Consider the following 72,089-nt stretch of genomic DNA (forward strand, 5'->3'; position numbering starts at 1 on the left):
GCCGACTTGAATTCCATGGTCTTCAAAACCAAATTGCACCCGCGCTTTGAACCATCTACGGTCGTCGCCAAGAAGGGCATATCTTACACGCTATACATTTCTAGTAAGCTGCGTACACACCCAGTGTTCTACGTCGGCTTGCTTAAGCCATAGCAGAACCCTCCCACGTAGACTTGGAGGCGCTTGCGCGAAAAAGACGGCCGTGCCGCAGACTGCTGCATCTGCACCAGGATGTCCAGCTGACCCTCTAAACGAGGTTGCTGATGTGCCAGCATTGAAAGTCGGTTTTGAATCGCCTCAAAAGAGCCCTCAACCCGAGCAAGGCCCTCGCGAAGAATTAGCACCTCGTACTTTAGATTATCAAATGCTTTCATCGAGATTTCGGCCCCCTCTCGCAATGCTTGATGCGCGAGAGAGCCTTCAGTTTTACGTGAGGAAATTTCTAAAGCGACGCCGTCGTAAGGGTCAATACCAGTTTTTGGTTAAGTGGCTGGGGGGTACCAGCCACTTCACTCTTCTGAAAACTCTTGGAAGTTTGAGGTACCTCTTCGGCAAGATTGCCGTATGCTGTTGACGTTGTTAAGCGCCAAGACCAGGGTCAACTTGCGTCAAACGATGCTTCCCCGCCGCTAGAATTGGGAATAGGTGGATCTATAGCCTCAGCGCGGCTTCGATCCATGGTTGCACGGTCAACATAAGCACTGAAAACATGGCTAGACCTATCCTCGTTTTATAGCATAAACGGCGAGCGTAAATGGTCTTTGGCCTTAAGATTGGCAAAATCAAAGCGAAGCTTTCGTACGAACATCAGCCACATCCGCAGACTTTCTAATATTCCGAATATTGCGGAGGCGACGGGCCCGATGGACCCAGCTCTCAAACGAAGCGTCGTTTTCGCTTTTTGATACGTTTAGAAACAAAACGATTGGAATTTCCCTCATTGAGGTCACCGAAGCCCTACGGCCCTGATCACGCAAACACGTGAGATGCTGACCTCGCGTCATTACCTTGGGCGTAAGGTGTCGCTCATGCAAGCGTCGCGCGCAGCGAGCTCCTCTGGCGTCCTCGTCGTGAATCCAGATGTCCAAGTGGCCAAGCTGCGACGCGTGATCTATTTGAGACGCTTTCCACACTTAGTGGAGTGAATCGGTAGTCACAATGAGCTTTTGGTTTCGCTAGCTCTGCAGCTCGACCACGAGCTTCTTCCTCTATGAGGATTGCTCGCTCTTGCTCTCCATCGAGCGGATTCGTGATAATATTGAACTCAGGGTCCGGCGTCCGGTGTAATGTCCTCGACAACACGTTCTGGGAACGTAATCGGAGCCCGACGGGACTCGCTTACATGCCGAGGCGTATATGAGCAAGGCTCTTCTGCCTCTTCATCCGATGGAGTGTGACTTATATAGTCTACCTGCAATTCGTCGTCCCGGGAGTAGCTAGGAGTCGGTTACTCACGCTTTGTTGTCATTAGACAAAAGAATGCAAAACACAACCAAACATTTAGTTGCTTTATTACAACATCAAAGAGGAAATGAAGCGAATGTTGTCACTAGGTGTCAGCAGTCTGATGGGAAGGGTGTAATAAGGCACACGTCGGTTGGTGAACCATTGTTGTGGTACATTTACTTAGAAGTAAATTACCCTTTTGTTCTTAAAAATTAGATAATGAATCAAATCCCATTTATTATGGGTTATACCTGGCAGCCGCCAGGTATAAATCTGGCGGCCGAAATCTTTTTTAAATTAGCTAGGGTAAGGTTTTAGATTTAAATAAAGTAAATAAATTTCAGTTCCCCTTTTGATCTTTAAGCGTCTAGTGCCTTTTTAAGACTTGAGCATTGATCTGTGAGAGATGAAAGCCTTTCTAAGGCTCGTACTCTCGGGCACTAGTTGTCAATTGGTTTAACGACCTTTGAATCCTTTGAACAAGAATACACTCAGCTTTAATAGCTTGTACGACCCTCTGACCGCTTAGTTCTATAGAGCTAAGAGACTATTTGAGTCTGTAAGTCTTCGTCTGGCTTAAGGAGCGAGGTAGCTCCGCTCTTTCCTTAAGAATGAATCGCTACTCATTAGAGCGGTGTAACGAGGCACATTTTGCTCGTATTGACAACAGTACACGGTCTCACCAAAAAAATTTAAGCACACTCGCGGTTTGGTTTCTCGACCGCCTTCGTGGCAATAATCCGTAACTACATGAGAGGACGACAGCACATTTTTTGTCAATGGAGACCTCTCGACACCCCAGCCTGCGGGATAAATAGATATAATGGCCTATACCTATTTTTGGATAAGATTTCTGAACATTACTATTTAAAGTAATATCTCCAAATATTATCTAATTTTTAGATAATATATTAATTAACAACCTTTAAGTGTTAATTTCACGTAACGATACACCCCGTTACACTAGCTAATTTAAAATAGATGTTGGCCGCCAGTTTTATATCTGGCGGCGACCACATTTGTTACCCATAATAAATGAGATTTAAGTAACTAACTATTTTGAGTTAGATAAAAGGGTATTTTACCCATAAAGTAAATGTACCACAACAACGGGTCTCCAATCGATGTTTGCCCCATTACATTGTGTAATGTTACGTGGGTATTTGACTTGATGTAAGATATATGTAATTTCCACTTTGATCCTCAGCTGAAACTAGACTGATAAAGTGCCTTTGTAAAATTAAGGCTATTCTTACAGATCATCGCTCTTCAAACAATTGAATTGATTATACTCCATCGGCTAATTTTAATAATGTCCCATGTCATCATCCAATCATTCAAGCATAATTTAGAGGAGAGGCAAAACAAGATGATAAGTTTTAACTATTTAGTACGAAACAATCCCTGCAAAACTTGCTTATTTCGCCTAGGCCCAATATCTACAAATCGAAAATTTCATTTGTAGCCCTCTACAAAACCGAGTATTATTACTACGTGGAGCTCAAAGATTACACGTCACACCATTTGGACAGCAGTATCAGATTCGTTGTCGTCACGGCTACCGCTTTTCAGAGGTTCGCAACTGTGTCCGCCTGGCTTGTCCCAGAAACAAAAGACGTGTCGTTTTCGCGCAATTCTGTCATTTAGCTGTGAAGGGTGGTTGGTCGTTCGAATCATGTGACGTGTGGATTTTGCAGATTACGGTACGACCGTAGCCTACTGTATTTGTTGAAGGTGGAACATCAGGCGACGGTTCGTTGTCGTGCTGATGTGGCGGTTACTGTCGTGAATGACACAAGAAGAAGAGCAAGCGAAGCTGTTACATTTAAGTACGTTACATGTATGAGGGTTTTATAAGAACGAATTTACTTTTCCATTTTCCCTACACGAAGACATTCTAACGCAGTGTGTTGTCATACCCCACCAGGTTATGAGCCCAAACGTGGGTGAGGCGAATGACGTCCTCAACATGGACAACTACTTTGTATGGGAGTTTAATGCTTGGATGAAACTAGCCAAGAAAGCGCTACTGGAGCACATCGACGCGACGAAGGCACCGAGTGCCACAAGAGCCGACGCGTCGATATGGAAAGTCAATGATATGAAGGCCTTCGCGATTGTGTGTACGTCAATCGCCCCAAGTCTACAGTCCATGGTTCGCAATGCAGGCACGGCTGCAGAAGCTTGGGAGGTATTAAAGAGCTTTTTTCTTCGAACAAATATTCACAACCGTGTGCAGATGCGTCGGCAATTACATGATTTCAAGATGCAGAAGGGAGAGAGTGTACTGGACCACTTTCTAAAGTTTGATGAGCTGTGCATGTCCATGCAAGCCATCGGAGACGAAGTTTCGTTTGACGAGCAGCTCGTCATACTGCTTGAAGCTTATCTGTTGAGTATGATCAGATCATCGCAATCATTGAGAACATGAAGGAATTTGATATTTTTCAAGCCAAAGAAATGCTTCGTCGTGAATACGAAGGCATTTCTCGCAAGGAGAACAGTGAACTTGCATTGAAGGCTACAAGAAGCTTCAAGGGCAAAGTTTTCGGTCGAAGGAAACAAGAAACAAGTTTACCGGGACGTATTTCGTATGTGGAAAACAGGGTCATAAGAAACAAGACTGTTGGAAAAATCAAGCCAACAAGAATAATAACGAGCAAGCGTTTCCTGTTAGTGAACATGGTTCGGAAGGTTGGCTACTCGACAGTGGTGCGAGTAGTCACATGTGCCCATACCAAGATGATTTTTTGGATATTCGATCGTTGAATCGATCAATCGGCATCTCGATCGCAAATGGGGAGACAGTTATGGCTGCTGGAATTGGTACGATTCGAATTATTATAAAAAACAATGTGCCAACTCGCATTGAAGACGTGCTGTACGTTCCAGAGCTGGATTGCAGACTGCTTTCAATTTCTGTACTATCGGAGAAAGGATTGGATGTGACGTTTACAAACGGAACATGTGTGATAAAGAATGATCAAGATGTGGTGGCAAAAGTAAACAAATTAGGGAAATTGTTTGTGATGGATTGTGCAACTTTTGTGTCGGCATTCACTAGCGAAGTGTTTGGATGTGGAATTAAAGATGTGAGTCCTAGTGTGTGGCATGCACGACTAGGACATCTTCCAATGAAGACGTTGAAGACTCTACACACTTGTGTAGAAGGAATAAATGTGCAAGCTTTGAGTGATGATATCGATGATCAAGATGAAATTGCGAGGGATGTGTGACTGGAAAGTCGTCAGTCAGACCATTTCCAAAGTCAAGTCACGGCAAAGTGAAGACAAAATCACTGCTCCAAATTGTTCACAGTGATGTAATGGGTCCAATGGAGACAAAGTCTCAAGGGGGAGCACGATATGTAGTTACATTTCTGGATGATTTTTCGCGCTACGTGGTGACATACTTCATCGCTAATAAGTCTGAAGTGCTGGGAAAGTTCATCGAATACAAGTCAATGATGGAAAACCAACTGAATTCCAAGATCAAATGAATTCGCACCGACAATGGTGGCGAATACATCAACAAGAAATTCGCAGAAGTTTGTCGCAAGGCTGGCATAGTACACCAAGCGACAGTGCCATATTCCCCCCAGCAAAATGGAATGGCTGAACGAATGAATAGGACACTGACGGAACGTGCAAGGTCGATGCTAAATCACATGCAAGTGGAAAAGAAGTGGTGGGCTGAAGCTATAAATACAGCTGTATATGTGGCCAACCGGGTCACGTGCGCTTCATCCCCGACGAAGACTCCAATTGAGATGTATTTTGGCTTGAAGCCAGACATATCACACATGCGCGGTTTTGGTGCTTAAGGTTACGCACACATTGACAAAGCAAAACGTGCTACATTGGACAAGAAGACATTTCGGTGTATGTTTCTTGGTTATTCACACGAAGTGAAGGGATATCGTATCTGTAATTATGATTCAGAAAAACTTGAAGTCACAAGGTCAGTGACATTTCAAGAACAGCCACGGACGAAGTATGTACAAGTTGTTGATGACGCACCAGTATCAACGCGTCAGCACGCAAAAATAAATGGCGAAGGAGACGATGATATCAGGGTTCAATCACCAATTTCTTCGAATCACGATGAAATTGAACCTATGGAGGTTGATCAGACTAACGGTGATCAAATAGTCTCGCCCTCCTCAAGAATTAATGTCGTTGGGTACACGTCTAGAGAATGGACATGGAGATGATATTGCTTTTGATATCGATGACGTGTACATGGAGCCAGCTGATTTAATTGAGGATGATATTCAGGCCATTGTGCCCAGGGAGGGATGGACTAATCTCGATGACAGTCTAGAGACACATTCATCTCGTGTTAGTGGACACAATAACCCTCTCGCAATATCTCCTCCAAGTACAGACTCACAAGCTTTGGTTCCGGTCGGGATGTCAGATGCTATTGTTTCATCACGAGGAGATGAACCTGTAGAACGTGCCTCAATACGATATCGTATTAAATATGATCAACCTAATGCGGCATTTGAAACCCCATCAACGTACCAAGATGCTGTGAAGTCTCCACAAAGTATGATGTGGAAAGAAGCGATAGAAGCCGAACTGAAGGCACTAGATAGCTAAAAGACGTGGAGTCCCGTGGACAATTCGTTAAACAAGAAGGTAATTGGAACTAAGTGGGTGTTCGCCATCAAGCGAAATGAAAATGGTAATATTGAGCGATATAAGGCTCGGCTTGTGGCATTAAGATATCGTCAGACCTATGGAATTGATTACTACGACACGTATTCTCCGGTCGCGAACATGAATTCAATTCGTGTGTTTTTCGCGGTATGTTGCCATTATGGGATGGCTATATTCCAATATGATGTCGATACAGCATTTATCAATGGTGTTCTCGAAGAAGAGGTGTTTATTAATACACCCGAGGGCGTTAAAATGAAATCGAGTCAAGTGCTGAAGCTAAATCGAAGCCTTTATGGACTGAAACAAGCTGCTGCAACATGGTTTTAAGACTATTTCAGGCGTTTTCAAGAGCATGTTGGGGTTTGTGGCGTGCGTTTCGGATCCGTGTGTATTTGTTCGTCGATTTGACAATTTTTCATGGACTTACGTGACGTTATACGTCGATGACATGCTCATTGATGGCCATTCGTACGACTCAATTAAGCAAGTTGCTGATGTCTACCAAATTTCAGCTCAAGAGACTGGGTGAAGTGCGATTTGTTCTGGGCATCGAAGTTGACTACAAGATGGAGGAGAAACGACTCAAGATCAGTCAAAGCACGTGTATAGCAAGAATGGTTGAAAAATTCAATCAAGATAATGCTAGGCCGGTGTATAATCCGGGTGTGGAAGGCCAGAACATGATAAAGTGTGAAGGGATGGACCCAAAAATGAAAAATCGTCCGTATCGTTCATTGGTGGGTTCACTTCTCTACGTGGCAACCGGCACAAGACCCGATATTGTATTCGCGGTGTGTCAATTGCGTCGACACTTAGAAAAAGCAAGTGAAGAACATTGAAATGCGGCTATCCGAGTGCTGCGTTATTTAAAGTCAACCGCTATGGATGGAATCTGCTACCGGAGCAAGTCACGCGAACTGCAGTTGAGTGCATTTAGTGACGCTGAGTGGGGCAGTAAAAAGGACAATCGACGCTCAACATCAGGTGTGATGGTGATGGTTAACGGATCACCCGTGATTTTCAAGTCAAAAATGCAAAACAGTGTGTCGCTAAGCACTGCTGAAGCCGAATATGTGGCTTTATCATTGTGTATACAAGAAGTATTGTGGACTAAATCGCTATTGCTGGAGATGAAGGTCAAGATTAATGGTGCAGTAATGGTGTACGAGGACAATCAAAGTGCGATTGCTATCGCGAAAAATGAAGGATATCAAAGTCGTGCGAAGCACATTGATATACGCTATCATTTTGTCCGTGATCAAGTCAAAAACAAGGTAATACAGCTAGAGTATATTGAAACCAAGTTACAGCTCGCTGATTTCCTGACCAAGACAATTTTGACAAAGAAGTTTCAATTTCTCGTGGCCAAGACCAATATTGGAAACTTCTCGTCGAGGAGGAGTGTTGGAGGTGGAACATCAGGCGACGGTTCGTTGTCGTGCTGATGTGGCGGTTACTGTCGTGAATGACACAAGAAGAAGAGCAAGCGAAGCTGCTACATTTAAGTACGTTACATGTATGAGGGTTCTATAAGAACGAATTTACTTTTCCATTTTCCCTACACGAAGACATTCTTACGCTGTGTGTTGTCATACCCCAACAGTATTCATCCCTCGCATAACCATCTGATAACCCAGTTAAGTGTAACACACACGTCGACGTACGCAAAAGATCCGACTCTTTCGTCTTCACGTCGGTGATTCCCGGAATACGGCAGGGATGCCCGCTTGTCTCGTTGCTCTTCATTATCGCAGCAGAAATACTCGCGCTGGCGATCGAACAAGACGACCGGGCCACCGGCCTCCCAGTGCCGAGAGGCAACAGCGAGGCACACAAGTATTCGGTGTGCGTCGATGACTCTACCATCTTCCTGCACGAGGCGCAGCGACTGCCACTCGTTATGTCCATCGAGGAGCGGTTTAAGCAATTATCCGGCTTACGAGTCCAGCCGGCCAAAAGTAAGATTATCTTCCTGAATACGACAGTGACCATGACGGAATATAAGGGATTACCGTTTCTAGGGCATGGTGACACAGTGCGATATCTGGGGTACGCGGTTGGAATTAGCCGCACTATAATGCGAACTAGGCGGCGCGGATACGCAATTCGCAACGCCGGCTATTAACCGCGACTCAACTCGCAACCAGTGTGGAGGCCAGGGTATACTTCTGAACGTAACCATGCTACCAGCGGTGTTAATCACGGCAGCCGTTTTTGAGAAACCACCATGGGCCGAGCGCCAGCTACGCAGCCTTTATAAACATTTTTCTAAATGTTTCTAAAGGCTGCGTAGCTGGCTGAGGCTCTCCACCAGCACGGACGACAGTCGGCACAAAACTAACCCAGCTCTGTTGTACACGCTTAAACGAGCGGTTGGGGTAGAATTGGCATCCATTCTCATGGCGTGCCAGACACAACGAGTCAAACATGCCATCCGTGGCCCACCCAACGCCAAGACATCGATTCGATGGCGTGGCAGGCTTGGGTCTTTCGCGGAGCACCTAGGGTAACCAGGTAGGGGTGTCGCCGCGCCCAGACACAACACGAAGGCAACGAACCCTCGGTGGTTTACTATAGCAACTACTTAGATCCTGGTTGCGGCCAGCAATGCCGGATCGGGGAGCAGCGGCAGTACACGCGAGGGCTCATTGACCTGACGGTAGGGGCTGTTAGCTGGACTACGTCGAAGGAATGGATAGTGGAGCTTCCAGGGCCGCTCTTTGTCAGGATGAGGGTAAATTACGACTGAATTAAAATTAGTTTAACTAACCGATACTTTTGGTATACTCCTTAAGGTATCGCCTATCCTTAATCTAATTCTTACTGAGTATCATCTCTCCTAATTGCGCAAACCTTTTTACTTGTTTTTATTATGGCGCATATGTAAAATTGAATTAAAGAAAATGAATGGTTTAAAAGGTAAGTCGAAATGAGTGGTCAAGGGCTGAGCAAGATGACTGGTCCTTACATCCTCCCCGATTTGATCTCTCGTTGACGCTGATTGAAGTTGCCGACGAGATCCTTCCAGTGGGAGACATGGCGAATATTTTTCTCTTTTTCCCAACTGGCTTCTTGCTTAGTTTCGCCATGCCATTGTATGAGCCAGTATGGTTGACGATTGAACTGTCTTTTCTTCAAGAGACGTTCAATAACTTGAAGATGATCCGCTGTGCCATTATCCACGAATTTGGATGCTTTCGGTATCGGACGACTTCGAAATTTTTCTGGTGTCGGCTCATACTTTGATAGAACATCGACATTAAAGGTTGGATTAATCTTATTCATACTTTGTGGTAACTTAAGCCTTGCCACATTAGGATTAATCATTTTGATAATTTCGAATGGTCCCACCTTTCTTGCCGCAAACTTAGCTCGTGGTGTCCCCATATCTTTCGCAGCATGTTTCAACGATATTCTGCGAGTATCAAGCATAACTAGATCTCCAACCTTGAATTCAACTTGATTTATTCGGCGTTTTTGATCGTAATATTGCTTTTGCGAAGCTTCTGCTTTTAGGAGATTTCTGCGAGCCTGATCGATGATCTTTGTTCGTTCTTCGATAAACTCTTTTGCGTATACGTCAATCTCCTTTGGTTGACTATTCCAGCCCAGAGCCTTTTGCCATGTAGAGCGTTCCTTTCTTCCCGTATCTATTTCGAAGGGAGAGTATTCCGTGGATGCACTAACCAGTGTAGAGTGCGCATACTCTATGCTTCCCAAGTGTTCGGTCAAGTCAGTGCCATGGTAAGATACCATGCATCTGAGTGCGTCTTTTACCACAAGGTTCTGTCGCTCGGTCTGTCCATCGGCTTTAGCCCGATGAGCGGTTGTCATACTTAGACGAACACCGATGATCGTCATCAAAGACTTCCAAAACATGGACGTGAACTTGCTATCTCGGTCACTAATGATAACTTCTGGAAGACCATGGTGTCGAACTACAGCATCAAAAAATACTTTTGCTGTTGTGCATGCATCATTCTTAACGTGCACTGCTGCGTACTTCGTTCGTTTGGACAACTTATCGACAACCGTAAGGATGGCATCAAATCCATTGGACATAGGAAGCCCTGTTATGAAGTCCATTGACACCACTTGCCAGCAAGCCTCTGGTATTGGAATTGGCATGAGTAATCCGTTTTTTCGTTGATTATCATGTTTCCAACGTGCGCAGGTTTCACAGGTTTTGACATATTCCTTGACGTCTTTCTGCAACGATTTCCAGTAATACCACTGAGCCACTCGCAAGTATGTTCTGCGATTGCCCGGATGAGCAGCAATTGCCGAATCATGATATTCCGATATTACTTACGTTCGCAAACGGTTGTTGCTGGGCACGCAAAGACGTGTAAGCTTATTTGACGTGCGCAAAAACAGCAAGTCTTCTTGCTTGACAAACAATGAGCTTGCTTCTGAGTTTTTCCATGCTTCTTTAACTCAGCATCTCTGGCGTAGCCTTGTTGAAGTAGCTTGCGAACTTCTGGTGACAACTCGACATACGACGCTGTCATTAAGGTGGCAACTTGCAGAGCCTCAGCCTCCTCCCGGGGCAGAGTTGGCACCGAGGGTGAGCAAAGTAAACGTGTACCTCGTTGTTGGCAACTAGAATCGCACTTATGGAAGTGGATATTGTCCACGACAGTATCATCAGGCCGGCGCGAGAGTGCATCAGCTACGACGTTTAAAGCACCATTAATGTGGTGTATAGTAAACGTATATTGAGCGAAGGTGGTCAAGTATCGAGCCAATTTCGGCGAGACTTTCGGATGATGAAGCAGCCAAGAGCAGGCGCTATTGTCCGTGAAAATCTCAAACTGGTGACCATAAAGGTAATGACGCCATTTGTCTAACCCCGCCTTAATTGCAAATAGCTCCTTTTCATGAGCAGGCCAATTAATCTCATGGACTCCAAGCTTCTTTGAATAAAACGCTATTGGATGGTCATGTCCATTGAGAAATTGCGATAAAACACATCCCACGCACGACCCTGATGCATCCGTAGTCAGTACAAATGGGCGTGAAAAGTTGGGCAGAGTCAGCACAGGTGCAGCTTGTAAGGCAGACTTCAGCCTTGCGAAGGAATCTTCCTGTTCTGCATTCCACAGCCATGGAGAATCTTTCTTAACAAGATGACTCAATGGCAGAACTATGTGCGCAAACTGATGAATAAAGCGGCGATAATAACCAGCAAGACCAAGAAAACTTTGCAATTCCTTTACGGAGGTAGGTGGTGGCCATTTAGCGATTGCTTCCGTCTTCGTATTATCAACGGATAATCCTTTGTTGGAAACAGTGTGCCCCAAAAAGCTGACCTCTTGACGCGCAAACTTGCACTTGCCGATGTGAGCGGATAGCGTTTCCTTGCGTAATACTTCGAACACGATAGCAAGATGGCCAAGATGTTCGTCATAAGAGACGGAAAATATGCAGATATCATCCAAATATACCACAACAAATGGGAACTTTCTAAGAAGTACACGCATCAAGCGCGACCAAATGCCAGGCATTCCAGCAAGACCCATCGGAGCAACGCACCACTGATACGTCTCATTAGATGTACGAAACGCAGTGTACTTCTTGCTATCCGGATGGATACGCATCTGATGGTACCCCTGAGCTAAGTCAATGACTGTGAAATAGCTCATACCTTGCATTTTATCGAACAATTCATCGATTCGTGGCAAAGGTATTTTAGGGACGACTGACTTTGAGTTGACGTAACGAAAGTCAATCACCCAACGGAGAAAAATGTTTGCGTTTCCGGATCGAATCCATTCCGAACGAGATACACTCGTACCGGTTTTTGGGTCCTTTTTAGGAATACCAAAGATGTTTGATACCCACGGCGAGTCTGAAAGCTCGATCCATCCGCGGGAAAGGTTCTCATCGACAAACTTCTGTAAAGCATTTTGTTCAACTTGTGAAAGTCGAAACGGCGGACGATTACTCGGTTGCGCACCGGGTTGCATATTGATTTCAAATTCAACTGACCGATTAGGAGGCAATGAATTCGGTAACTTCTCCGGAAATACATCTTTATAGGAATCAAGTAAAGACTTCAACCGTTTTTCCCGAGGTTTTGTAGATTCCGATTCTTGATAAATTTTGACACGATAGACCTCTTCGTATTTTGATGTCTTCAATTTCCTTGAAAAGTCGGCAGAGGAAATAATGACCGGTTCAAAAACCTCATCCTGTGGTATGTTACCACCTTTGAACGAAACTTGATGAGTACGCCAATTTATTATAGGCTCGTGCGCAGTAAACGAAGGCTTACCCAGAATTACATCTTGGGAATTGCTCATTGGCCACTCGATGACCGGAATGTCAGAAAATTGATTACCATCAAAGAAGATATTTGCGACTCCTTTCTTCACCTTTCTTTTGGTGGTATTAGTGCCGTCGAAACGAAAGACTTGAATTGCCACTTCAGACGTGACTCGTTGCAGCAACCCCGGCTTTACCACATTGCATGTGGCGCCAGAATCGAGCAATACTTTAACAGCACGATCGTCAAGATGACCCTTTTTGACGATCAAATCTTTTCCCAGGAAGCAAAGTCAGCTTCACTTAGTGTAGTGATATTTTCATCTGACACAGTCGCGATGGTTTCTTCTTCGACTGACTCGTTCTCGAAATAGTTTACGTTTGCACGCTCGCGACGATATCCGTTGCCGCGACTATTTTGCTGGTTCCTGCGCTTGTAACACTGCTGAATCGTGTGCACCAGTTTTTTGCAGTACGCACACTTTGGTTTATTTGGACGTCGGCTATGGACGCGAGAAGACCTATGAAATGGCCGAGCATTGTCGATTTCCATCAGCTCTGGCTCATTGTTTAATTCTTTGGCCACATTTGGTGGACCAGGACGAGGGGTTGTTGCGATATGGTGATTATAACCAACCGAATGTGCGCGTTCAAAGTCGAGCGCCACAGTAATAGCCTCCGACAGTGTATTTCCCCGTCGGTATTGAACTTCTTCTTGCGTTCTTGTTTTTAATCCTCGTTGAAAATAGATTATTTGGTCTATCTCAGTCATGTCCTCAACTTGCGAAATAATGTGTCGAAATTCTGCAATGTAGTTCATTAAGCCTTTGCAACTGGCTTGTCTCAGCCGATGCAGGTCGTCTCGAAGACGTTGCTGTAGATCCGCAGGAACAAATTCATTTTCCACTGCTAGAAAAAACTCGTCGACTAAGTGAATTTCTGATTGATGCAGCAAGAATCATTGTGCTGCTGGTCCGCGCAATGAACTTCCTAGTACAGTAAGTACTTGAGGAGCCATTGCGTCTTCTCTCCACTTCGTACCGCGCGCAATAAAATATTGCTGTACTTGCGCGGAATAAAGTCGAACCGACTCTTCACTCCTTCCGCTATACGTCGGTATTCTTAGCCCGTCCACCTTAAGCCCACCTTCTTTTTGGGAGTTAGCCAAGGATTTGATCAACTCTTGTTGTTGCTGTAGCATATGCATCATTTGCTGCATTAGCTCGGCGTTTGAGGGTTGGCCCATAATGGAAGAAGATGTGTTCGGAACTTTTAAAAGACTTAGTTGTTTAGTTTATTTAGGTCTCTTAAGTTTAACCGAAGATCCTTTAAGATGGTGCGTTCGGCTTCTTCCAAAAGCGCGTCTACTTCGATAGGGAAGCTGATAAAGTGGACCCTTGCTTGGGCAGGGAGGCTTTCTCCATGGTGAGTTGCTTTGCTAAGATCTTTGCAATGCGCCGAGTCTTTTGTAAAGACGCAAGCAGATCGTTCGCAGTCTTTGAAGACTTTTCACCGTACTCAAAGAGGAAAGCCTTACTGCAGTCAAACGGAATCTGAGTTGTAGCCTTTCTCTTCTTGCTCATAGAACTCAACGACTTACTTTAGCTCTTGGGCGTAATGCGTTAGAGATTAAACCTTATCCCAGATGGATTAACTGTTTCACCGAGTTAAGCCGGACCCAACCTCACACAGACTAAGCGACTATATCTGCCTAGGCAGACGCTTAGAATTACAGTGGATACTGAAAGCCACACACTCAAAACTGTTACGCAGCGCTTCCAAAAAGATGGAGCAGTGAACTGCGAGCGGAAATTCCCACGCTACAAGCAGTACCTTATTGGCTGCGAGCGGAAATCTCTCACGCTACAAGCAGTACTTTGCAATCCAACGCAGTGCAGTCCCACGAAGCGCGAAAGGCGAAGAAGCAAGCGTACAGTAAGGAGGCAAGCGGACGGCGAAGAAGCGGCAGACGGCGGAGAAGCGGGCGTGCAGCGGAGAGGCGAGCGGACGGCGAAGAAGCGGCAGACGGCGGAAAAGCGGGCGTGCAGCGAAGAGGCGAGCGGACGGCGAAGAAGCGGGTGGAGGACGGCGGAGAAGCGGGCGGAGGACGGCGGAGAAGCGGGCGGAGGACCAACAAGTGCTACCACTTGTCAGGATGTGGGTAAATTACGACTGAATTAAAATTAGTTTAACTAACCGATACTTTTGGTATACTCCTTAAGGTATCGCCTATCCTTAATCTAATTCTTACTGAGTATCATCTCTCCTAATTGCGCAAACTTTTTACTTGTTTTTATTATGGCGCATATGTAAAATTAAATTAAAGAAAATGAATGGTTTAAAAGGTAAGTCGAAATGAGTGGTCAAGGGCTGAGCAAGATGACTGGTCCTTACACTCTTGCCCTGGCCGCCTGTGCTGACATTAGAAGAGACGGCCTTCTGGCCCACGTACTTATGCACTAGCGATCCTTAAATAAGTGACCAGATTGGACGCGTCTTACAACTCAGGAAGTACGACAAAATCCGGCCCTGTGCCGTAGCGGATCTTCAAGTGCGACGAGTTGGGGATCAAACGTACTCGCTTATCATTCCAGCGGTTGGTGAGACTATGTATCAACAAGCTAAGCTGCAACGCTGGGGATCGCTATTCTCCTTAGCGCCCGAGATTGAAAATCGGTGAACGCCTTGGGGCACAGCGGCTCATAGTGCCGCGTCAGCCACAGCGAGCGTACACGTGGAGCTGTGTCACGACAGGCCATATTCAAAAGGTTTACAAAGCCCTTGACTTCGACAAGCAAAGTACGATTGACCTGGAGCAAGGGAGTATCGGCATGCACTAGCGCATCGCCCAAACCAACACCGAGGATCCGAGACGGCAGCTGACTGTCAGAAGCTCCGGAGGGCTCAAGCGGCTGAAGGTATCAGTTTTCAGGCGCATCCGCTCCTGCATGGATTGCCGTGGAACTTACCTGACTCCACTGCAAACAAACATATTCTCTCCTTACTGAATAATCAACCGTTTCATAGGTATAAAGGATCGGAATACCTACTGACACAGACGTTGCGGCGGCTCGAAAGCTCGGCGCGGACAAGTGCATGACAGTCCGCGGCACTCGAGCAGCCGCCTCCAGCGGTCAGAGATAATGGCAACATGCTTACGGAGTACCAGGCGTGGGTCGCGTATCGCGTTGCATTAGGGCAACTCAACCTATACCATGCAGGCCGGGAACGTAACAACAGTTGCCGTAAGCTTCACTGCTGTCACGGAGTCAAAGAGATGCTGGAACACATCTTCTGCACTTGCCCCTGCGCGCAAGGCTGTTGGCAGAAGCTCATCTGCCACTGGACTGGAGAACAATGAGAGCTAGAGGTTCTCCAGGGCTTCCTAGATCAAAGTGTAAGCAGGCGGGCACCGGAGGCTTCCTAGATCAAAGAGTAAGCTGGCGGGCACCGGAGCTTTCCAAAGTAATTACGGAGCATCTTCGCCGAGACCATCCGGATAAGGCTACCGCCTACAAATCCGATATGGAAGCGTATGTGGTTCATCGTGAGCAGCATCTGTATCAACACCTGTGGGCTCAACGAATCCGAGTGACATTCAGAACGCGGTCGTGACTATCCACAGCAGCGTCGCGGAGTGTGAGGCAAGTCAGAGCAATAGGGAAGCAAGAAAGTCGGCGAGCGGACTCCCAATTACACGGTTTGCGTCTGATAAAATGTCAACGCCGGCTGGCAAGACAACCCCCGAGAGCCGTCACCGACATTGGAAAGTCCCGTACAGCCACCGGACTCGACTGAGAAGGCGGCGTTGCTTACCAGGCTTAGGAAATTTTAGACATTATGTTACCCATAAGTTAAATAAAGATGTAGTGATATAGTACTGATAGCAGTACTATTCATCCTACACTGATTACTGTGATCAGTACTTAGCAAAAGGTGCCCCGTTACAGATATTTTGATTGGCTAAAATAATTTCGTTTGTTACTGGGGTGGGTCTAGACATTCCGTGTCATAAAATGCTTATTAACTTGGTCGAATGGGGCTGCTGACGAACTTGGCTGCGTTTTTGTCTTTTTCTTAATGAATCGCTACTCGTTAGTGAAGTGTAACGGGGCACATTCTGCTAGTACTGATAACAGTACTAGTCAGCCTACACTGATTACTGCAACGGGCTAACAGCCTTAAATTACATGCCCGTTAAGTACACTTTATGTATTGAGGTGTACCGTAACATAATTTTTTTCCTATAGGAGAAATGATAAATACTATTTCTTATGAGAGGAAATAAATAATAAAGTACAAAGTTATTATCTTTATTAATTTGACATAATAATTTTAATATAACAAATTTTGTAATATTGACGCAATCAGATATGACTCCTATTGATTGGTTGATATAAGTTTAAATCAACCACGCCATTTGTTATAAGATACGATTGTGCGGTGCGCAAGTAAGCGCCATAAATAGTTTGTTATTAATATAATTAAGTCAGTAGATAGAAGATTGTTACGTGGGAGCTCAATATATTAATACAGTATTACTTTTTCCCTACTCTAAAGCCTTAGAACTAACCTTTGGTAGCAAAGACTAATTAGCTACCTATGATCTTCCTCTGACGTCGTGTACATGAAGTAACCGAGCCCCCCACCATTATTGTGATCGGTGTAGGTTGTCTAGTACTGTTAGCAGTACTAGCAAAGGGTGCCTCGTTAAACTGAGCGCGAAGGTCAATTAACTCGTGTAACGGTAATTGACCTGTCACTCAGGACGACACTCGGACGGTGTCGTACGCCATGTCCCAGTTGTGCGACAAGGCCTCAGAGTGGGCTTACTCGGCGCTTATGGCGGACGGTAAATTATTCCTTTCCTAGGCGATCTTTAAGACAAAAATTTGCGCCACGTATCAGCCGCTGAGCAACGAAATGTTGCTTCAGGCGCGCTTCTCTGGATAGCGACAGCCGAAGCGATCCCTGCAAGAATATGTGCAGGAGATGCGCTTGCTGTCGGCGTTCATTGTTGGGGGTCCGATGCCAGGTCACATTAAGGTGCCCACGTTTATGAACGGACTGCCGCACGGCTCATCGCTAAAGGCCCTTTTTAGAAAGATGACGTCGACGATATAAGAGTAATTTCAAATTGCCTTAGTGAGAAGTCCTACAACGGTGCCTCAACGACAGCTTAATATAATTCGTCGGCAAATTGTAGCAGACTACGTCTGCTACAAGTACGGCAAGCGCGGTCATATGATGGCTCGCTGCTATGCCAGAGTCCCCGCTGGGGCTAAGACGCCCAGCAAGAGGCCTCCCTAACCAAAGGGTGATGGCAAGAACCACAAAACGCGTGAGTTCTGCATTAACCACTAAGGGTTCGGTAGATGCAGGAGTGCAGTAGGGGCGGGATGACCTACTGACGCGGACTCTGAAGCTACCTCTGAGTTCAGTTATCGAGTGGGTAGCATGTTCCCTGAGGTCTCGAAATTTCGGACCTCAACCCTGCAGGTCTATAGCGCTCGAGTACGAGGCTATGACCAGGTGATGACCCTTCTCGTGGATTCGGGTGCATGCCAGAATTTTGTTAAACTCGCGGCTCTAAGAAAGAGGCTGGCGGTGTTTGAGATATTTTGCCAGGATGGCAAGCGAGAAGAGGCGACCGTTTATTTAGCGAATGGCGCGCTCGTAAAAATTCTGAGGGAGTTCAAGTTGAACTCGCCCTCAGTTCTAGTGTCTTCTCCTGTAGAGCGAAGTTCACAGTGCTAGGTATGGAGAGTCCGTATGACCTCATCCTAGGCATGCTAAAGTTGGCCAGAAACCAACCATGAATAGACAGGTGTACGCACACAGTCGCTAACTTTACGCAGGACATCGGGAAGACTGTGCTCCTGCGAGAGACTTGTGCAACTGATGTCGTGTACACCACAGTTGAGGTTGTCTTGACGGGATGTCAAACTTCATCAAGTCCCACCCAGCTCGGAGAGACAGGTGTAGTGAAAAGGACGATTGCAAGAAGTCATGCGTTCAATGGTCCTGCTCAGAGCCGAGAGCCTGTGGCAGTAGACAGAGAGCTGACAGGAAGTCAAGCGTCACAAGGACCGGCACAGAGCCTAAAACCTGGTGTGGTTGGAAAGGGTGTGTTAGCACCCGCTCCCCAGTCAAAGGTCGTGGTGACTCGAAAACGAGTACCAGACAAATAAGGACGATGAAAGGCACGTCAGAACGAGTGACCTCTGGTTCGGTCCTGACAAAAGAGGACAGGCTTTCGAACGAGGTGTTCGAGGCCGTCGAAGACGAAATGGTGGAGGCATTCTCAGTTGAGGTGCTCCGGCAAGTCTTAAATATGCCGAGGAGATAGTAAAACTCCCGGAGATGCCGTGGGATCTGTTCCTTGCCGAACTTAAGGAAGGAAATATCCACGAAGTAGTCGCATTAGTTCCAGAAAAGAACTTAATGGACAGTTTGTCGTCGTCTTCATTAGACGAAAGCGTCTCGGAGACGAACAAAAGGAAACGGTTCGCTGCTCAAAGCTGTATGCCTTGAAGGATAACTCGTCTTTATGAAATTCTGCGGAAACATCGTAATGTGTTCCCAAAAGAAGTGTCGAGCCTTCTACCGGCCGATAGGGGCATCGAGTACGAGACTGACCTGGAACCTGGCATGTGACCAGGTAATGGCTGTCTTTGCCGAAGATACGAGTCGATTATATCGTTGAGTTGTTTGACAAGCGAGCGAAGGCGGGACATGTGCGGGAGATCGAATCGCCTCATTACAGCCCGACCTTATATGTGCTTAAGGGCACAGATGGATGGCGCGTGGTTCATGCTTAAAATAAGCTGAACACGACCACCATACCGGCAAACGCCAATACCGCGGAAATATGCTCTGTTGAACTCCATGAATAAGTTAACTATCTCTTTAGCGATGTATTTTTAGGATGGCTACTATCAGGTACTCATGTGAGAGTCCGGTGTAGCTAAAACAGCAGTAAGCACCCCAAGCGGTATGGTTTGGGAGTGGCTTGTGATGCCCTAAGGTTTGAAAAACGCACTAGCGACATTCAACGGAGTGGTGGCTCATGTGATGCGTCAGCACCGTGCCTACGCGTCCCATTACTTTGACGATGTATTCGTGCTTAGTAGGGACGAGGACGAGCTGAGCGCAATAGAGTCGCACAAGCGTCATTTAGACGCTGTGTTACAGACTTTGAAGGACGCCCAATTGTATGTCAACTTGCAAAAGTGCGTTATAGGGGTCCCCGAGATTCCTGTGCTGGGCTGCATCGAGGTACACATGGTGCATGAGCAGACTCAGACAACTTAATGGCTGTCAAGGAATGGCCAATCCCACGGCACGTGAAGATTTTGCGTTCATTCCTAGGGTTCGTAATTATTTGCACAAGTATAGCAATAATTATGCGGAGAGAACTAAATTATTATCTGACCTCCTCAAAAAAGACGCAGAATGAAGTTGGTTAAAAAATCAAGGAAATGCTTTCACATCAGTTAAGCAATCTCTGATAGAGGCACCGATCTTGGCATTGCCAGGCACGGATAAGTCATATAGCGTCGTTTGCGGTGCAAGTAACTTTGCAATCGGCAGCGCACTCGTGCAGAAGTCTGCGGTGCAAGTAACTTTGCAATCGGAAGCGCCCTCATGCAGAAGGATAACGACGGTGTTGTCAGTGCCATTTCTTATCAGTCCCGGCTTTTAAAAGCCGCGAAACTGAATTACCCCGTACATGACAAAGAGCCACTTTCAATAAATTATGCTCTTGTCGAGTTTCGAGTGCACCTATTAGGCACCGAACCTTTTGTGGTTTGTATAGATTACGTATCACTGCGGACCGCAATAAACTCACCGCACCTCTCGCCTTGAATGGCAAGATCGCTTACATTCTTCTCTAAATTTAAAGTTAAATACAAGCCCGAATGTCTTGGCTGACGCATTATCGCGCAGACCAGACTTCGAGGTCAGACACCAAGAAAAATGTGTCTCGTGCTAAAGCACAAGTTGAGTCATCAACGTTGGCAGACATGAAGGCATACCACGTGACGAGCTCATTGGCCTCTGAGATAAAAGAGAGCTATAGTCAGGACGACCATTGGCGCCTGCTGTTGGATCACTTTGGTGGACGAAAGGTAACCCTTACGTCGCATCTGAAAGCTAAACTAAATCGCTTTAGCTACAGTGATGGCCTGTTATGGCATCAGCTGTCACCTTGTGATCCCTTGAGAATCTATGTGCCTCATGACACAGATCTCAAGCTGATCATCCTTCACGAGCTCCATGATGCGCCATCAAGGAGGCATCTGGGCCGTGAATAGACATTATCACGACTGTCAGAGGAATTTTTATGGCCACACCTATATCGATGAGTGGCCAACTATATTCGCTCTTGCAAACAGTGTCAGCGCATAAAGCCTGCATTGTCCAGCAGTGCGCCATTGAATCTGCTACGAATTTCAGCGGATTGTTGGAAGTCGGTCAGTCTGGACTTCATGTTTGGCATGCCGCTTTACCATAAAAGTCGGACGGGGCTCGTCGTCTTTGTAGACAGACTGCGCTGATTGGTGCATTTAGCACCATGTAGCACCTTGATCACATTTAAGCAGACAGCAAACGGAACGTGCCAATCGGGTCGTGTTGGATATCTTGCGCAAGGTAGCGGCTCCCAAGAAATGGAGCAAGCATTTGTCCTTCGTGGAGTTCGCTATAACTAACAGTTTCCACGTCAGTGCGGGTGAGACTCCGTTATATATAAATGGACTGCGCCATCCTCGGACGCCAGTCTCGGTTGTGCGCTGCCCGAGTCTTAGTAAGGGAGGGCCCTTCACTACGCTCGGTGCGAAAGGCTCGGAGCGAGGCTCTCAATAGGACTGTTGAGATGCTCTCTGCCCGGCCGCATCAGCTGAGGCGCATTCGGATGGACCCGCCCAAGTTTGATGGAGCTGCAGCGCTATACCGGCTATGATATTGTCATAATATTCACGACTTGCAATGCTACACAACGTATATGCGTCGACACGATTACATACAACAATTCGGTGTGCAAGGAGTACCGCAAAATATCTCAACATGCCTTGGATATTGCGCGCAAGAATTTCGGCGAGTACAAATATTCCTGAACAACAACAACAACAATATGGCAATATCTTACACTGGCGTGCGCAGACGAACGTAACGAACCCGGGGCAATGCGGTGTCGCGCAGCTCATCGGGGACGACAGCCGGATGGTGTCGCACGCCATGTCGCACCTGCGCGGCAAGGCCTCGGAGTGGGCTTACTCGGCGTTTATGGCGGATAGAAAGGCGATCCTACATGGGCGATATTTTAGAAAAAAATTCGCGCGATATACCAGTCGCCGAGCAACGAAGTGTTGCTTCAGGCGCGTGAAACGCGACAGGCGAAGCGATCTCTGCAAGAGCATGTGCAAGAGATGCTGTCGCTGTCGGCGTCCATTACTGTAGGTCCAACTCCGGAGCACTTTATATTGCCCACGTTTATGAACCGACAACGGCATGGCCCATCGCGACAGGCCTTTTTCAGAAAGGTGCCGTCGACGATAGAATAAGCAATCTAAATTGCCTTATTTGAGGAGCAATCCTACAACAGTGCCTCGGCGACAGCTTGGTATAAGCCGTCGGCCGAAGGGTCAGATGCCACTCCCACGGAGTTGGTCAATGCAGCAGTTGTCTGCTATAAATGCGGCAAGCGGCCATTTGATGGCTCGCTGCTATGCCAGGGTCCCTGCTGGGGCAAAGATGCCCAGCAAGAGGAATCCCTTTTTTAAAGGACGATGGCAAGAACCAGCGTGCGAGACGCATGGGTTCTCGATCGACCGCTGAGGGCGGGAAATGCAGGAGCGCCGTAGGGACGGTATGCCCTACTGACGCGGACTTTGAAGCTACCCCTAAGTTTGGAAATGTCGAACAAATGGGTAGCATAGTCCCTGAGGTCCCGAAATTTCGGACCTCAACCCTGCAGGTCTATAGCGCTCGAGTCCGAGGCTATGACCAGGTGATGACCTTCCTTGTGGATTCGGGTGCATCCCAGAATTTTGTAAAACTCGCGGCTCTAAGAAAGAGACCGGCGATGTTTGAGTCGCTTTGCCAGGATGGCAAGCGAGAAGAGACGACCGATCGTTTAGCGAACGGCGCGCTCGTTAAGTGTGAGGGAGTTCAGGTAAAACTCGCCTTCAGCTTTAGTGACTTCTCTTGTAAAGAGAAGCTTACAGTGCTAGGTACGGAGAGTCCGTGACCTCATCATAGGCATGCCATGGTTGGCAAAACACCAATCATGGATAGACTGGCGAATACGCACAGTTGCGAACTCTACGCAGGACACTGGAAACGGTGTGATCCTGCGAGAGGCCTATGCAATAACGTCGTGTCGAACACAGTTGAGGGTGCGTTGACAGGATGTCAAACGTCACCAATTCCTACCCAGCTCGTGGAGACAAGTGTAGTGAAAAGGACGATGACAAGTAGTCATGCGTCCGAATGTCCTGCACAGAGCCGAGGGCCTGTGGCAGTAGATGGCGAGCTGATAGGAAGTCAAGCGTCGCATAAACCAGCACAGTGCCTAGAGCCTTGTGGGCTGGAAGGGAGCCAGGAGAGCAACGGCACCCGCTTCCCAGTCAAAGGTCGTGGTGACTCAAAAAACGAGTTTCCGACGGATCAGGACGACCAAACGCACGTCTAAACGAGGGACCTTTGGATCAGTCCCTAATAAAGACGACGGGCCTTCGAACGAGGTGTTCGAGGCCTCAAAGACGAAATTGCGGAGGCATCCTTAGTTTAGGTGCTCCGGCAAGTCTTTAAATCTGTCGAGGAAATAGTAAATCTCCCGGAGATGTCGTGGGATCTGCTCCTGTCCAAATTAAAGGAATGAAAGATCCATGAAATAGTCACACCAGTTCCAGAAGAGAACTTGGTGGACTGTTGCTCGTCGTCCACTATGGACGAGAGCGTCCTAGAAACTGACAAAAAGAAACGGTTCGCTGCTCAAGGCTGGGATGCCTTGAAAGACAGCCCGTTCTTTGAGGTTCTGTGAATACATCGCGATGTGTTCCCAGAAGAAATGCCAAGCCGCCTACCAGCAGATAAGGTGCACGAAATAGACCTCAAACCTGGCACTAAATATTGTGTGACCAGGCAATGGCTGTTGCCAAAAGAGTAAGTCGATTATATCGATGGGTTCTTAGACAAGCGAGCCAAGGCGGGAAATGTGCGTGAGAGCAAATCGCCTCACTCCAGCCCGACTTGCTGTGTGCGTAAAGCCACACGTGGATGGCGCGTGGTTCATGCTAACATTAAGCTGAACATGGCAACCATACCGGCGCAGACGCCAATCCCGCGAAAAGATGTTTTGTTAAACTCCATGGATAAGTTAACTATCTTTTCCGCGTTAATTTTTTAGGATAGTTACTATCAGGCACTCATGTGAGAGAGATAAACTGAGCAAGATGGTGCATTTAGCACCATGTAAACATCCATCACAGGCAAAGAGGTAGCTCTCTTGTTGCTGGTAAACTGAGCAAAATGGTGCATTTAGCACCATGTAAAACATCCATCACAGGCAAGGAGGTAGCTCTCTTGTTTCTGGATCATATATACCGACTCCACGGGATGCCCGAGACCATTGTATCGGACCGGGATCCACGTTTTACGTCTGGGTTTTGGCGACATGTGTTCGAGCTGCTAGGTAGCAAGCTCCACATGTCGACCGCAGATGATCCCCAAACCGATGGCCAAACAGAACGTGCCAATCGGGTCGTGGTGGATGTCTTACGCACGATAGCAACTCCCAAAGAATGGAGCAAGCAATTGCCCTTTGTGGAGTTCGCTATAAAAACATGGTACACGCCAGTGCGGGTGAGACACCGTTTTATATTTACGGACTGCGCCATCCTCGGACGCCAGCTTTGTTTGTGCGCAGCCCGACAAAACTGGCGTCCGAGGATGGCGCAGTCCGTAAATATAAAACGGTGTCTCGCTTGTACTGGGGGAGGGCCCCTCACTATGCTTGGTGCGAAATAGGGACATAGTTTCGTCAATATGACGATGACCCGCGGGGTTCATCTCAACGATAGAAACTTTCCCTACTGACCCTGCTATTCTAGCAATGGTCAATAAAATTGCGTCTTATGACCGACCTCTCGGCGGTATCATAGGCGAGTTTGATGTTAATTTAGCAGTGGTCAATAAAACTACGTCTTATGACCGACCTCTCGGCGGTATCATGGGCGAGTTTGATGCTAAAAGCGTGAGCAAGGCTCAAAGCTTTGTGGATGAGCGACTAGCCATCACACGAGAAGTCCGTGACGCGATGGCAAGCGCCCAGGACAAGCAAAAAGAATATGCGGACCGGAATGGTTGCAAAAAAATGAACGCTATAGAGTAGGTGGAAAGGTACTATTAAGTACTGCTACCCTACTTCAAATGCAATTTATGTACTACCTGGAGGTACTACGAAGTTGTTGCCGCGTTTCATTGGGCTTTTTACGGTGGTAGAATAGGTTGGAGACCTAAATTATAGGCTTCCCTTCCCCCGTATATGAAGACGCACCCCGTATTTACGTTAGCGTCTGAAACGGTATGTAGATCCCAAAAAATGAGATCACATACCCCCACCCGTCTAAGGAGACCGATGGTGACGCCGACTGTGAGTCGAGCGTCGTTCGGGTGAAGAAGACGGAGAAGGCGAAAAACTATCAGCGGATCGAATCCTCCCGCCACGAACATGACTCGGTAGCGAGGAAATTGCGCGAGTAACGCGGATCCCTCAGTATTATCTACTCCAGAAGGTCCAAGCGAGTTTTTGTAGGCGTTCATAACCCTGACGAGCCTTCGCTCGGACATCCTGAAGATCCGAGGTTAGTCGCAAGACTTGACCCTCGAGATCCTTAATGCGTCGTTTAGCAGCGCTTAGCGCCTGCGACTGAACGGACGCGGGTAAGGCAGTCGCGATTGGGTGGGCAAAATCGCTACTCCTATCGGGCGCCGCCTGCACTGATGAATGGTGCGGGTGAGAATCAACGCTTCCTTGTTGGAAGGTTGCTTGCCTACTGCTCCGTGAGGCAAAAGTATCAGATCCTCGTCCAGTAGAGGAGATATTTGAAGAGTTTCACCTCTTGTAAACCGGTCAATACCCTACGTATTGACATGACCGGCTTGGTGACTGCCTATGAAAAGGAGCACCAGCTGAGGCCTCTCCGCTAGTCTCAAAAGGACTATCAGAAGTAGCGTAGTGAGAAGAAACAGGGGGTTCAGTACCGCCCATGCTTTCTTTCACACGCAAGCGGGCGAAAATTAATTCGTTGCGACCGCTATTTCATCGTATCGGAATGCGGTGGAATGCGGCGCGTGAATTCCGCGTATTGGCCGAGCGTTTCATTTGAACGCAACACGGCAGGGATCAGGAAAATACGCTCAAGCGATTTTCCCTGACGCTTTCATGACCTAAAGCCGCCATAACATTACGTGCGTCTACAAGAGCGCGCTTTAGGAGTGACGCTCTTGGCCCGTTCAAACGAGGCCATTTAGATGGAGGGGGTATCAGTGATATGCCACCCGTAGCATAACCACGTTTTAAACGACTGGCTTGTGACACCGACTGAGCACGTTCACGTGTCGTCGGCGGAGCTTTAGGCTCAAAATCCTCTATGTCAGAACCATTATGGATAATGGGCTGAGCATAAGGCGTTGTGGTTTTACCCAACGGAGAAGCAGCTGCGCCTTTATGGGCAGCGCTCCCATTAAATGTCGCTGCGCTTTCCAGCGCTGACGACGAGACAGCATTCGTATATGTTGCTGTCTCCACGTCGTGAGCCATGAGAGAAGTTTGGATGGGCAATAAGCGCCATCATCCTTCCTCATGAGCTCGTTGTCCGCATCACTACTATGAGGTGACGGCAACGTTGTCGTCTCAATGTAGTCGACAATGAGCGACGGATCAACATCCTTACTGTTAAAGTGGGATGGATCCTCAAGCCCCGTTTACGCGACAGCAGCAGTAGCTGTCGGCGTTTCGACTAAGGCATTAGACGCTGCCGTCGTGTTAACGCGGCGCGTGCGCTTAGTGCGAGGTTGAATGGGCATCTTCGCAGACGAACCACCATCATGGCCCTTTTTTGGTGGCATCTTTGGCGCCGTGTATGTAAACTCAGGTCGCTAGAGTGATTGAGAGAACTAGCGGCACGTAAAGCTGCTCGCAGTTCCTCGTTCCTCTTTGACGAATTTAAAATGTAAATTCGTTCTTTGAGGGGGGATGGTGTAACGGGTTAAAGTTGGTCAAATATTTTACAGTCCCCCTTAAGTACACTTGGTGTACTAAAGGGGATGGTCAATTACTTAAATAAAGTAATTAGACCCATAACTCGGGTGTGTACACATTTGTGACCAACCTTGTGTATGTGATGCACATAGGTGCATTAGCATTAGGAGGGATGACGGCTAGCGTCATCCATTATGCGAGATATCTATAAAGATACGCTCGCAATGCATGTTAGTGTTATCTACAGAGATGACTTTTTTGATTGATAAAATAGGTATTTATATTTAATGCGATTAAATATAAATCAGTCTGAAAACTACTTTCTAGTTAATAAGTGAGCACGAGGGGTGGATTACCGCTCCCGTGACGACACTTTACTAGAGTACTTAGTGGGTTGGGTGAGGTCGCTGAGGCGCCCACCACAACTTCCTGGTTAAACCGCTTCCTCGCTGTGCTAGAGTGTGTGTCTAAGTAGAGCGTGGCCGCATTACGACGTGCCCGCCTACAGGCTCGCAACAAAGCTTTAGAGCTTCCCTACTATCCATTACGCTCACCCGAGCTTCTGCTCTTTCGCCCTCTGTCACGATGACATCGTCAAAGGAGACTTTAAAGGCTAGCAGTGCGGAAGCTGAGCAGCGCCAAGCTTGTGCGCTGTATCTCACGCGTGACAGTGGACTAGCTGCTACGCGAGGCCTTTGCGCCGTAGATACAGACATGAATGGCAAGGTCAATGTTATGGATATTCAGCGTGGTCTGCGAAGAGCCGGCGTTAATATCTTAATAGAAGACGTAGGGAATCTTATGAAACGCTTGGATCCTAAGAACTAGGGGCAGCTACGTACGAAGATTTCTACGCGCTACACGGTGCCATTATTGTAGAGGGATTTCGCTCGTTGACACGAAATATAAAGGCTACCTCGTCGACGTGGACTTGCAGCATGGACTGCAGACGCTAGGTATCTCCCCATTGGGCAGCTGCATCCAAAAGACGCGCATTGTGTGGAGGAAGCGGGTTGTAAGCACTCGTACCTTTTGTTACGGTCCAAGATGTCACGGCGCCTGAGCTACTTATATGGGATCCTGATGTCCATGAGCTTTCTAGAAATTGGTAAATAGCCAGTGTCGAGGTTGGTGAGGGTGGATTCTGCGTCTCGCTGCCAGTAGATAAACTCGGCAAGTTTAAAAAGGTACCTTCTTCTAAAATATTTCTTGGTGGTGCCTTCTCTGGTGTATTCGAATCTTTCATTTTGATTCATGTATTATTTTTCATAATACATTTAATTTTCGGCGATGTTTAACACAATTAATATCTGCACCAGTCTGCAGCAGAACAGTTTGCCAATGGCTACTATTGAAATGAAAAGAGTAAACACCTTTTCTTTTGCTACTGTGGGAATTGCAATGGGGCATACATTGATTGGAGAACCGTGTTGTGGTACTTTTACCTTGTGGGTAATATACACTTTTATCCTATTTTAAAATAGATAATTACTTAAATCCCATTTATTATGGGTAACAAATGTGGTCTAAACTCTTCAATCCAGTGAAAAGATCTTCTGCAGCCGTTAAGCTTGTCCTTTGCCGTCGACGATGGTATAGAGGTAATCAAAATTGCCTTAGTTTAGGAGCAATCCTTGAACAATGCCTCGCCGACAGCTTGGTATAAGCCGTCGGCCGAGAGGTCAGATGCCGAGCTGCCTCCTTGCCTGTGATCGATGTTACACTTTTCTTCAACTAAGAAAAAAGATGTACTGTTATTTCGGCGTCGCCAAATATAAATCTGGCGGCCGAAATCTAATTTTAAATAGCTAGGGTAAGGTTAAGATTTAGATAATTAAATAAAGTGCAGTTCCCTTCATGACCTTAAAGCGTCTAGTGCCTTCCTCAGGCTTGCGCATTGATCTGTGAGAAATAGGAGCCTTTCTAAGGTGCATACTCTCGGACACTTGTCGCCACTTGGTACTACGAACCCCTGAATCCCTTGAACTAGGATTTGTCAAGCTTTGATAGCCTGTAGGACTCCCTGAGTTGTTTACCCCGTTAGTCTATAGAGCTAAGACACCATTTGAGTCTATAAGTCTTCCTCTGATTCAAGGGGCGAGGTAGCTCCGCTACACCTGGTAGCACTCGTGGTCCATCTATACCTGAGTCTTTTAAGACTAAGCCTTCACTGAAATGTAAACGTTTCCAGAACTTTCACAGACGCAACGCATAGCGTATGACAAGCTCAGAACTTTATTTGGGCCTGAACATATAGAGTTCATTACGTCCCAGGGCGCCGAGGTCATGCATGCAAGGCTTGAAGCCTTCATGCGATATAAATCCTCCCTGATCGGACAGGTTCAGGATTACCTTGCAGCATATATGCCAACCCGGTACATCTCTGTACCCGATTCGAAGCCTAAGGCTCACCCTCTAGTTGTCAATGCAAAAACATTTGAGGGAAAGAGGGAGAAAGCCCTCTTTTTGGATTAAGCAGATGTAGATGTCCATTGGCCTCGCCTTGTTCTTAACAGGGAAAAGGTTGCTATGGCCATTTCCAAACTCGGAGGTAAAGCAATGGAGTGGGCACTATAGTGCAGTACGTCCATAAACGACGCTTGTCCTTCATTAAATTCGCTAAATCAGCAAATGACTTGCATCCTCACACCGCCTGATCAGGGTTCTCGCATGCGAGCACGGCTCCTAGCGACTCCGCAGGGTAAAGAAACCCTAGGAGACTTTGTCCAAAAGTTGAGAACTCTCATTAAATGTATGCATCAAGACCCGGTGCAAGAAGCAATTGATGTAACAATCTTCATGGGGATCTTAATGAGGGTGTTGTCCGGACGGAATTATTCCGGTCTTATCCTGCTACTTTCGAAGAGACAGTTGCCATAGCGCTCGCGCTATGGCAACTGTCTCTTCGAAAGTACCACGTAAGTATGCTCGCGTTACCACACCAGTTTACCGTACAAGCTTTTCGAGCACATAAGTACCGTCTAATAGAACGGAACCCCTGGACCTAAGCCTCGTTCGGGAAGGAGAAGTTGCTTTACAATCCGTGGAACAGCATAAGAACATCTGTAGATGTTATATGTGCGAAAGCACGAAACATTTACGTCCGGCCTGTCCCCTACGAAATACGCGTAAAGCTCGAAAGAGCACCAACTCCGACCTACACCAGAAATCTGGTACGGTGCGGGAAAACATCGATATCCAGTAGGTGCGGGGAGCCCTGCTGGGGAAGACCTAGGCTCTGTTGAACCCCTACGAGGTGAGAATAAACAGGACCTAGCCCCAATTAGCTCGGTGCGTAATTACTAGGGGCGTGAGTACAAGCCTGGCTTATTAGTCGCTCAAGCGACTGTGAATGGATTTGATAAGCCATGGTCAATGTTAATTGACTCAGGAGCGTCTTGCAATTATGCTCGACTTCTTTTTCTTGAGGGATGTTAACAATACGTTGAGGTGCTTAAAGCGCATGAAAGTGATACAATCACTGTTTGCTTAACGACTGGGACTCGTGTCACTGTTCCTAAATTCCCATTGAACATAGGTATAAAGTTTCTGGGCTTTGACACTATGGAACGCTGCCATGTCTTTGATTTGGATTTGAGATATGATCTCATCCTTGGTATGGCCTGGCTTGAATGCCATCAGTCATGGATCGATTGGAAGTCTTAGGCGCCACGCGCAATGTTCCTAGCAAAGTTTTGGACAGTCATGAGCCCACCTTGGCTAGGGAACAAAAGCGCTATTGGCGCGGATCATTGACTGAGTCCATCAGTGTTTAAGACATTGGAACGTCTGAGTTAATGAACTCCAATGTTGAAAACATTAATTCTGAGCCCGGCTCAGTAGAAGGAAGCGCAACGACACGTACTTCGTCGAGTGACACTCGTTGTAATAACAATTCATTGAATGCTGAAAGCATTGTTGGCCTAAGGCCAGTCGTCAGGGGTATAATATTCCTGAAATATGTGGGAGTGGCACGTCTAAGTCCACCGAGTGTGGTCGGCCGAGGTGGCACCATACTGAGTGTCAGTAGTGACACTATTGGCGGTCCCCCAGGACCTCAAGGGTGCAATATCCCTGAGATACGTGGAGTTGCACGTCTAAGTGTCCACCGAGTGTGGTCTTCCGAGGTGGCACCATACTGAGTGTTAGTAGTGACACTATTGGCGGCTCGCCCGGGCATTATGGGTCAAACTCTTCTAGTGCACGTGAAGCGACGATTAAAACGTTTGCCGGATAAGGAAGTTGGGTTACCAAACTCCTTGTCAAATGTCGAATTAGACACCATGTCTGGTATAGAACCAATACAGGCTGGTAAATTCGGAGACGTGAATGTCCCGGTCTCTAAGAGCCGTATTGTCTCTACTGCAAGACAGGGGAGACGCGAAGCGTTTATATTCTCACACAGTGATATGAGTGAGCAATTAATCACGCTTGTAAATGGCGTAACCGGTAATATTGAGGAAGGAGATAGCATTGCGGTAACCCCTTCGTTACATGCTCTTTTAGAGCTAGACGAAATGTCTATGAATGAGTGCGGCCGAGCGTTAAAGCCTGGTGACTTATCTGAGATGGGGCGACTCACGGCAAGAAGAGTAGGAACTCGAATGTGTCGAGCCGAGTTCACAAAAATGGTGTCAACCCTGTTGACGCGTGTACAGCATTGTTGAGTGCGCACTCAGCAAGTGGTAAAAATGCACTTTAACTCTTGAAGGAAGTAGCAGAACTCCAAATCACATTTTTAAGGACTCGATTCGCGCGCTCGGTTTCCCATCCGTTTCCGGATGGGCCGCGGTTGAGATCTGCATGCAGCTTTGTCCCGAGAAGCTCGAACAATGACGTTCAAAATGCGGATGTGAATGTGGAATCACGGTCCGAAACAATATTATCCGGCAAGCCGTGATGGCGAAACTCCGCGTCATGGAGTGCATGGCGGTCTCTGCCGCGGTGATCGTAGTCATCTTGCTAAGTCGGTCGACAAATACCAGGACACCCGTTCGATCTTAAATATCGGTCGCGAGCCGGAAGATAAAGTCCATCGAAACTGAACGCCAAGCTTCAGGTGCTATCGGCAATGGTCGCAGGGGAGCCTGCGATGATGGGGATGGCTCAACCCGTTGGCAGATTTCGCATGTATGAATCCAGTTGCGTACCCACTTGTACATGTGGGGCCAGAAGAAGCCGCGAGACACAACCGCGAAAGTATTTTTGCGGCCTAAGTTGCCGCTAATTGGAGCATCGTGATACTCGTAAATAATCCGAGCACGCAAATCCGAGTCGTTGGCGACGACTGTACGAGGAGCATCGAAGTCGTCGATGCTGTACAGAAGCAAGTCAACGTCTAAATTGTTTCGCTGAATGCAATTAAGCCTTTTTGATAACTTAAAAGTTCAAGTAGTGCTAGCTGTCTTAATATTAACCTTTTCTTTTACAATTTTGTAATGATCAATATTTTTATTAATATTATTTTTTTCTCTTTTTTTTACATTAACAAAATTTATAGTTTCTCTAAGTTTTGTCCAAAGCGCTTGCCGTTTCATCTTTGGAAGGCGTGGATTTGATCACGCTTGGTTCGAGACAGAGCTCCCAGTGCAACATCACTGGGAGCGCGTAGATGTGCGATAACACCCGCGTAATCAGAATCATTCTCGTAAGCAGCGACTATTTCGTCGAATAAGCACTGCTCGGGGTGACCCGAGTTAAATGTAGCGATACACACATCGCACATCTTTCTTCATCGTCATCGTCGTCAGTCACCTGGCGACTCAGCGCGGTCCGAGGATCGTAGTCGGAACGTCGTAATAGAGCATCAGCAAGGATATTGGTCTTGCCCAGTTTGTAATGCACGACGAAGTTGTACTCGGAAAAGAAGGACAGTCACCGTGCCATCCGTTGGGATAAGTGCGGAGTCTTTATTGCTGTGCGCAGCGATAGATGGTCGGTATATAAAGCAAAGGTGCGTTCCCCAAGCAGCTGAAACGGAACTTGATGAGTTTTAAGCAATGCGGTACGCATTTAAGCAAAAGCAATGCGTACCGCATTGCTTAAAACTCCATATTATGAACTGGATAGTTCTTCTCCGCTGGCTTCATCTGTCTTAAATGATAACTCACGACTCGTTCACGGTCCTCATCATCAAATTGCATGAGGGTACAACCAATTGCGAAGTCACTTGCATCGATTACCACGTGTAATGGCTTGGAGTCGTCCGGAAGGATCAACACTGGTGCTGAAGCCAGGATCTTTTTTTACTGCATCGAAGGCCGTTCGGTGCTTGGGACGCCACGACCACGTGGCGTTTTTCTTCAAAAAAGGCGACAAAGGCTGTATAGAACCGGCATAATCCTTCGTATACTTATGAGGTAATTGGCCAAGCCGAGCCACTGACGCAACTCCGTAGGATTCTCGGGCGTGGTCCAAGAACAGATTGACGACATCTTTTCTGGAATAGCTCGAACTCCCGACTTACTCACATAGCAACCGAGCACCGAAATTTCCGGTTCACAAAAGACACACTTCTTGAGATTCGCGTACAACTTGTTGTCTCGCATGACTAAAACACCTGTTAAAGTGTCGAAGGTGAACTTGGATATCGCTGAGATTGTTCTCAGCGCGACGATGGCCGAAGATGTCATCGAAGTAACTAGGAGCGAAGTCCCGGAGTGGTCTCAATACTTGAGACACCATGTGATTAAAAGTGGGGTGCATTCTTCAACCCTTGTGGTATCACTAGTAATTCCCGTAGCAGGTATGTTTGAACATCAACGAGGTGGTTACCGCGACAAAATGACGCGTTCTCGAAGCGCTGAGTCAAAGTCAGTGCTTGAAGAACGATTTGGAGACTCTACGAGGGTCTGGTAATACAGTCTACGACATTGCTTGTGAGTATGCAGATGTATTCCCGGACACGATTCCGGCTGAACTTCCTGCTGATCGTGATGTTCGGCACGAGATTGACCTCGTGCCAGTTCGAAGTATTGCGTGACACGGCAGTGGCCGTTGCCTCGAGATCAATTCGAGGCTATTGACAAATTCTTCGAAGGCCACCGCAGTGCGGGTCATGTGCGCGAGAGCACCTCGCCAAACATTCGAGTCAAACCTTCTGCGTGAAGAAGGCCACGGAAAGCTGGCGCATAGTGCTTTCGTTTAATAAGGTAAATGATGCCACTATTCCTGCACAAACAACTATCCCCAGTAAGGACATGACGCTAAAAACCATGTCAGGAAGCGTCCTTGTCAGTACTATCGACTAACCGATGGCTTCTACCAGATCCTGATGCGACCGAGCGACATACCACTCACAGCGATGAGAAACCCGAGTGGCATGTTCCACAGAGCATCCCTTAAGGTCACGTAATAGATGGGGAAATCGGGTTTGCCTCGTTCGACGAACCTGAATCGACATCGTGCATTGATCGAGCGATCTCATCGTCGCGATTTGGCGACGGTCGATAATGCTTCCCGTGACCAATTAAAGAAATCGCGACTGATCAAGTGGCGAACGAAAGGACGCATTAGTCCCTTCAAAACGAGATGGTGACAGCTCGTTAAAAGATGTCATCCTTGGAAGATGTAGTGGATCGTCTGGTTCGTGAGAACCAGACTCTATTCCGATATTATCATGCTTTAGCTCGGGACTATCAGGCTTTGGTAGACGCCTTGGACCGTTCCGGGGTAATTTGAAATCTGAAGAAGCCTCGTACTGATTATACGGGCGGAGACGCCCAACAGAGAACGTTAGAGGGGGAATGAGAGTTCATCATATGGCTGCGGTTCGCCAGCTCCGAATCGACTCGAAGCACGACAGGAAAAGAAGAATCGAGAATTCAGCGTGGTGTGTGTTCACGCTATCATTTACGTGGAAGGGAGTCCACAAAGGCCTTAATACATTGAAGTCGCGAGTCCACCTCGTAACGCGCCCTCGATTACACGCTTTCCAGGACTCTTCTGGAAGCCCCCCCTCCACATCCATTGACGGAATTGATGGTAAAAAGCGTTTTCTTGTTGAAAGCTTCACGAACCACCGCGAGGTGAAAGAGATTCGAACGAATTATCTCGCTCGTTGGCGAGGGTATGCACCCTCGCATAATAGTTCGGAACTTCGTTCCTAACTGATGATAAACGTTTTGGGTTTCGTAGGATAGTACGACGAGACCCATCCTCTTCCACTGAGTCTCCATAAAAGAACGAGCGCTTCCCGCGCTCTTAAATGGATTGGAGTTTCTTAATCATTTCTTCATGGGACCAATTTTCGCACATGTTCGTACCGCTTCGTAAAGCCTCCGTAGACTCACCTGAATAACTTTTGCCACGTATGAGCTAGGTCGTAGGCAATCCAGCCATTGGCGCCATGCTGTTCACCCGCATCTTACAAGAGATGTGCGTCATCCAATAAGGATTTTTAAGGAGTATGCCTTTTAAAGAGCATTGCCTGCACTCTTAAAGGGACATGGACATGAGTCCCCCACGAGAGGCAAGGTATCCCTGCCTCTATAGATAAATGGTGCAGCTTGCAGCGTGCACCGACTACGGCCCTTTTTTCAGGGCATCAAGTGTGCCAAGCCAGACCTCGCGACCTATGCTTTGCACATTCTGTACAAATACTCCCCAAGCTTGGAACAAAGTCGTGACCCTTTGCCCGCTTACAAGTGTACTACCGATGCCGGAAAAGGCATCGATGAAGGATTCCGTTTCGTCCTCACCAGGCATGTGAAGCCGGGATGAGTCGAACAACAGAAGATAAAAACCGATCGTTACCAACGAGTTAGCTTGCCCTTAGAGGGCAACCAAGGCTTCTTTTCGGGAGCAAACCGCAAAACATAGCCCGTTGGATCATGTTAACGTTAACGCTAACATGGCTTTCGGTGCGAACCTTAGAATCACTCGGTTCCTGGTGATGCGTACTAGCACCACCAGTAGCATTCATACCTAAGCGAACCTTACGATCACTTCGTTCCTGGTGATGCACATTGACATCACCGGAGTTATCGCCGTCCATTGAGTCATCACAAGATGCCTCCGCACTAAAAGTGTCTGACGAAGCGTCAAACAACTCCGTCATCACCTCCTTGGTTGTAATGTGAGAACCCGAAGGTTTCACGGATGCGACCCCAATTAATTCGGAGGCCTTAACAGTTTCTACCGAGTCGGGCTATGACGCGGACTCGTCCCAGTTCCCTATTATGGAAGTAGCAGGTGACTTGTCACTGCCACCTGCAGTAGGAGTAGCAGGTAAATATACCAGTCACATCCAATTGGAGTAGGAGGTGACTTCTTCCCAGCAGTAGACGCATGAGCGCCTACTGAAACATTTGCATTACTAGTTGCTGCACTATCCTTGTAGCTGCCACCTTTGTGGCCTCACAGGCGACGCGCTTGGGTTTCTTAACCATGCGCAAACAAATTGATTTTAAACAAAATCAATAATGCAATAAAATTGGAGTTTTAGTTAAGAAACCAATAATGCAAATTTACAGGGAGAGACACATTAGTGTTCTCTGTTATTCCACATCAGTCACTATTGTGACTGTTTGTTAAAGGGGATGGTGTAACGGGATGTCCCGTTACATATAGATATTATTGATATAAGATGAAAAATACATTTTTTCTGTAAGAGGAAATAAATAAAGAAGTACAAAATTATTGCCTTTATTAATAAATTGACTTAATAGTTCCTGTGACGGGGTGTATCGCTACATGAAAATAACACGTAAAGGTTGTTAATTAATATATTATCTAAAAGGTAGATAATATTTGGAGATATTACTTTATGTAGTAATATTCAGAAATCTTATCCATAAATAGGTATAGGCCATTATATCTATTTATCCCGCAGACTAGTCAGCTGTAAACGTTAACACAGCGAGAGACGATTAAGATTTCAATTGCATGTTTACTATTAGTTTACAATTAAGTAAGCATTAACAGATAGAAAGAAAAGATACTTTATTATATTAATACAGTTTTCATTTAACCCTCTTTAAGCTAGTTGTAAGGGAAGTCTTCCTCTGCACGTACTAGTGTACATGAAGTGACGTAAGGCACCACTCGCAACTAAAGTTGTGCGAAGTGGACTTGTACTGAAGCAGTACAAGTCGTAGTGCCCCGTTACACCTGGTAGCACTTTGTAGTCCGTCCAAGGACCAGTCGATAATCTAATATGGACATGTTAGATGATATTGGGAATACGCATCACGTTTCTCGTGATAGCTACTCCTTTTTAAGTGACATAAAAAGGAGTGCGGTCGAACGAATGAGTTCGACCGTAGGAAACGATGCCATCTTGGCGATGCTGTCCGGTCTGAACAGAGATGCCCTCCATTCAGCCATTGCAAAGTTCATACAAAATGAACTTGACGAGATGAAGGAGAAGGTAGCCTTGCTGAATCAGCAAGGCTCTCAACAGGCAGAACTGTTGAGGTTACAACAGGTACAGACCCCTGTACTTGGGATGACGCACACGCGTCGTCCCGAAACCTTAAAGATTGACATCTCTAAGTATAGGGGAGTCGAAGAAGACTCCCTCTTGAGATGGTTTGTCGAGTTGGACGATGCCATAAGGGCACGTCACATCGTCGACGAGCAAATGCAAGTCGCATTCGCTCAATCAAATTTGGCAGGTCGTGCCAAAACTTGGGCATTGGGCCTTAAGTTGCGCGACCCATACGTCTTTGGGTCGCTAGAGGCTTTTAAAGCCCGGCTCAAACAGACGTTTGAACCGCCTAGGGCTGACTTCAGAGCTCGTTTAGAGCTTTTGAAACTCAAGCAAGGCAAGCGTGATGTTCACGCATATGCCCAGCACATACGACTCTTAGCGATTTGTATTACAAATAACCCAGTCCATGAACACACGTTGATTACGGTGTTCATGCAAGGTCTTACGTATGGTTCCGTTAAGACCCACCTGTTCCGCTTGGAACTGGATACGCTTGAAGAAGCAATATCCGTTGCGGAACAGGAGGACTTTAGCTTGAGACAGGCTCAAGCTAGTTCGTCATCGTATCGTCCTCCAAGACGACACGGGCTAGGAGGTCTAGAACCCATGGACCTCTCTTACATCGAAAGCGAGAGACCTCGCTTTTCGAGGAATATGCGATTGCAGAAATGCCATCGCTGCCAAAAATTAGGACACTACGCTCATGAGTGTAGTGCCCCACGCCCAGTACCTTTCGGTACTGAACGTAATTTTGACCGTATGCCAAAAAGGGCAACGGTCGCGGATCCGACGCTGTTGCCAAATCGCAACGGCGAGGCAGATCGTCAAAAAATGGTCGGTGTCAGTAGGTGCGGAGCGCCCTTCTGATCCAGCAACGTCAAAAGAATTTGCAGCTCTTTTGACGAAAGTTGCTCATCACACACAAACATTGTGTGTAACTGTCCCAGGTGATGAGGTTTAATTTCATCACCTTGAAAATAATAGTGGCAAATAAATTGCCCCTTAAGTCCCTAGTCGATTGTCGGGCGTCGAATAAATTTGTTCGGCGCAAATCGCTAGAAAATCGCAATCTCAAGTTCGTTGAGCGCGATATCCCTCTAACGAGGATGACAGTGCGCTGGCGCATCTGTAACAGTAAAGAAGCGCGTAGTTGTTATCAGAAATACGTTAAAGGGTTAACAGTACGATGATGATTACATCGTACTGGATTTGGATGACAAAGTTGATGCCAGCATAAAGACCTACGGCTCAGTGAGTAATTGTTAATGTAACCTTGTTTTAACGATTTGTTTCACTCGTAAGAATGTCTTTTCACGGCCCGCCAGCTGCACGTAAATGCTGCGTCTAAGCAATTTCAGCTATTGTACACCTTCTTCTATCAGCACCTTGAACTCGGAAACATTGAGCTCTTGGATGCAAGGTATAAATTGCATCGCCTGTAGAGGTGTGCTTTGCCAGCGTATCATTACTTGTTCATTTCAAACAATGTTTGTGTGTGAGGAGCAACTTTCGTCAAAGACCTGCAAATCCTTTTGACGTAGACACTAGGCGTGGGACAGACTCTTCTTGTGGATTCGCGTGCATCACAGAATCTTGTAAAACTCGCGGCTGAGAAACAGAGACCGGCGGTGTTTAAGTCGATTTGCCAATATGGCAAGCAGAAGAGGCAACCGTTCTTTTAGCGAACGGCGCGCTCGTAAAGTCTGAAGGGGTTCAGGTAGAACTCGCGTTCCGCTTTAGTGACGTCTCTTGTAAAAAGAAGTTCACAGTGCTAGGTATGGAGAGTCCGTATGACCTCATCCTATGCATGCCAGGGTTGACAAAACACCAACCATGGATAGACTGGTGTACACGCCAGTTGCGAACTCTACGCAGGACATTGGAAAGGATGTGCTCCTTCGAGAGGCCTATGCAACTGATGTCGTGTCGAACACAGTAAAGGGTGCGTTGACGGGATGTCAAACGTTACCCATTCCTACCCAGCTCGTAAAGGATGGGGTAGTGAAAAGGACGATGACAAGTAGTCATGCGTCCGAATGTCCTGCACAGAGCCAAAAGCCTGTGGCAGTAGACGGCGAGCTGACAGGAAGTCAAGCGTCGCATAAATCGGCACAGTGCCTTGAACCTGGTGCAGTTGGAAGGGGTGCGTTAGCCAGGAGAGCAACGGCACCCGCTTCCCAGTCAAAGGTCGTGGTAACTCGAAGAACGAGTACCCGACAGATTAGGACGACCGAAGGCACGTCTTAACGAGTGACTTGGATCAGTTCCTATAAAAGAAAACGGGCCTTCAAACAAGGTGTTCGAGCTGTCAAAGACGAAATTACGGAGGCATCCTCAGTTGAAGTGTGCTCTGGCAAGTCTTTAATCTGCCTAGGAGATAGTAAATCTTTCGGAGATGTCGTGAAATTCTTCCTGTCCAAATTAAAGATATGAAAGAACCACCAAAAAATCACACCATTTCCAGAAGAGAGCTTGGTGGACTGTTGCTCGTCGTCCACACTGGACGAGAGCGTCCTCGAAACGGACAAAAAGAAACGGTTCGCTGCTCAAAGCTGGGATGCCTTGAGAGACAGCCCGTTCTTTGAGGTTCTGTGAAAACATCACGATGTGTTCCCAAAAGAAGTACCGAGCCGCCTACCAGCAGATAGGGGCATCGGGCACGAAATAGACCTCGAACCCGGCACCAAGTATTGTGTGACCCAGGCAATGGCCGTTGCCGAAAGAAGAAGTCGATTATCGATGAGTTCTTTGACAAGCGAGCCAAGGCAGGACATATGTGTGAGAGCAAATCGCCTCATTGCAGCCCACCCTTTCGAGTGCGTAAAGCCATAGGTGGATGGCGCGTGGTTCATGCTTACAATAAGCTGAACACGGCGACCATACCGGCGCATACGCCACTGCCGCGGAAAAATGTCTTGTTGAACTCCATGGAAAAGTCAACTATCTTTTCCGCGTTGGATTTTAAGGATGGCTACTATCAGGTACTCAGTCCGATATAGCCAAAACAGCTGTAAGCCCCCAAACGGTATGATGTGGGAGTGGCTTGTGATGACCCAAGGTTTGGAAAACGCACCAGTGACATTCAACCCAGTGGTGGCTCACGTGATGCGTCAGCACCGTGCCTACTCGCCCCATTACTTTGACGATGTATTCGTGCATAGTGAGCTGAGCGCAATAGAGTCGCACAAGCGTCATTTAGACGCTGTGTTGCAGACTTTAAAGGACGCCCAATTGTACGTCAACTTGCAAAAGTGCGTCATAGGGGTCCCTGAGATACCTGTGTTGGGCTGCATCGTNATCCCGTACACAGCAGTGAGCACCCCCAGTGGTATGCTCTGGGAATGGCTAGTGATGCCTCAGGGGCTTAGTAACGCCCCTGCAACATTCAACAGATGTGTAACAAATCTGTTGAGACCGGTGCGGGATTTCGCACCGAGTTATTTCGACGATGTATTCGTCCATAGCCGGGCCATGGACGGTAAGACGGACGTGGAAGTTCATAAAACTCACGTTCGTCAGGTTCTTACACTTATGCGAAAGCATAAGTTGTATGCAAATCTCAAGAAGTGTATATTCGCTGCAAGCGAAATACCACTTCTTGGGTGCATCGTCGGTAAACACGTCGTGCGCCCTGATCCCGAAAAGATCAAGGCAATCATCGACTGGCCAGTTCCAGTCGATGTCGAGGGACATAGAAAGTTCCTTGGTTTAGCGGCGTACTTGCACAAGTACTCTCGCAATTACGCAGAGATGACGGTTCATCTCTCTCGTCTCTTGAAGTAAGACGAAAAATGGTTATCTTGGCGATTGCGATCAATACAGACCATTCCATGTGGTCTGTGACGCCAGCGATTTCGCAATCGGCTGTGCGTTAATGCAATACGATACAGACGGCGTGGAGCGCGTCGTCTGTTACCAATCGCGCCAGCTGCAGCCAGCTGAACGCAATTACCCAGTGCATGATAAAAGGAACTCCTTGCCATGAAAAATGCATTTGCTAAATTTAGGGTCTATCTCCTCGGAGGTAGACCGTTCATCGTATATACGGACCATGCGTCATAACGCACGGCCGTAAATAGCCCACACCTCTCGCAAAGAATGGCGAGGTAGCTATCCTTCTTCGCGGAGTATAATTTCTCCGTCGAATATAAACCAGGACGACTTAATGTCGTCGCTGATGCATTATCACGTCGACCCGATTTCGAGTCAGCAGTGCACTCCAACAGTGAAAATAATCCCACTGTTGCAACACTCACTTCGAGTGTTCCGTCATCAACCTTAGTTGAAGACAAAAAGAAAGCCTACACAGAAGATAAGGACCTTCTATGTTTGATAATCATCTAATGAATCCATCCGATAAATCTCTTTAAAGATTTACCGGCTTTATATCGATCGTCATCTTTGGTCAAGTCCCTCCTCCAAATAATGGAGGAAGTGATCGATTTTGTCGATCTTCGACATTAGATCCGACACACGGTTCGGATCTAATTTTCCCTCCTCCACCACAACCATTGGTGGATTCCCACGGTGGTCAACCTTTCCTTGTGGAACGTATCCAGAACCACCGTGATGTGAAGGGGCAGCGAACGAGTTATCTTGTTCGCTGGCGTGGTTATCCACCTTCACATGACAGATGAAAGCCTCGTTCCCAGCTGGTTGCTGACGTTGAAGGTCCTTGTCCGTAAGTATGACGAGACTCATTCGATGGTTCAAAAAGCCTATCGGAAAACACGCGCCCCTGGCGCTTGTAGATCGATTCCAAAACGTCAATCGCATCGCGCATCTCGATAGAGATGCGAGCCCTTCCCCAGGGCGAAGAAAGGGAATAGACATCCTTTTTACCCTCTTCGAGTTGTCAACACAACACGGACAGGGATCTCCCCACGTGAGGCATGGAAGCCCAGCCTCACGTGACAACCGATGCAATTTATACTTTGCGCCGGTTGGAGTTCGTTTCTCAAACATAACGCGATTCGCGTTAAGTTTTTATAGCCAGGGTTCGCGTCCAATGTCTGGGACATTGCGAATGAACAAGCTCCAGGCTTGCATAAGCGAGACTTCATCTTGCTTATTGTTGCCACGGAACCATCGATGCATAAGAAAAGCATCGAGATAAGAATCTTCCTCAGCGCGAAAGTTCTTCGCGCTAAGATCAAGGCCATGTAGCTTTGTAGCAATAAATAAGGGATTTTTTTGTGAGGAGTAGATTCTCCAGACAAGCTATTGATTAGCCGTTCTGGTAAAAGCCACGGCTTCTTCTCAGGGGCGAGATGGGACATTTTATTGTCTTCACTTCCCGGAGTGGTTCCCACTGAAGCAGGGGGACCATAAGAACATTTATTACGATGGCTTACGCCATCGTCATCACCTTGCACAGGAATAGGTGCAGGTGACCGTACGGGAGATGGAACGGGCGATGAGGGATCATCCTCATCGTCGGAACCAAATAGACTATTAACTCGTCTAACAGAATGTGCCCTCTCATTCGAAGGCTCATAGTCAGCCGCCTGACGTCTATCAGGCGACTGTTTCCATTCTCCCCGAGTCGGCCATTTCGTCCGACTCGCATTCGTCGTCGACCTCCAAAGAGGGGTCGTATTCAAGTGGTGAATCACCACGTGCACCTGCAACATCTAGTGTTGCGCGAGTAGAAGATACTACGGCAGACGTTCCGTCTGCCGCAAGAGATAACAGTGCGTCACCCGCGGCTGCACGAACCGCAGCCGAAGGCGCCGTACTATCAGCACCCCGCATGAATTTGTTCTTCATGCGATGGAATTGAAAATGTTGGTTTTGACCAATCAACATCATATTTTAAATTTAGTGGTCACATAGTGACCACTCCATCCAATGACAGTCAAAGTGATTGTCGTTTAAGGAAGGGTGATGTAACGGAGTGTATCGTTACATGAAATTAACACTTAAAGGTTGTTAATTAATATATTATCTAAAAGGTAGATAATATTTGGAGAACATTACTTGATATAGTATGTTCAGAAATCTTATCCATAAATAGGTATAGGCCATTATATCTATTTATCCCGCAGACTAATCAGCTGTAAACGTAAACAAAGAGAGAGCAGATAAGATTTCAATTGCATGTTTAGTATTAGCTTATAATTAAGTTAGCTTTCACAGATAGAAAGAAAAGGTACTTTATTATATTAATACAGTTTTCATTTAACCCTCTTTAAGCTAGTTGTCGTAAAGGGAAGTCTTCATCTGCACGTACTAGTGTACGTGAAGTGACGTAAGGCACCACTCGCAACTGAAGCAGTGCAAAGTGGACTTGTACTGAAGCAATACAAGTCGTAGTGCCCCGTTACACTTCCAACATTATAAAAATTTTGGTAATATTGATGCAATAAGACATCAGTTCTATGAATTGGATGATTTAAGTTTATATCACCCCCGCCAATCGTCACAAGACACGATTGTGTGGTGTGCAAGTAGGCGCCATATATAGTTAGGTATTAATATAATAAAGTCAGTAGTATATAGAAAATCGTTACGTAGGAGCTTAATGTATTAATACAATTTTAATTTCCCTATTTTTAAGCCTTAGAAATAACCTTTAGTAGCTAGGACTACCTAGATACTTGGAATCTTCCTCTGCACGCCGTGTATGTGAAGTAGTCGAGGAGCTTCACCTTCAACTGTAATCAGTTTAGGTTGACTAGTACTGTTATCAGTACTAGCAAAGGCTGCCCATTACAAGTACTGCCCGACGCAAGACATGCTGGCTGACATAAAGACAACGTTAATTGTTGCTGCACAGTGCAATTATCTTCGCATCAAACTTGAAGTAGAAGGTGTCGCCGCTGTCGAGTAGAGTGGGGTGTTGCTGCTAAGCACCCTCGGGCGGCTAAGTTGCGCCCAAATGGCAACTGAGGGAGCTTATGGAAAGCCGATACTTTAGAAACTTGAAGAAGATGGTCTTTCGGTAAGTACCAATAATAACCAGTACTAACGTCATAGAAATATCGTCACCTGTTCTAGAAGTTTTTAACAGCAGTAAATGGCTAAAAGTAATGGTTGACTTGGAGGTGGCAACACGTTTGCAAACTAAGGACCTTAAACTATATTTATTTTGTATTTTTTCAATTGGTGCTCAGGCGACCTAAATAACCAGGCAGAGGCACAACTTCCTTGTTCTTGTTGAGTGACACTAATATGGAGTCACACGCAGCTTTCCACACTTCCGCGTCGCTGGGTTCCATCGCCGACTTAAACGTTGTCGGCATTTCCCCCACTAAATACAGGAAGTAGGCTGCTTCATATTCCTTTTCATTGTCCACGACTGTAGCAGAAGCTGACATTCTTCGAGTGTCGAACGTCGATAACTCAGTACGAGTATACCGCTTGCTACCCAGATCAAATTTCAGGTCAACCTTCTGAGCTTCATTCGGCTCCACTTCAGACTCCATGTCAATAACCTATGAGTTACCTTCATCGTCGTCTTGAATCTCGTCGATCTTGCAAATTTACCCGTCTTTGCTTCTATCACCATTGAAGTGTCTTCCTTGAACTGTGCATCACGACTCATAAGAAATCGACCAGTTGACAGGACTTCAAAGCGATATGTCTTCTGGACATTTTAATTGGTAAAAATAGGTATCTATATTTCATACGATTAAATATAAGCCAGTCTTTTGAGGGTATCAAGCAAAGCTTGATGCAAGCACCAATCCTCGCGATTGCAGACCAAGTCCCTCCTAATGTGAATGCACCTATGTGAATCACATACAAAAGGGTTGGTCACAATTGTGAACCAATAACTTGGGAAGTTAAAAAGGGAATTTACGAAGGTAAATTAAGAAGGCAATATTAATATCGGAAGTTACACAGGCGATATTAACAAGGGATGTTAAACATGAAATATTAGATCGCAATGCTAGTAGTAATATTACTATTAGCATGTCTGATTATATACCTTGGGAAGTTAAAAAAGGATTTAGTATGGGTAATTAAGCAGCAATATTAATATCGAAAGTTACGCAGGCGATATTAACATGAGGAGTTAAACATGATATATTAAATCGGAATGCTAGTAGCATTAATGCTATTAGTGTGTTTGATTATATAACTTGAGACATCAAAAAGGGAATTTATTATGGGAATTTATTAGTATCGGAAGTTACACAGCTGATATTAACGTAAGAAGTTAATCAGGAAATGTTAATATCGGAATTGCTAGTCGTAATATTACTATTAGTATGTTCAAGTATAAAACTTGGAAAGTTAAGAAAAGGGATGTTTTATGGGAAATGAAGCAGCAATATTAGTATCGGAAGTTACACAGGCGATATTAACATAAAAATAAAAAATGAAAAAAAATATATTGGCATGCTACTAGTGATATTAATATTAGTATGTTCGCTTATATAACTTGGGAAGTTAAGGGATTTATGGTACAGGCGATATTAGTATAGGAATTAAAAACACAATATAAGTATGGTAAATTATAGGGGCAATATTAGTATGGGAGTTCAAACAGGCAAAATAAGTATGGGAAGTTAAACAGGCAAAATTAGTATAGATATTCGAACACTGGGGGTATCGATCCCCCTACCTTCCGCATGCGAAGCGGGCGCTCTACCATTGGTGCTAAGCGCCCAGGGCTCCCACCCTGGTGTTGTGGCTAAGCATAAACTTGGTGACCCAAAGGACACGGGTTCGATTCCCGCACCAACCACAAAATTGAAATGGAACAGACTTTCCGATACCCTTGGGACCCCGGGTAACGGGTGGGTGGGTGACGGATTTCTCCAACTCGCATTCGTAGTCGACCTCCAAAGAGGGGTCGCATTCACGTAGTGTATCACCACGTGCACCCGCAACATTTAGAGTTGCGGGAGAAGATGACACTACGGCATTGAATGTCGCCCGCCAGGCGTCCATTCATGTCTCAATCCACTCGACTTCTTCGGGGGGTGGACCTTCGGCGCTGCCTGTTTTCACGTGGCACACCAGATAGAGGATGCGTGATCCGTATAAACCGCGTTCGCGTTAGGCGGGTGCAGGTCCAGCTTTATCCTCTATAGTTACACGATCTTACAGCTCAGATCAAGCCGATCCATACGTTAAAGCTAAGTCGTCAAGTAGATTCGGTCACTAAAGGAGTCATACTTAACGCCTGCATTCATTTACCGGATTAGGAATTAAGAAACGCGGCAGGCTTGCCGGCACCTCATTATCCGGATTTGAGAATGCCCAACCCGGTGTACGTTCAACATCGTGAAAACTCGCAATGGATCTGATGAATGGGTTCTATCAAATCCTTATGCGTGAACGAGACATCCCGTACACAAAGCTCTGTGGACCCTCGACGGCTTCATTTCGGTGTTTTCCTCGGTTGTAAAGCTTCGGGCCGTGAGTGCCACTTGGTTCTACAAACCCCCGAATCCCTTGAACTAGGATTCCTTTAGCTTTAATAGCGCCGTTCTATCGAGAGGATGCAACGCAATCTGGAGAATGACGATTTGCCTGAGCCGAGTCTTAAAGACCTCATACGATTTAAGAACATAGAGGTCGTGAAGTTTGAGCCTTAAGGCCCGCATGAGTTTATTTTTCATGCGATGGATTTAAAATGATGGAACTGACCAATCAACATCATTTTAAAATTAAATGGTCACATAGTGACCACTCCATCCAATGACAGTCAGAGTGATTGTCGTTTTTGGGGAGGGGTGATGTAACGGGGTGTATCGTTACATGAAATTAACACTTAGTTTATTAATTACTTAAATACCACAAAAAAAGTTGTACTTGCGAAGAAAGACAACCGTCTCGCTATTCTTTGCTAGAGGTGTAGACTATATGCGGCCGTGCGTGAAGACGCATGGTAATGAATGGTCTATCTATCTCCCAAGAGATAGACCCTAAACTTAGCCAGCGCACATTTCATGACAAGGAGTTCCTTGTCATACACTGGATAGTTGCATTCAGCTGGTTAAGGCTGACGCGATTGATAGCAGACGACGCGTCACTCGGGCATCCCGTGTAGTCGGTATACATGATCCAGGAACAAGACAGCTGCCTCGAACACATGTCGCCAAAACCCAAAGGACACACAGGTCAAATTTAATTTTCCCTCCTCCGTCACAACCATTGGTGGATTCTCACACCGTTGCCGTCACCTCATAGTAGTGATGCGGAGAACGAGCTAATGAGGAAGGTTGATGGCGCATTATTGCCCATCCAAACTTCTCTCATGGCTCACAACATGGATACAGCAAGCCAGTCGTCCATCATCCGAAAAAAAGCGGGAAGGTTTTTTCGCCAGCTTGTAGAAAAACTCAAGCTTTAGTGTCGCCAACTACCACAGGACGTTGGTATCGTCATACGGTCCCAACTAGTTGGTCCTATATTCGTAATACATCGCATTTGTTTTTGTATTAAACAAAGCGTGCATTAGCTGGCGCAACAATTTACAGCGAATGGTTGCACTTTGACTGAGCTGAGTGCATGGCACTATCAGAAGCTACTCAAGAGACAGTTTGGCTCATGGCTTTAATGCGCGAATTCGGCGTTGGCTCGGTTTTTATAGCAATGGCACTTAGATCTTTCAATTCTTTATCATGCCCTTTCACCAGCTCACTCCTATACAATAACACCTACATATATATCCTATGCTTACGTTTATATACTGTATGTACTAACGTATCCTACTTGGTTTCCGCGGTCTTCAAGACCAAATTGCGCCCGCGCTGTATTTTTAATTTTATGTAACGACACACCCCTCCGCTGGTGAAGAAGTCGTCCTTACCGACCAAAAACAACCACGTGTACCTCAATGCTCCGAACAGCCCAAAATCAGATTAATACGGCTTTTACGTCCAGCTTTGTGCACGCACGCGTGACATCAAAAATCTTGAGGTTTGCCAACAGCAATTTCTTCGTCGTCCAAATCTCAAATGGCGACTTTCTATGGTCGATAGCACGCGATGGACACCGATTACGGAGAAATATGGCCGTTATCACTGCTTCACCGTAATAGTGTTTGGCGAGGCCGGCGTGCCCCTAACACATCCCACAAGCGTTCGGTTCATACGCTCATAAACTCCACTCAACTGTGCTGTGTAAGACGCTCACACTTGAGAACAATACCTTGATCCGAGCACAACTTGACCATTTTCTCGGACGCATATTCGCCACCATTTTTGCAACGAAGGGATTTGCGCGTTTGCCGGTCTGCTTCTCCGTGAACGCACCCAAATTGGCGAACTTGCCCATGATTTCTGACTTGCTCTTGATCAAGTATACGACACAGTACCGGGAATTGTCTCGATAAAAGTGACGAAGTAACGCTTGCCGTTAGAAGTCGAAGTCTGCATGGAGCCACATACATCGCTGTGTATGACATCTAAAAGCTCATTCGCTCACTTCGTTGATGTCGATTGGAACGTACACGAGTTTGATTTCCAAGCGCACTGCCGTCAAAAATCTCCCACTTGTTCAGAGACACAACGTCGATACACCCACGTCCGCAAGATAACGTCGATCGGAAAGAAGACGTTGTAGTTCCGCATGAACTTCTTTGAACATGTGATATGCTGCGTCACCCCCCGACTTGACCAGCCTTACAACATTCGGCTTGGCAAAGCCGGTGCTTTTGCCTATTGAGCAAGATAGTCGCCACAATCTTCAATATGTTTGACGTTTGCACACTGCGACCGATATCGCTCAGCGTCATTCTGGACTCGCAAGAGGCAATCCGCGATCCAGTGTCCTTGTTTGCCGCAATTGGGGCACGCATCAGTCTTCTTCACCGCCGTCCTTTCCGCTTAGTATCCTAAATCAAAAAGCTTGACCAGGCGCAGCTCCGTCTATGTAACCATCCTCCAAGTCAACGTGTCCGCACGCGATTCCATTGCCGTGATGAGAAACTGAAACGTATCACTAAGACTCCAACAAGTATGAGAACCAAGTCGTCCTCGCTTACCGTGGCACCCACATCTTCGAGCTGCTCCGCTAGCATCTTGAGGTTGTCGATGTGCTCCAGGACATCATCAGTTTCTTTTTCCATGGTTGCTAAGAACCGTCGACGACAAAAGAGCTTGTTCGCGAGGCTTCGCTTCTAGAACTGTCCTTCCAGTGGTGGCCATGCATCATGCGCACCACTTGACGATCGACCAGACGCAGCTGTGAGTCTTCCAGCGCAAGTTAGATTATCGCCAGCGCCTTTCGAGACTTCCTCTTAAAGGTCGCCTGGTACAGCGCGTTCATAGAGTGCTCCTGTCTAATCTCCCCACTTGCAACTCCCCAGAAGTCCCTTTCTCCAGTTCCATCTGCTTCTTGAACTTCCACATGTGAAAGTTGGTGCCGCAAAGTTAATTCGACTTGACCTAGAGTTATCCATGGTGGTAAAAGCAGTGTCTGGGGCGGGAAACGCAGAGTTGGCGGGGCTTGGGCTCATAACCTGTTGTTTAATGTCGCTTGAGCACTAGTTGGCATAATCAAAAGTATATATAGTAAAGGTCCTACCTCGAACCCAATCATTACTTTTGGCAAATCACTGCTATTAGAACCATTTAAGACATGTGACGTCAACCCTATGACGTCATTACCGATACTTACCGATACTTACCGGTTGACCATTATATTTATGTTCCTTATATATCGGCTTGGCATGCACTTCTTGAGTTGCCACTTGTGCGCAACTTAGCCGCTCAAGCTATTTAATGGCAACACACATCACCTAGGAAGCTTCTTCAACCTTCTCGAGCTTCCAATGACGTTATCCCAATGACTTCATACCCGCTGTTGGACAATCGCCGTCGGACAATCGATGTCGGACAACCACCTTCGGACAACCACTTACCGATAAGGATACCGGTAAATCATCACCACTACTAACCGGGATTATCCTGATATGGGTCGAGCAGCTTCCTCGCCACAGCATTGAATACAATCCAGCTCGAATCGCCTTGCGTCAATGAAGCTGATATAGTCCGCTTATAGCATCTTAAAATTGGGTTGGCTCATACATATCTTTAGATTTGACTGCATTAGCATTTGCACGCCAAAATGCAGAAGATGCCGAGTCACTATTTTCTTTCTTGAATATACCGAATTCGCCTCTGTACATTCATTTAAGAAAACAGTGACTCGACGTCTCTTCATTTTGGCGTGCGAATGCTAATGCCCCTTTCGCTCGCTTGATCTTCGCTTGGCTTGACGTAATTAAATTTCTTCGGGAGTTCTCGCCTCATCTAATACAGCTTCACAATGCTCAGGACTTCAATCTTTGAACAAGCGATTATTTCCATTGCCCACAGTTTGCACTTTTTTATAAGCTTAAACTTGTAAGGCATCGTTGCTTATCTCGAATATGTAGATGTTGAGATAACCTTTTATAATTTCGCTTAGATTGTTGACTGCTAAATTGCGAAGACTTGACAAATCGCACGTGACATTTCGACTGAGCACCAATTCTACAAGCTTCAATGTCGTAGACGCGGTAAGCCTTAGAGACTTGTTCATTACCTACGAACACACCAACCTGACGCTTGAGCTATTATTTGAGCAGCTTCTTCGGCGTCAATCACAAGCATGAATCCAAAAATGATGGCGATATGCTAATGCTTGGTTTGGGCTTGTGTACGATCCAGAACGGTTTTTAATTTTTGAATTTGGGGGACGAGAGCCAATGATTCACGTTAGTTGCAGTCATCGCCTTATAACAATTTGTGTTTCTAGCGTGGCGCAACATTCTGCGTTTAATTGTAACAAGCGTGTGTTTGGCGTAGTCAGCTGTCCCGTTGGTTTGATGAGCAAACGGAACTCTGACCTGCTGCTCTGTACCCCAGTCGTCGTACAAATAACTTGACTTAGTAAGTCCTAATTCCCAATCCGGTTATTCTGCACAAACTTGACTTTTATCCAAACTGCGTTACTACCTTCAGTATGTATTTCATGATAAGGTCCTCGCATTCCGACTTGGTATGCAAGCAAAATCCTTTTATGCGTCCGCTAGCCTCGTCCAAAGTTAATAGCAGGGTCTTGCTGCCACCAAGAGATTCTTGCTCCATGAGGCTGCAGATAACGATATGTAAAAGCTCGAATGAGACGTACGATGTTTGTGGATTCTAAAAAAAAGTTTTGGACCATTTTTATATCTTGACACCCCTGAACCAGCTTGATATCGATGGCGTTGAGGCGTCCTTCACTATCCACAATTACTTATTTAGCGCAAGACCCATTCGCGACTACAGGTCAATTTTGCTATTTGAAGTCGCCAAAGTAGCTGATCGCGGTTCCATCGACGAGGTCAGCCGTTTGTCACATTAGCGGTTTCGCTGGGACGCGAGCTGAAACGGGCAAGGATATTTCAGGCATGTGAGCTATTGACAGCGGTGCAAGTACAAGTTTCTGAGATTGGGCGAGCAAGATCAAGGCGAACTCCCGGTAGCTGATGGCAACAAGACAAAGTGTGTGCTACTTCTTAAAGAAGATATATGCTTGTAGAATTGTTACTTGTGGCCGAGACTGTAAAACCAAAAGTGAGTATATTAATCGAGTGAATTATTATTGAGTTAATTGATTCACGTCCATTCATTCCTATAAACCGTTGCTGGTCATCCGTTTCTTGCGACCATTAGTTTGATACCACGTTACTTTCCTTATGTTGTAAGTCACGGTACTAAAATGGGGGACGTCACTATCTGGAAGGATACCGCTGATGAACCCCAAACATCGAGTTCCGAAAGGCTTGCACTTCCTGAAATTGGCGGGGCTCAAACCCGGGACCTCTCGGTTAATGCTGCCAACTGAGCTACGATGTGATTTGAATCTAGCCTAACTTTCACCCTACTTAAATCATGCGCATTGCATACAAACGCTTAATCAAACTATGCAAATAAAGCTATCCTTCCCTACACAGTGCATATATGTAATTACAGAGTTGCAACATCACCTCCAGTACTCTCCCTTGATGTTCGCACTCGGTGTTTGCTTAAGCGTGCATCTTGAAACTCGCAACGACCTTTCTGTGCTTGTCCTTTGCAAGCGCCTTCGTCAGTCCATCAGCCAACATGTCTTCCGTGGGCTTGTACTCCAACTCGATGACCTTGCGGTCGACTTTTTCATGTAAGAAGTGAAACTTGATATCGATGTGCTTAGTTCTTGAATGGTAGATGGGATTCTTTGCCAAAGCAACACAACCTTGGTTATCTTGGTAGATCGTTGTGGCTCCATTTCGAAAAAAAATCATCTCCTTCAGCAACAATCGAAGCCAGACCGCTTCTTGAACTGCGTTGTATAGACTCATGTGCCCAGTCTTTGTTCTCGAAGTCGCGACCGTTCGCTGCCGCTTCGACTCCACGGGATAACACTTCCATTCAAGAAGAAGATGTATCCAGTTTTCAGCGTCGCTAATCCAAATCACCAGCCCAGTTTGCATCAGCAAAACCAATGAGCTCGCCCTTGCTCGCTCCGTCAAATACAATCCCAATGTCTTGAGTTGTCTTCAGATATTTGAGACCTCTTGGCTGCAATCCAGTGTGGCTTCTCATAGTGTTCGCAGAACTTGGCCACCTCACGAACAGCATGTGCAATCTCCCGGCGAGTGTATGTTGTTACATACATAAGCGCTCTCACAAGTTCGCGATACGAAAACTTGGATACAATCGTTTCCTTGTCCGTTGGTTTCACAAACTTCGAATTACTGTCTGCTGGAGTGTGTACATCCTTGCAGTTCTCGATGCCAAACTTTTCGGAAAGTCGCTTGATGTATTCGCGCTGGATTATCGTGATCAACTTGTGGCTTCTGTTGCGATGGATCTCGATTCCCAAACAGGACTTGATCTCCCCAAGTTCCTTGATGCTGAATAGTTTCTTCAATGCGCTCTTGATTATTTCGATGTGTTTGACTTTTTGCTGAAAATCATCAAGTCGTCGAAATGTATCACAACAATGCTGTATTAAACCGTTGACTTCGGACATAAACGCATGAGTCTGCCGCAAAGCGTCCACAGCCTTGGTCCTCCAAGTGCTGTTTCAGCTTGTTATTCCATTGACGGGCGGCTTGCTTGGTTCCATACAATACCTTTTTTAAGAAGACATCTCTGGGCCGACCTGTCCGTAATTTCGAAGCCATCCGGCTGGTCCATGTCAATCTCTTCTTCGACTTCACCGTAAAGAAATGCTGTATCCACATCAGCATTCTTCACTTCGAGATCCTCAGTCGCGGCAATTGCTAGTGCAGTATTTATGGACTCCTTGCGAGCCACTGGAGCGAATGTGTTGATGTTATCAATGCCGGGTCGTTGCGTGAATCCTTTGGCCACGAGCCGTGCCTTAAACTTGGTAATAGATCCATTCGGGTTGCGTTTAAGTCAGAAAACCCACTTGCATCCGATGGCCTTCTGTCCTTGCGGCATTTCAACAAGCTCCTACGTCCTGTACTTCTCCAACGAACTCATTTCACTCTTCATCGCTTCAAGCCACTGGTCCTTGTAGTTGCTAGTCATCACCTCAGGGTACGACGTCGCTTGCTCACCGTCACTGTCCTCGGCGTTCAGGCAGTATAGCACGCCGTAGTCGATCTCATAGTCATCCAAATTGAATACTCCTCTAGGATAGTTTGGATACTCCTGCTCGTAGCGCATTACGCCTCGCTTCTTGCGTATCAGACGCACCATTCATTCTTCTTCACCATCTCTACCTGGTGTACTTGAAGCCCTTACGGTACGTGGTCTGTTGGCCCTGCTTCCCTTTCATGTGTCTGGCTGGGCGTTGCGGTGGTGTCCGAGGTTCCTCTGCTGGCGAAGTTTCACCGTTTAGGTTTTTGCCCTCCTCTGCATCAACAACGTCTAGAATTTCCTTGTTTTATAAGTCCTTGCAGCTTGCTCATCGAAAGTCACACTTCGAGAATTAATAATTGACCCATCGATTGCATTAAAAAGTCGGTAGGCCTTGTGCTCCTTGGCGTATTCGAGTAGGTAGCACTTGACGCCAGAATCTTCCAGCTTCTTGCGCTTCTCCTTTCTTATATACGCATAGCATAAGGCACCAAGTGCGTGCTCCATACGCGGCTTCCCCTTAAACAACATCTCAAGAACTTGACTTCTTGTTCGACGAATTCGACAACATATTCTGATGTCCGCTGCCGTCATCATCGCCTCGCACCAACAGCTCTTGTCCAGACCGCTGTCTTCAAGCATGTATTTGTCATCTCGACCAAATTCCGGTTCATACGCTCTACCTTGCCATTGTGCTGTGAATTAAATGGCACGGTATACTCCTGCTTGATGCTTTCATGCGAGTGTTTCGATATTCACCACCATTGTCACTACGCAGCACCCTGATTTCCGTGTCTGCTGCCGTTGCCACTTCCTTGCAGAATTTACCAAGCGCTTCCGCCGCTTCGCTCTTCATGCGCATGGGATAGATCGTAACAAACCAACTCTTCATCATGATGAAGTCACGATATACTTGAAACCGGACTTCGATGTCGGATTGATTGGTCTAATCACGTCTGAGCACACAATACTATCCGAATGTGCGCTCTCCCTAGCTTTCAAAGCTGCTTCATTCGTGTGGAAGGACTTCTTGACTTGCAAGCTGTTGCGCACACCTCGCACACACCTTCTGCCTCTGGTACAGTACCGTTGATTCGGCCGTCTTTAATCATCTCGTTGACCGTTATATACGGTGTGTGGCCGAGACGTCTGTGCCACACTCCAACTTCGCCAGTTACCACGTGACATTCTTCTTCGGCATCCGTATTGAGATATATAAGTTTTACTATCTTCGAGCCTGTCGCCACAGGCTTTCCTTTGAGCGTCACGATCACTTGTCTACAGTACTCTCGACGGACATGCCAGGTGCAGTCGCGGAAAACAAATTCGTGTTTAAGTCTTCCATGCGAAGCGTCTTCTCCAAGCGTTCTTTTATCCATGCTCGACCGGTCCACACGCGAAGTACTACAGTTCCGTGTCCAAGAACCTTCCGTTGGGGGCTCTTCTTGGCGCTGTATTATAACCTGCGAACATTCTGTCGCCTTGTACTCCAGAAACGATTTGCGGCCTTTACACATGTGAGTCGAAGCCCCGCTGTCTATAACCCATGCGCCACTTGAAGCCGCCTCCGCTGTGAGAAAAAACAACGTTTGATTGCTCGTCGTCTCTCGATTCGTCTCGTCTCTTAGCTCGGCAGTCTCTCGCGTAGTTGCCCATTTTGCCACAATTAAAGCACGTCCCAGACGGTGCCTTGGTTTTGCGACCACACTGCTTTTTATACTGCTGCTTTGATTCTTGCTGCTTGTTAGCAGTGCCGTAGCTTCCTCGACGCGCGTCAACTCCTTCTGACGCACTTCTTCAGCAATAACTTGCCCACAAGGTCCCCAAAGCTAAAGGAAGCAATCGACATTCGAAACGCTTGTATGAGGCTCTCCTAGCAAGCGGGCAAACTTCGCAGCATCGCCGCGCAAATGTCTTCCTCGCTTGGCCCGCTATTCGCGCTCTTCATCTCCATAAGTAGCTTCTCTAACGTCACAACATGTTCGCTGGTATTTGGCGACGCATACCGAAAAGACGCAAACTTCTCCTTGAGTCGGTTCGCCATATCCTGGGTGCGATGAATTTTCTCAAGTGTCACCCACGCCTCCCGTGCACTTGTTGTAGTTACAACGTGCATGAGTTGCGAATCGATGAGGTTGAGAACGATTGCCGCGTGCGCCTGCTGCTCCATAGACTTTGGCACGGGAGCTTCGCCTGTGACCGCTTCCCATAGTCTCTTTGACATGAGGTTTATCCGCATCTTAAAACTCCACAAGGCATAGTTACTTCCGTCAAAGGGTTGGACCTTGACACTTGAATCGTTGCTTGGGCTCATAACCTAAAGAAGATCTATGCTTGTAGAATTGTTACTTGTGGCCAAGACTGTAAAACCAAAAGTGAGAATATTATTTGAGTGTGTTATTTGTGAGTGTATTGATTCACGTCCATTCATTCCTAAAAAACGTTGCTAGCCATCCGTTTCTCGACCATTGGTTTGTAGCCACGTTACTTTCCTTATGTTGTAAGTCACAGCACAAAAACGGGGGACATTACTACCTCGCAGGATAGCGCTGATGAACCCCAAACATCGAGTTCCCTATAGGCTTATACTTCCTGACATAGGCAGGGATCGAGCTCGCGACCTCTCAATGAATGCTTGCAACTGAGCTACAATGTGATTTGATTCTAGCCTAACTTTTGCTCCACTTAAACCTACACATTGCATTCAAATACTCAATCAAACTATGCAAAAAAAACTATCATTTCCAGCATGTGCACATATGTAATTAAAGATTCGCAGCATCACCCCCAATACTTCTACGCCTACAATTTTAGAACCTCTTAGATTGTCCACCATCGAACGATCGCCGTCGAAAAACGTCGTCACAATTATTAACAGGCGGTTCGGATTGGACCGATTTGGGTTGTACACATTACCTGAAACCCATACTCCTCAATACGTCCCCTCAACGGGAACTCGCATGATTACGAAGCGCCGCCGTCATATCTTTCTGGCGTGGTCCGTTAATTCTTCATCATTATGTCCGCTAACATGTTCGATGTTTTACAGTATGCAGGATACACCTCGTCACGCTTGCATTTGTCCCGGATGTGATAATACTTGATGTCGATGTGCTTCGCACGGCCATGATTGACAAGATTCTTGGTCATCTTGTTGCACGATTGATTGTCTTCAAATATCTTGAGCTTCGGTCCTGTCTCGCTTGCCGCATCCAAAATCTTACAAAGTAGGTGAAGAATCCACTTACCTTCTTGGACGGCTAAGCTCAAGGCAATGTATTTTGCCTCGCTAGATAACAATGACATGCTCGTCTGTTTCTTACTCCCCCAACTTACAGGAGCGCCCATAAGCATAAAGGCCTATCCAGTAGTTGACTTGCAGTCGGAATCTTCGCCAGCCCAGTCTGCATCCGAGTAGTCACGAAAGTCAACTTTGTCGCCACTGAAAACAAATTTTATGAGTCTTCTTGCAGTAGCGAAGTATTCGTTTGACTGCAGTCGTGCTCAACTTGCCGATATTCATAATTCTTGACACATAACCAGCAGCAAATACCATGTCCGGTCGCGTTGCAGTCATTACATGCATCAGCGCGCTCACAGCCTCACGTAATGGTCGTCCACCTTAGTCAGGGCATCATTTGGCATAAGTCATAATTGTATATCCGTGGGACTTATTACAGCCTTGCAATCATCCATGCCAAAACGCTTAAAATATCGATGATGTAACGCCTTTGACACATTGTCACGCTGCCATCGGCGTGGTCTACTAATTTGATGCCTAAACAAACGCGCAGTAGCCACTGTCGGTCATTTTTAAGCGTCTTTTTAATTATTTCTTCGTTTGAGCAATCAGCTCTGTATAGCTTTCAGTAACTAACACATTATCGACGTATACCAGCAGCATCACGCAATGATCTTCAATAATCTTAAGAAGAGGCAAGGGTCGAAGGCCGAAATTTGAAATCCAATCGAGCATACCAACTTGTCAAAATTTTCATTTCACACATGCGAAAATTGTTGTAGACCATATATTGCCTTGATCAGCAAAATGAATCAAAGTCTTTGTCGAGCTCAACCTCTTCTGGTGTGACACAGCACACGACTTTCTTCATAACTCCATAAAGAAAGGCTGTAACCACATCCGACATCAAGCTTAAAGCAGACGGCTCCATTAACTAATAGAAGGCTCGTATCGTCACGAAGAAATTCAACCAAAAGTACAAAATCGACTTCACAGAGACGTTTTCGCCTGTGGTCAAGTATGTTACGTTACGCATGGTGATTGCTTCAACCATGTGCTTTAGCTGGCCACTTGATCAGCCCCCCCCTCCGGCAACATTGCAGCTCGAAATACTTCACGAAGTTGCAGGAGACCTGCTCAGCTCGAAATGCCTTGGGCCAATGTAACTGATCTGGTCCGCTAACAGCATCTTAAAACGTGGTCGTCGAAGTTCGACATTAATAGTTGAGTGGTAGGAATCAAGGATGTTTTCTTAAAAAGCATCGTCCAAATTGTTTTAAAACGCCTGTCTATAAGAGACAGTGCAAAGTCTTAGAATCGACTGTAGAGTCGATCGTAGAGGATCTCGCTGCGATTGCGCAACCAGAGCTCGAGGCAGTTGGGGAGATACTCCCCAAATAAAACTTGAAAGACTAAGCCCCCAAGATTCTGCCGAGCTAAGCTCCCATAAACATGTGGTCAAAGATATTTAGGTGCCTTTGAAATAAGTTCCAAAGAGGAAACTGAGACTTAAATTTATTTTGTAGTAAACAACGGCTCAAGTGTAGGCGCTTATACATTTGATGTGATAGCGCCTCTGAAGTTAACTGCGGAGGCAGCTCAACTACTAACGTTAGAATCTTGCGTGATCTGCGTAGTGTCAAAGTCAAGCAGATCTGCGTAATTGTCACAGATGACAAATATGTGGTCGATATTCAATCGGCAATATTATTTCTTGAGAACGAACGGGCTCTCAGCAGCTCATCGATGGGCGAAAGTGTCCTCGATGAGAAGACTCGGATTGAACGTTTTATGTCCAATCTTGGGAGTCATTAAAGACAAATCATTTTTATAAGGATTTGATCGAATTCAAGGATGTATGCCTTGAATCAGTACCGTGTGAGTTGCCTCAGGATAAAGGCACTCGACACGAAATCGACCTGATACCAGGTCGAAATACTGTGTCATGAAGCAGTGGCCATTACCTCGTAAGCAATTGTTAGCGATCGACAAATTTTTCGATCGCTTAGCAGCAGGCCATGTGAGGGAGTCAACCTCCACACATAGCTCTCCGACCTTTTGTGTGCGTAAAGCAACAGGAGAGTGGCGAATTGTGCATGCGTTCAGTAAATTCAACGCTGCAACGGCACCGACTAAAACATCAATACCAGAAAAAACGTTATTATTGATGGTATGTCAATGGATTGATGGATGCATTCTATTATATCCTCATGGATGAACAGGATATCTTATTCACGTCAATAAATTGATGGATGCACTCTATTATATCCTCATGGTTGAACAGGATATCCTGTTCACATCAGTAAGCATCCCAAGCAGAATGCTATGGGAGTGGCTAGTTATGACACAGGGGCTTGGTAATGCCCCTGCGACATTCGACAGATGCGTAACAACTCTGTTGAGATCGGTGCGGGATTTCGCACCGGGTTATTTTGATGACGTCTTCCTTTATAGCAGAGCCTTAAAGGGAAAATTGGACGTTGAAGTACATTGAATCCACGTCGGAAAGATTCTTGCACTTTTGCGTAAGCATAAGTTGTATCCAAAACTCAAGAAGTGTATATTTGTGCAAGCGAAATACTACTTTTTGGGTATATCGTGGGTAAACACGGTGTACACCCTGATCCGGAAATATCAAGGCGATCATTGACTGGCCTGTGCCAGTCGATGTTAAGGAACTGCGAAAATTCCTCGCTTAGCGCCTCTTTACATAAGTACTCCCACAATCATGCCGAAATAACAGTACACTTTTCGTCTTTGTTGACGAAAAAGGCAAAGTGGTCATAGAACCTGATTGTCAGCGTTCCTTAAGGGGACGAGCGAATCCTGATACAAGCACATATTTTGGCAATTGCGGACCATTTCATGTGGTCTGTGACGCCAGCGATTTTGCAATCGGCTGTGCGTTAATGCCATATGACACAGACGGCGCAGAGCGCGTCGTCTGCTATCAGTCGCATCAGCTTCAACCAGCTGAACGCAATTACCCAGAGCATGACAAGGAACTTCTTGCCATGAAATATGCACTGGCTAAGTTTAGGGTCTATCCCTTAGGAGATAGACGATTCATTGTTTATACGGACAATCCGCCTTTACGCACGCCTTAAGCCATCTCGCAAAGAATTTTTGGCGAGATGGTTGTTTATCTTCGCGGAGTGCTACTTCTCCGTTAAATATATACTAAAATGACTTAATGTCGTCGCTGATGCCATTTCGCGCCGGCCCGATTTATAGCTGGCTGCGCAAAAACAGTGAGGATAAGCCTACTGGTGCAATAATCAATTGTGAACATGAGCCCACCGTTGCAACAACAAGAGTTTCGTCGTCAACATTACTTTACGACGTTAAAGAGGATTTTCAAGAAGGTTAGGCTCCTTAAGGGTTGATGGATTATCTTAAAAATCCATCACAACAATCCTTGAATCGAAATTGTATCGATCCTCAACGGATCGATACACAACACACAATAATTTACTGCATGACACAACGACAGCTGGCGACACTCCTCGTGTCGTCATCATCGCCGGTAATGATTTTTTATTTGCATTTACGCATCATGTATGGAAAACAAAAATATTGGTGAGAGCAATAATGCTCTCACTAATGACATGATGACATCTCCGCAGTGCGCACCGGTCACAATGACGACTAAAACAAAACCGAATCAGCAGGAGAATTCCTGCTGGCTAGAGAAGCAGTGGTCTGTTTCGTACAGGATTCCATCGCTGGTGCGGTGGACCGACAGAAACGGAACTCTGACAAAAATGAAAGAGCAAACATTATTTCTTTGAAGTTAATGATCTTGTCCTACTGTCTACAGAAAACCTACCAAAACATGTAGTGAATGTGGGAAGTGATAAATTACTGCCCAGGTATATCGGCTCGTTTCGTGTATGCACCGCCAAGGCAAGGCAATGCGTACACGATCGAGCTGCCACGTAGGATGCGTACGTATCCTACGTTTTATGTCGGGCGTCTCCGCCCGTACCATCCGTACGAGGCTTCTTAAGGTCTAAGGCGTACGTCAAAAGCCTGATAGTCTCGAGCCAAAGCATGATAGTCTCGGGACAGAGTCTGGTTCTCACAGACTAGACGTCCCACTACATCCTCTAGGGATTAAAGCTTTTGACGAGCTGTCACCAGCTCGTTTCGAAAAAATTGATGTACCCTTTCGTTCGCCAGTTGATCAACCGCGTTTTGCGCACAGTTTTTCAACAGGTCAAGAAAAATACCTTCGACCGTCCCCGCCAACCCGCCACGATGGGATCGTTCGTGATCAACGTCTTCCCGTAAATAACGGAGGACGTGAACCAAGTCACGGTGTTGACTAGGGTTCGGCGATCGAGGCGAACCCGATACCCCCCCTCCACATCCAGTGACGAATCGAAAGGTAAAAAGCGTTTCCTAGATGAACGTTCGAACGAGTAACCTCGTTTGTTGCCGAGGGCATGCACCCTTGCATGATAGCTGGGAACCTCGTTCCCACTGATGATGGACCCTCCGGGTCTCGTTCGACAGTACGACGAGACAGCGAACGAGCTTTTCCCGCGCTCGCAAAAGGATTGGATGTTCTCAATTTCTTCGCACAACTCACAAGAGATAAGCGTCATCCAATGAGGAAATAAGGGAGTACGCCTCCTTAAAAGCATTGCCTGCACTCTTAACGCAGCAGGGACATGGGTATCTCACGAAAGGCAAGGCAACGCTGCCTCTCTGAACAGACGGTGCAGTGTGTAGCGTGCAACGACTACGGTCCTTTTCTAAGCCGGCTACGGAAAGCATCCAGTATGTCAAGCCAGGCCTCGCGGTCTATGCTTTGCACATTCTGTACGAAGGCTTCCCAAACTTGGAACAAAGGAGTATCTCTTTTGCCCGCTTGCATGTGTACCATCGATGCCGGAAAAGGCATCGATGAAGGATTCCATTTCGTCCTCACCGGACTTGTGAAGCCTGATGAGTCGAACAACGGAATTTGGTATCGATCGTTGGTCATACCAGTTCAAGGAGTAAAGTTGCCTTTAGAGGACAACCAGGGTTTTATTTTTGGGAAATATTGCGGTCCCTCTCCCGTCGGTTATGCTAACATTAACGCTAACATTACTTTTGGTGTGACCTTTACGATCACTTTGTCCGTGGTGATGCATACTAGCACCACCAGTTGTCTGCTTCCCGAAGCAGGCTTTGATCACATCGTTCCTGGTGATGCGTACTGACAACGCCAGAGTTATTATCGTCGATAGAGTCATCCCATGATGACTCCGCACTAAAATGGTCTGGCGAGGTGTCAAACATCTTCGTCATTACCTCCCTGGTTTGTCACGTTAGAACCCGTAGGTTTAATTGATGTGACCCGGTTGATTCGAAGACCTTAACAGTCTACCAATCACCTCTAATTGGACCCCATAGTAGACGCATTAGCGCCTACTGATACATTTACATCGCTAACAGTTGCACTAAGCCGTGGCGACGCGCACGGATTTCAAAACCAGGCGCAATTAAAAGGTTGAGATAAAATAAATCAGCAAGTGCTAATTTACAGAGATAAATAATATTTCTCTCTGTCACTTTACATCAGTCACTATTGTGACTGTTGTATAAGGGGGAGGGTGGTGTAACGAGTTGTCCCGTTTCATAAATATTTTGTAGGAAGAATAATATATATTACTTCCTATGGGAGGAAAAAAATAAAGAAGTACAAAATTATTATATATTATTATTTTTGACTCGAAAGTTTCAATATTACGAAATTTGGTAATATTGACGCAATACGACATTAAATTCCATTGATTGGTTGATTTGAGTTAAAATTAACCCCACCAATCGTTAGAAGACGCGATTACGCGTCGCGCAAAGAGGCGCATTGCATTGATAGTTATTAGTATAGTATTAATAGTAGATTGAAGATCGTCTTAAAAAACTTAATATATTAATACAGTTCTACTTATTCCCTATTCTAAAGCCGCAGAATTTACCTTTACTAGCTAAGCCTTCTTAGCTACTTAAGACCCACCTCTGCACGTCGTGTACGTGAAGGAATCGAGGCACCACACCTTCACTGTAATCTGTAGGCGGGCGCTTCTAAGGCTGTCATGCACTACTTAAGCACACACCTTCAAGCACAGTGAGGGAGCGGTTTGACCCTCTTCTCTCACGCGCAGTGAGGTAGTTGGTTGGCGCCTAAGCAACCTCAGCCAACGAGCTTAATACCTTAGTACAAATTTCGTCACGGAAGCGGCAATCCGGCTTCACATGCACAGTCGTTAACTAGGAAGGAGTTAAAAGCCTAATTTTTAATTAATATAATTAAATAAAAACCTTTTCACCCAATCAAAAGATGCCATTTCTGTAGATGTGCATCTCTAACTGGCGAACGTATTTATTCTAAATACGTCGTCTCGCAGATGACGTCAGTCCCAAAAGACGTCATCCTATTTAATGTGAATGCACACACTTGTATAAATAGAATAACCCCTATTGAATTATATTTCTTATAAAAGAAAACTTATTTTGATTGTTAATGTCTATAATAGTTTTTGTTATCGTAAATATTTCAAAGTTTTATGATACCTTTTAGAAAATTTAACAGATGTTATTTAATGGAAGTCCATTTGTATATATATAATATTATTTTTATAGTTATTTTTTTTATTTCTGTTCATCACATACACAAGGGTGGATCACTACGTGAAACTCACCCGAGTGACAGGTCAATCACCATTACACGAGTTAATTGACCTTCTCGTATAATGTACTTAACGGGCGTGTAACAAAGGCAGTGAGCCCGTTACACAACCACCCCTCTCTAAAAACGATTTTACATTTTTGTTTACATCGTCAAAAGGAGAAACTAGGGGCAGTAAGCCGTCTACGACGCGCCGCTTACGTCCTCTCATACACTCCTTCAGCGACCAGTGTGTGCGCCAACTTGGGTGTCATCGCACGGCGCTCCTCACGCCACCTAAAAGGGGCAAAGCTGTTAAATCGTCCGCAAAGACACACACACAACCCAAAACAGAGCGTTCACGCTGCGATAATATGCCACGGTTGCAACATCGACAGCTACTGCTGCTGTTGCGATGTTAATTGGACACAAAGATACATCCCACCGGCACAGTGAGGATGTAGATCCGTCGCTCATTGTTGACTAAAATGAGTCGACACCGTTGCCATCACTACAAAGTGGTGATGGAGTCAGCGAGCTAATGGGGAAGGGTAATGGCGCTATAAGGCCCATTTTTAATTCATTCATTGCTTCTTACATGGATACACCTAATGTTGCGAAGGAAAACTTGCCTAACGTCAACAAAGCAACTGTCTTGGCGTCTGCGCCAGCTAGCGCAGCGACCATCGATGAGAGCACTGCTTACAAAGGTGCAGTTACTTCTCAGTTGGGAGTAACCCCAACATCTGTCGCTAAGACCATCCACAATGAGGGGTCTGACAACCGACCAACACGAAGCAGAATTTCTGCGCCGTTTCAAGCCACCAAGCGATGTGGCGAAACAACGGTCGCAGCGAATCAACTTTGATTGCTTGCGTGATAGAGAAATCATGGGTGGTATTGTACTTCCTGTTTCTTCTCAGCATTCTACTCCTGCTAGTCCATTTGGAATTAGCTTAGTGACAACTGGAGGTCCATCTCATAAGAAGAAACCACGCCCGGTACGTCGACGCGCAGGGCGTTGACAGGTTCGCACTTCGGGTATCCTCTTCATTGGACGAGGATCTGAAGCTTATGCTTCACGGAGCGGTGGGCAAGCAACCTTTCAACAAGGAAGCGTTGGTTATCCACCAATGCAGGCGGCGCCCGATAGGAGTGGTGATTACGCCCACCTACTGGCGGTAGCCTATCCCGTTTCCGCTCAGGTGCAGAGCACTGCTGAACGACGCTCGACTCACGGTCGGCGTCACGATCGGTCTCCTTAGACGGACGGGGGTATGTGATCTCTTCTGGATCAACATACCGTTCTAGACGACCACGTAAACGACGGAGTGCTTCTTCATATATGGTGGGAGTGCAAACCTATAATTTAGGTCTTCAACCTCCTCGGCCACCGTAAACGGCCCGATGAAACGAGGCAATAATTTTGTAGAACCTTCAGCGGTTGCAGTACTTAATAGTACTTTGTCTCCCACTCAAAACCATTCATTGTTTTTGCGACCATGTTGCGCCGCATATTGTTTTTGCTTTTTCTGTGCGCTTGTCATCGCGTCACAGACTTCTCTAGTGATGCTTATTGCTCATCCATATAGTGTTGAGCCTCACTCACGCTTTTAGCATCAAACTCGCTTGTGAATCTGCCGAGAGTTCGGCCATAGGACGTAATTGTCAATCACGAAACATCTTTATTGTATAGGAACACAGGCATTTCTTGCCGTGACTCCATCCTGACCACTGCTAAACCGGCAGGGTCACCAGGGCAAATTTCGGTCGTTGACATGATACCCTCACGAATCATCGTCATTTTGACGAAACTGTTTCTTTCTCATGCTTCAGCTAATCCTGAGTCTGAGTGACGGACTCCGCCGCAGCATGGCTCTGTGCCTCGGACGCGGCTCCCGCTGTCCGAGCACGAATGCTCCAAACTGCTCCAACTGAGCAACATGTTGCTCAGGAAGACTGCCCAGGAGTCTGGCCAGGGCTTGTTCACGAAGTCCCTTCGCCATATGCCCCCTCCCAACGTTGTTCGGGGAGGTGGAGGAAATGACCCAATCGATGTTAAGGCTCAATCTCACGTACACATGCAGAGATGCAGGTCGTGGGAAGGATTTCAAGTGCTAGCAAGTGTAGGCGGGCACGTCGTAATGCAGCCACGCTCTACTTAGACACACACCCTAGCACAGCGAGGAAGCGAATAAATCAGCTTCTCTTACGGGCAGTGAGATAGTTGTGGTGGGCGTCTTAGTGACCTCACCCAACGCACTTAGTACTCTAGTAAGTGTCGTCACGGGAGCGGATATCCGGCTCCTCGTGCGGACTAAGTAGAAAGTTGTTTTTAGACTGATTTATATTTAATCGCATTAAATATAGATACCTATTTTACCAATCAAAAATGTCATCTCTGTAGATAAGACTAATATGAATTGCGAGCGTATCTTTCTAGATACCTCACGTAACGGATGGCGCTAGGCGCCATCCCTCCTAATATGAATGCACCTATGTGCATCACATACACAAGGGTTGGTCACAAATGTGAACCACACGCGAGAAATGGGCCTAATTATTTTAATTAAGTAATTGACCATCCCCTTAAGTACACTAAGTGTACTAACGGGGACTGTGTAACATTAGGGCAACTTAAGCCCGTTACAGAGCCAATCTCAACTCTCGTGCATGAATAATCAAAAAGCTATTGATTAACTCTATTGCAAAGGAATACATGACTTATTGTATAGCCCTATTCTAACAGTTGAGTGTTTAAGCGATGATCCCAAGGAAAACATCTAATTAATTCTTAAAGTTTGTCCTGGATCTGGGTTCGCCAAAAGCCGCGTTTGTCACGGGTGAAATGGAACTGCCAAATTGCATAAACCCGAGGTTTTTCAGCAAGTGATGGGAATAACAGTTTTTTGGTTTGCGAATTTAATATTATTTTTTTAAGATAAAACTTGTGGGAGTAATAAGTATAGTAGGAGCGCTTTATTGAAATTTAAATGAGCAATTATTCTAAAAAATAGTTGTGCGGATATCAAATTTATTTGTAGTATATCTCAGATTAGAGTTTTTTTACTGCCAAATACATTAATGCCCTAACGAAATTAGGTTTCCAAAACTATGACAAAAAGCTTTGGGTAAGTCGCAAGGAGAAATACACGCTGCACTTGCGACTGGAACCAAGTGTACTTGATTTAATAATTTCTACTGGGCGTCCTTTACATAAATATCATTTCCTATAAGTGAAAAACAATAAAGAAAAATAAAATTATATTATTTTAAATTTTTTGACTTAACATTTTTAATATTACCAAATTTGGTAATGTTATGGCAACAAGACAACAGTTTTGTTTACTGATTATTTAAGTTTATATCCACCCCGCCGATCGTTACTAGACACGATTGAGCGGTGCACAAGGCGACGCTATACATAGTTTGATATTAATTTAGTAAAGGCAGCAGACGGAAGATTGTTAAAAGGGAACTTAACATATTAGTACAGTTTAATTTTCTCCTATAGTATTGAACTTTAGTAGCTTAGACTTCTCAGCTACTTAAGAAAAACTTCCTCTGCAGGCCAGTGTACGTGAAGAACCGAGGCATCTCACATTTAATGTTATCAGTGTAGGTTCGCTAGAATTGTTAACAGCTCAAGCGAAAGTGCCTTGTTGCACCTTTTAGCAATTCGGGGTCCGTTCAACAACCACGCACGTTCCATCTAAAATGGACATGTTGGATGAAGAATGAGGAAGCTTGCAAGCCTTTCAAGAAGGCTTTAACGCAACGCGTGAAAGGTTCACTCACTTGCATGTGACCTTGAATTAAGAGCAATCGAGTCTAACCGTAGGCGGGCCAGCCGCTAGCGCCATGTTGTTCGCTCTGCAAGAGATCAACATGCGGCTATAGCCTATTTTTATAAAACGTGAGCTCGATGTTATATGAAATTGGCTACAGCCGCATGTTGACCTCTGGTAGAGCCCGAGAAATGTTATCCTTGATTCAACAGCAATGCTCTCAACACGCAGATGTGTTAAAAGAGCAGAACGCTCAGTAGTCAGACCTGTTGAGACAGCAGCATTTGCATGCTGCTTTCGGACAAACGCTTCCGCGTTGACCCGAAAGCTTAAAGATCGAAATCAAAGTTTAAGGCAGTTGAAGGCGACTCTTTAATAAGTTAGTTTGACAAGTAAGACAAGGCCATTGAAGCTTGTCGCATCGATGACAATGCAACAAAAGTGAAGTTTAGTATGTCCAACTTGGCTGGGTATGCTTGTGGACCTTAGGCTTAAGCCTCACGACCCATATGTGTTTGAAACGTATGAGATTCTTAAGACCCGGTTTAGGCAAGCGTTTGATCCACCACGTTCCGATTTAGGGCTCGAGCAGAGCTCCTGGATTTAAAGCACACAAAGCGTGATCTTCACGCTTATGCCCAACATACACGATACCTAGTAAGTTGTATCGTGAGATGTCCAATTGATGAACATCAAGGGTCTAGTAGACAGTTGTGTCAAGACCCACCTGTTTCGGCCCAAATTAGACACGCTTGACCAAGCGATCTCTGTAGCGGAACAGGACGACTTTAGCCCGAAACATGCTTTCGTCCAATGGACCTCTCGTAAGTGGAGCGAGAAACCTCGCTCTTCAAATTACAAACGATTGCAAAGATGCAATCATTGTCAAAAGACATGGCACTTCGCCTATGACTGAAGTGCCCTACACCCAGTGCCTCGAATGATGAGCGAAACGATCGACCTCCAGCTAAAAATAGCAGGGGGCGCGGATCCGATGCTGACGCGAAATCGCAACGGAAGACGGACCGTCAAAATACAGTCGGGGTCAGTAGGTGCGCATTGTCCTACTAATCCGCAACGTCAAATGAACTTGAATTTTTTTTACGTTTTTACGCAAGTGCTCTTCACATACACATTGTGTGTCCCTAGGTAATGAGGTAAACTAATCCCCTTGAAAATTTTAGTGGCAAATAAGTTGCCACTAAGTCCCTAATCGATTTTGGGGCGTAAATTCATTCGACGCCAATTGCTAGACGATCGCAGGCTCAAGATCGTTGAGCTCGCTATACCTCTAACAAGGATGACAGAGCGTCTAGCAACTGGCGCATCTATAACAGTTAAGAAACTTGTCGTTGGTATCCAATACACGTAGAGTACGTTGATGATTTCATCGTATACGATTTTAATGACATATTTGATAACATCCTTGGATTGACATGGCTTAAAAAGTACGTCTCATGGATCAATTCGCAGCATCAAGCCAAGACGATGCTATCTCTCGTTCATCAGATGACCATTTGATGAACGTCTTGGAGCGTTCACAATCGTGTGTGTGTCCTTCGAGTGAGAGTGATGGCTTTACTTGTGGTTTATTCGTTAGTACAACTGCACAAGACCTCAGTATGACGTTCCATCATACTCTGGAGTTCCATTCCGACGGCTGCGCACAAGCACAGGCAGCGTCGAGATTCGACCACTCAAATAAGCTGAGTGGACCGAAAAGGGATGCTTGCTTTTAAAGCACATCTTAGAAAAAAAATTTAAGCGCCAGTATATAAGAGACAATGCGAAAGATATATATCGACTGGAGAGTCGATCGTACAGGATCTCGCTGTGGTTGTGCAACCACAGCAAGAGGCAGTTGGGGAAGTCACTCCTAAAAAAACAACCAAGGGAATAAATCCCCAAGAACCTGCAGGAATAAGTCCCCAGAAAGCTGTGGTTAAAGGTTTCCAGGTAAATTAAGATATAAGTCTCAAAGAGCAAAGTGAGACAATGAATGCCTTAGTAAACGACGGATCAAGTGTAGGCGCTTCGACTTAATTTTTCGAAGTTAACTTTGAAGATTACTCAATTGCCAACGGTATACCGAATCGATAATTGCGTAATTTGCGTAATGCAAAGTCAGACAGATCTGCGTTCTCGTCACAAATGACATGTACGTGGCCAATATTCGGTCAGCAATAGTATCTCCTGAGAACGAACGGGTTCTCAGCAGCTCATTGATGGACGAAAGTGTCCTCGATGAAAAGACGTGGATTAAGCTTTTACGTCTCAATCCTGGGAGTCGATGAACATTTCCCTAATTCGGCACTGTGCGAGTTGCCTAAGGTATTAAGGCACCCAACACGAAATCGATCTGATACCAGGTTCGACATTCTGTGCGGCCACTGCCCATGAGCAAGTATTAGCGACCGGCAAGTTCTTTGCCGATCGCCTAGCACCGGGCCGTGTGAGGGATTCCGTCTCCCCACATAGCTCTCTGACCTTCTGTGTGCGTAAAGCAAAAGGAGGGTGGCGGGTTGTGCGTGCGTTTAATAAAGCGAATGCTACAACAGTACCGGCTCAAACGCTGATACCGCGAAAAGACGTAATCATTGACGATATGTCAAAGAATACCATATTTTTATCGATGGATCTGATGGATGAATTCTATCAGAGCCTTATGCGTGATCGAGGATATCCTAATCACACCAGTAAGCACCCCAAGCGGCATGCTATAATAGTGGCTAGTTATGCCACATGGGCATTGTAATGCTCCTGCAACATTCAACATATGTGTAACCAATCTGTTGCGATCGGTGCGAGATTGACGTCTCGTTCATAGCAGAGCCATGAACGGAATCTCGGATATTAAAAATCCATCCTACTCACGTTTGAAAAGTTATTACACTAATGCGTAAGCATAAGTCTATTCAAATCTCACGAAATTTTAGTTGCTGCCAGCGAAATACCACTTATTGGGTGCATCGTGGGTAAACAGGGCGTTCGTTACGATCCTATAAAGATCAAGCGATCACCGACTGGCTTGTGCCAGTCGGTTTAAAGGGACTTCGTAAGCTCTCATCTTAGCGGCGTACTACTTAAGTACTCGTGCAACTATGCCGAAATGACAGTATAGATTTCTTGTGTGGCTCTAGAATCAGCGCTCCTTTAAAGATATCAAGCACAGTTTAATGTAATCGCCTATTTCTCTTTGCGGACGAAGACAGACCATTTCATGTGGTCTGTAACGCAGCGATTTTGCAATAGGCTGTGCGTTGATGCAGCATGTAACAGACGGCTCAGAGGGCGTCGTTGGCTATCGGTCGCGTCAACTTCAACCAGCTGATCGCAATTACCCAGTGCATGACAAGGAACTTCTTGCAATGAAATATGCATTGGCTAAGTTTAAAGTCCATCAATTAGTAGACATAATACTTATTGTTTATTCGCAATATGCATCTTTACGCACACGGCCGAAAGAAGGCAACACATCTCGCAAAGAATGGCGAGATGATTGTATTTCTTCGGAGAGTATACTTTTTCCGTGGAGTATAAATCACGACGACTTTGTGTCGTTGCTAATGCGCTTTCGCGCCGGCCTTATTTTGAGCCGGCTGCGCAAATCTAAAGTGAGGATAAGCTCACTGTTGCAACAATAAGTGTTCTGTCAACATTACTTGACGGCGTTAGAAGAGCGTATCAAGGAGGTGAGGCTATTTAAGGCTAGATGGTTCACTTCAGAATTATTTTGAAAAATTCTTTAAGAATTGTTGTGATGGGAAATCCATCACAACAATTCTTAAAGAATTTTTCAAAATTGTATCGATCCTCATCAGATCGATCCTCAACAGCAATAGATTTCTGTACTACACAATTATTGCTGGTGACACATCTCGTGCCGTCAATCCACTCATAACGATTTGTCACGATGCACCAATAAGTGGGCATCGTGGACGTGAGAAGACTTATCTCACGGTAATTCGCGACTTCTACTGGCCCCGCCAGTATAATTTTGTACGCAAGTACATATGTGCTTGGTATGGATGAGCTTAGGCATGAACAGGCTCAGAGCGAGGCTCCCAACAGGACTGTTGAGATGCTCTCTGCCTGGCTGAATCAGCGGAAGCCCATTCGGATGAACTCGCCCAAGTTCGATGGAACTGCAGCGCACACGATTGTCCACTGGCTGTTAGCTGTGGAGCAATGCGGTGTCGCGCAGCTCATCGAAAACAGGGGCCGTATGGTGTCGTACGTCATGTAGCATCTGCGCGGTAAGGTTTCAGAGTGGGCTTAATCGGCGCTTATGGCAGACGGGAAGGTGTTCCCAACAAAAGCAATCTTTAAAAAAAAAGATTCGCTCCACGTACCAGCCGCCGAACAACGAAGTGTTGCTTCAGGCGCGCCTTTTTGGGGCGCGACAGGCTAAGCAATCCCTGCAAGAGTATGTGCAGGAGATGCGCTCGCGTTGGAAACCATTAACGTTGGTCCGATTCCGGAGCACATTAAATTGCCCAATTTTATGAACGGATTACGGCACGGCCCATCGCGACAGGCCCTTTTTAAAAAAGTTCCGTCGACGACGGATGACGCAATCCAAATTTCTTCAGCTGAGGAGCAATCCTTCAACGGTGTTTCGGCGACAGCTTGGTATAAGCCGTCGGCCGAGAGGTCAGATACCACTCTCATGGAATTGGGCAATGCAGACGTAGTCTGATTTAAATGAGGCAAGCTCGGCAATATGATGAGTCGCTGCTATGCCAGAGTCCCTGCTGGTGCGAAGACGCCCAGCAAGAGGACCCCCTACCCGAAG

At 46.1% G+C, this 72,089-nt stretch overlaps 2 protein-coding genes across 2 annotated transcripts; one reads left to right on the forward strand and one right to left on the reverse strand.

Moving 5' to 3' along the window:
• Positions 1–27,234: 27,234 nt before the first annotated feature.
• CCR75_001915 (uncharacterized protein) lies at positions 27,235–27,477 on the forward strand (the record flags this gene model as incomplete). The annotated part of the gene is made up of 1 exon (XM_067960016.1): positions 27,235–27,477. The coding sequence occupies one exon, from the start codon at positions 27,235–27,237 to the stop codon at positions 27,475–27,477; it is 243 nt and encodes an 80-aa protein (XP_067816882.1).
• Positions 27,478–27,601: 124 nt separating this feature from the next.
• On the reverse strand, positions 27,602–27,895 carry CCR75_001914 (uncharacterized protein; the record flags this gene model as incomplete). The annotated part of the gene is made up of 1 exon (XM_067960015.1): positions 27,602–27,895. The coding sequence occupies one exon, from the start codon at positions 27,893–27,895 to the stop codon at positions 27,602–27,604; it is 294 nt and encodes a 97-aa protein (XP_067816881.1).
• Between the last annotated feature and the right edge of the window lie 44,194 nt (positions 27,896–72,089).

Source organism: Bremia lactucae, linkage group LG4 (assembly GCF_004359215.1).
Source record: "Bremia lactucae strain SF5 linkage group LG4, whole genome shotgun sequence".
In the NCBI taxonomy this organism is placed as follows: domain Eukaryota; phylum Oomycota; class Peronosporomycetes; order Peronosporales; family Peronosporaceae; genus Bremia; species Bremia lactucae.